Here is a 72089-nt window from a genome sequence, read left to right on the forward strand (position 1 = left end):
TTGATTGATGGAATAAGTTCTGTGTAATAAAAATAACGCTTAGAGAACGGTGATGGGTCCCTTTCACGAATAAATCACCAATTTGACCTTTACTCTCGCTCATCTGGTCGTCGATAACTATTAATATAGGATCTTTTCCGTCATAATCAGATAAAACAGGCAATCCTTCTTTAAAAACTACCCTGTGCTTCATTTTATCGTATAGAGCTTGCCATTCTCCGTAATACCAATGTATTTCTTTGAAACCCGGAACAAACATTTCCTCTTCGTGATTAATTATAGATTCAATTAAATAGCTTTTACCACTCTGACTCGGGCCTGCCGTTACGCAATTAAACGGATGAATAAATTGCATGGTTATCTCCCTTCGAGTACTAGCGTACAAATGAAAATGTAAATTAAAATTCGGTTAAATTTATGGGACTCTTCAGCGGAGGAAAAATATAATCGAATAACCTATTGTCTCCCTTACCCCCGTATAGGTTTGATATTCACATTAGAGTCGCAAGACTATATTTACTTTAGAGTCGTAAGACTGAAACCTATATTCACTTTAGAGTGGTGAGACTAATTTTAAACGAGAATTAGCGATTGGAGGGCTCTACGTCCCCGTCCTCAGGAGCAATTAGATTCGCTTTATAGCCGTAGGGTACCGTAGTGAAGTCGTCCAGTAACCGTACCTTGTCTACGACGGGTCTATAGATTTTAGTACGATCGACGGAAACGACCGTATGATCGGGTAGACGCAAAATCTGCCTCGGCTGGGGTACGGTTACTGGCTCGTTCGTTTCTCCGTCGACACCTATAAATCTTTTAAGCGTGTCCATATTAACCAAATCTTTAATGCCTTGATTTATACGGAACCCTTTGACTTTCAGTTCGTAGGAGACTTTACCGGTCGTAGGGTTCAGTACTTTAAAGGCGTAATTTTTTGCGCCACCTGTTGCCAATTCTTGGATGTACGAGTCTTTTCCGTACTTTGCCAACTCATTGGTCATGTCTCCGAGATAGTTGCCCGTATCAATCTCTATTCCATCTCGTTCTTTTAGATAAATGCAACTATCCGTATCATAATAATACGTAAGCTGGCCTAATCTCCTTAAATAAGAGTATAACTTGATCCTAGCCATTGCGGTCGTATAGGCAGCAATTACTACGTTCGTGTTTGGGTAAACAAGATCAATATCTTTCAAAAACGCCCACTTGATCACGCAATGCGTTTGACTTAAGGGAATAACCGATTTAACTTCTATGTCTGGGTCTAAGAATAAATCGAAAAACTTTTTGGGTTCGCTAATAATAGCCGATTGGTCTTTGCGAGGGTTTAAACCAAAACGACCCCAAAAAGAGTTAAGACAAAGCTTCGCGATGGTACGAAGACCAGGGTTCTTTTTAATATTGGTAGGATCAAGTTTTACTCCTTCCTTTTCGTAATATTCGTCAACGTATTTCTTAATCTCTTCATCGGTCTCTATTCCCGCGGGTAAGCCGCTGGATTCCTGTTTGAGTTTAAGAAACGCGTTGACGTACTCGGAGAAAAGACCGCCCTCTTTCGATATCGGGTCGTATTTTACTACCTCGTATTCCCAAATTTCGTGAATAGAAATGACCTTGTAACCCATTTCGATTGCCAACTGTACCTCGTCTGCAACCCAAGTACCAGTTATTTGTCGCTCTGAGTCTTCGTGGGGACAATCCTGCTGGTTTCGAGACTCACTACATTTTTGGCAGTTGGCAAACACTAGTTTCGATCCTATTCTTTGGGGTAAAACGGGATGGTAGAGAGCTTGAGGCGGTAACATTGTGGCTTTTATTAATCCGTTTACGGTAGAAATGTCAGGGAAAGGAGCTTTTACATGTATTTTAGGGTGACCCACGGGTAACTTGCAATACTTGTTACACCACGGATAGAGTGAACAAATATCAATGTATTTAATTTCCTCCCCCTCTTTACACTTGTGATGTAATTTCAAGGCTGACGTACGTCCTCCGAAAAAGGCTTCGCGAGGTCGGATTGGCTCTTTAATTTTTAATTTTAAATTTTCGGTAGAAAGATATGCGTTGATGGCGGGGTTAGTACTCCGCTCAGCTTTGAAGGTACATCCCCATTTTTCATGGACAGTGTATCCCAATTGTTTCAAGCGGTTAGTGGTAGCAATGGTTGACGCGTATCGCGAATTATGGGTCTGAGTGTTGTCGCCGTATAACGCTAAGTTTCTATTGATAGGAAAACACTTTTTACACCCGTGAAAATAACATCCGTGATATTGAAACACTTCGTTATCGAGAAGTCCGTCCACGTTAATGTTAAGAATTCTAGGTTCAAATCCATTAAAAGCAGACTGAATTTCCTTCCCTCGTAAGTGAGACATCCATTCAAGCCATTCGATCGCTACAAAACTCTGGTTGCAGTTCATACGATAGCCGAAAGGGGGCACTATACCAATCGTATCGGACTGTAAAAAGTGTTTCCTAAAGATAAAACTGCATACTCCCGCAATCGTTATCGCAGTTAAGAACGGGTCTATTTCGAATTTATCCATGAAAATAGAACGATATGATAAACAGCCTTGCAAAAGAATGTTTACGTCCTGGCGACAGTACCGGATTAAATCTCTTTTATAATCAAAATAATTAAAGTTGGGGTCCGAATTTCTGCAAGCTTCGGACCGGGAATCGTTATACCACTGGATAAATTCATCGTAGGCCTTTCCGCTTAAACGATTAGGGTCGTACGCGTCCATTGGAGGCATGTCATTATGTAGTACGTAATTGGTTTCGTTCGAACGGGCTGGATCAAATTCATGGTCTACGGTATTAAACAGTAAATGCGGGAAATGTCCCTTATTTAAATTATTATCTAAACCAAATGTGGAAACGAATTGAGAAAGGGCAAAGGGCATAAAATTTAAGGAATCTAAGAATTTTAATTTTTTATACTGTACATTCATGAATTTGGTCCCGTCTGTCAAGACTTTAGGGGTCCACTTTAAATCGATCATTTTACGTACTATAAATTGCGCGTCGTAACCTTTAGCGTTATGGGCAATACATATTATCTTATCAGCCACTCTGTTAAGCGTACGAAGATACTCTAGAAAGTCGCCGACGGGGTCCTTTGAGAGAAATATTTTCTCCCGAGGACCACTACCGCATTTAGCGCATGCGTACTGACTATCTTTTTCTTCGAAACAGAATTTACACGCTTTTTGCGAAACGCATAAAATTGGTTCGTGAATCAAAGCATTGGCGTCAGTACGATTTGTTTGTTTACATTCCAAGTCATAAAAAACAAAGACTTCCGTTTTTTGAGTACTTCTCTTGGTCAGTGGTGATTGTTCATTGTCGGAGTCGTGGACCCGTTTATTATTGCTATTTATTCGAGAACGAGTAGTTTTATCGGCAGAATCTTTACGGACGGTCTTTAAAGGTTGCATGTAACATAGATGATCTGCGGGGTTAAACTCACTACACGAAAGACAATAGGTCTCTCCACAAACGTGTACTGCCTTACGCTTAAACATACTGATAAATTTTCCGCAAAGATTACAAACGTAAATTTTATTACATAAGGGCTCGGGTCCTGATAAATGGTAATCGTAACAATTTTGATTAGGGAAAACTCTTAAACATGTTTGGCAAGTTATTTTATCTACGTCCTTCCTGCAATCTTGTTTTCTACAACAAGCGTGACAGAAAAGAATGCATTTATGCTCACTGAGATTATTAAAACCTACTAAACATTTTTCGCAAAAGTAATTAAACGCGAAAAGGGGTTTGGGGTTAGTAATTACGTTGAAATGTGTGTCAATATTTAGAAGATAAAGACGTTTGCGGAGAGGCCCTTCTAGTTCCCTCTCTTCTTTGACGTCGCCGAAAATAACTAAGGGTACGGGATCGTGTAATCGAAAAACGATAATACTGTATTCGGGCAAGATTTCTTGGAAGCGAGTTAAAGCGTCCGGACCAGCGCATTCTTCGTCTGTTAATGCAGAATATGCCAAAAGGGTCCTAGCTTCGCGGGTCTGTAATAGCGTTTCAATATTTTTTCCTCTACACTGTCTTATAGTAGTATATTTTCTTTTAAGTTCTCCATCATTTTTATTATCCATGTATTCTCTATGAGCTATGGCTACTACAAGAGCTCGTGCTAAACAAATTTTATCAGGGTTATTTATCGTTATGGTGCATTTTTTATAAAAAGAAAACTCTTTTTCAAGGGAAATCCCTAACCCAACTGATCTAGTTCCTCCTTGCGGTAATCTGACTCGATTAAACGTAACCGTAACTATTCCTTCAAAAAAACTACCATCGTTCTCGGATCTATAGCTTTTTTCATCGATATACGTCATCAACCATTGCAAGTCTAATTGGTCCCGACGCCGGAAACTGACGTTAATTTGAAAACCGGGGTTAGTGACGTTCACGAATGAAACCGAAACCATATCTGAAGGCAAACAGTCCTCCAATAGGGTTTCCATCAATATATAAATACCGTTTTCTATATTATTTTCTAACCGGACATTTAAAGTCCGTCCCATTAGTCCAAAATTTGGGAAATTTTGGATATTATTATTCAATATTTTAACAGAACCTGGTAAATTAGGAAAGGACGGAGGCGTTATTGGAACGTCAACCAACCCACCTCCAACTTGAGGATGAGGAGACGAAGTGGGGGCAGCCAAATTTGCGTTCTCGGGGTTCGCGTTTTTCTCAGCAGTCTGAGACGATGGAGGTGAATACTGCGGAGCTCGTGAGGGGCCTGCGACCGCTATAGGGTCATTATTACGCTGAGGGGAAATATTATGAGGGGGCCTGCTACTACTAGCCGTACGAGCAGCTAACAACGCTTTAGCTTCCTCGAACATTTCGGCTGCCCTTGCGGCTGCGGCTGCAAGTTCCTCCGCGTCCCGTCGGGCAACTTGTACGTTCTCAGCTAAGCGCTGAATGCTGTCCGTACTGGGGGGCGACATGATAAAATTATCTTCCAAAGATAAAGAGTGGCATGTGTCATCTGATTCTAGAAAGGGTGAGGGTACATCCATAGGCGTATACGAGGGCGAATAACGTACTTCGTCAGGTGGAATAGAACTAGGTCTTAAAAGGGGTGAAGGTAAATTAACGATAGGGGGCGAACAGATTTGATGGGTTAGTTGATATTCTCTAAGATAATCTCGTACCATTGTCATTTCTTTTAAACGTTCCAATTGCGAATCAGTTACTGTAGTTAAGGAAAGGGTAGGGTCTTGGGTATCAGTTAAATCTATTATTTCCATTTCTGGAGAATCGGGTAAAGTTACTATGGGTACTTCCGGGAGCTCGTTATCAGTTATATCAATCAATTCAGGGGAGTCGATTATAATCATTTCAGGGGTATCAACTAAATTAATTTCTGGGTATTGTACACCTTTCATTTTAATACCAATTTACTTAAACCCTTTTCAAAAAATTACGATAAAAAAATTCAAAATAAACTTACGTAGAGAGAGAGCGCGCTTCAAAAATCCTGGTACTAGACGCACAAAGAACAACAATAGAGTGACGTTCCCCCGGTTCAGCCACCCCCCTTATATAGGGCCTAGGGGAAAAGATAGTAAGCTTATCTCTTATTCCCAAAGAACTTGTTCAGTTCTCGAGAATATATTAGGGTTATGCTAAAATTTATACTTATTTACGCAAAATATTCCATTTAACTTCATTTCCGATATGGACACTGAAGTACAAACATCTGCCATAATCACCGTCCTGAAACAACCTTCTAAAATTATAGCCGTAGTGATTATTTTAATTACAATTTTCTTATTTGAGTTCATTTTGTGGTATTTTGAAAACGTTTCTACCGTAAAATTGTAACTTTTTTCACTGTAGTTCACAAAATGGTATTAAAAGTATACTAATTTTATGTTAATTTCTATTAATTGTATTGTTTTCTAGGATATGATTGCATCACAAGCTCTCGAGAGGAAACTACAATGGGTTTTTTTCTTCTTCCAAGTGGATTAATATGTGACGTCAATGGGAATAATTAGAGGCAGTTTCGAGCACGGGACGGATTAATTTCGAGTGTCTAGAACTGTTATCTCAGAGAGAGAGACAGCCGATAGAATTTGAGGGTTATTTGAAGTTTAGATCACGTGATGAATTAATCTCAACAAGATAGGAACTGATTAATCTCCCACGCGTCATTTCTCTCTGAGACGCGGAACTGAAAAGAAGTGCATCCGCTTTGCTCTCGTCATCTACCGTAAACATGGAAAAACGATCTATTGGTAAGCATTATTTTATTAATACTATTACTATTTCAATAGACAAAGGCTTAACATTTTCATTTTCTATAGCCGAGACGCATACCGTATCCAAACGCAGGGGCCAAGAAAGACGTATCAACATAAAAATCACGTTAGGAGGATCAGTCTACATTTCTTTTGGTTTCGACGGATCAAAATTACAAGTTCTCTTCTTCAAAAAATCGAACGAAAATATTCTGTTCCTGACCTCCGAAGCTTTCACCAATCTACTCTCTCTTTGGGGAGAGCTTTTCGCCGCTACGCAAACCGGAGCATCGTCTCTAACCCACAACATCATCGACTATCACGACAACAACGTATCCGTCGTCGCCACAACCAACAACATCAAATTAAACTCTGCCTACGGTCATGTTCTGGATCTGGGAGCTCGCGAAATCGGTGAGTTCCAAAAAAAAATTGATTTTATTCGGTTTCAAATAAATCTTTTAAACGAACATAAAAATGTTATCGAATGCATGTACTTAGCTATTGTTAAAAACCTTAAAAAAATTCACGAATTATTATATGGAAAACCTTTCGAGGGTTTATTTTTGTACCCAGATCAATTTAATTCGTACCATCAAGTAAAATCTTATTTTGGCTGTTTTAAATCACCCTCGGAAGTACTACAAGATTTTACTAATTTACTCGTAGATAATCAATTAACCTGTAAACTTAGCTACTTTAATTTGTTTTCATTGTGTAATGCACAAGATAACCATCTAATGGAATATCTGATAGTACCTACTAACATGTAAACAAAGTTCTAAAATAAAAAAATTAAATGTAAATAACTTGTTTTTATTGCCTAGAGATTAGAAATTAAGGAGTTCTGAAGCGATAAGCAAACGGGTAAAAATCTAATCTCCAGATATCTGCGCGAGCAAAACTAATTTTGGAGAATGGGTATGGGGGAAAGCAACCCGTGAACGAGAATCTGGTGATTAGAAATTCTGGTGATTAAGGGAGGAACGGGAGAGCGGGTGAACGAGAATCTGGTGATTAGAAATTCTGGTGATCAAGGGAGGAGAGGCGCGGGTGAACGGCGGGAGCTACAGCTTTGTGTCCTTCTTGTGATTGATAATGAAATTCTCAATCACCAGAAGGTGATCCCCCACTCTCATTCATCTTCACGTTGAACTAGTGCTCGGCGAGTTGAATTATGAAATATTATCCGAAGTCTATCACCTCATTTGTTTCAGTTATTTTATTCGGATAAAAATTTAAGTACGGTTAACCGATAACTATTATTATCCGTAAAAATGAATCGGTCAAAGAATATTTTTTTATATACCACAAATGTTCTTTCGTAACAAAGATATTTGAATAATAAAAATCAGCGATTATTTCATTTAATGAATAAAAAACGTTCTTTGTACGTCTTATCAATTAACCACTTTCTCACAAAAAATATTTTTAAAGAATATATTTTATATTCTTTGGTACCATTAATTTAAAGAGCAGCTAACCGCTGAAGATTGTTATTTTTTTTTAAATATAATTTTTCCTGAAATATTTTTATTCGAAAAATAACATGATATAAAAATATTTGCCGTAAATCAATTACGAAAAATAATTAATTAACTAATCTAACAAAATTAGAACTTTTTAAAACAAAATAAAAAAATTATATTCGGTTAATTTTGTCTCTAAAATATATCATTAACCGACCGAAAATTTTCCTTTTAGGTATTACCTCGGAGTATAAATTTTCAAACTTATATAACATTTTTCTCGGATGATGGATAAAAAATGCCGACCACTAGCCACAATTAATATTGCATTGGAATATTGGAATTTTTCTTTTGTTACCTCGTAAAAATTATTAAAAATCTTTCCAAATATATAAATTTAGATTTAGATTCTATAAGGACAATATTCAGACCCCTTATATTTATGGAAAACCAAAAATTCATAAACCGAATAACCCACTACGAACTATAGTAGCTTCATATTAAAACCCAACGTACAACACGGGAAACATTTTATGTAACATAATTTCCCCTTTATTGGAAACAATATTTCTAGTTTAAAAAACTCTGAAGATTGTATCCAAAAACTAAAATCCCATAGCCCTGTCTTATCCCAGAATGGCGTCTTAGGGAGTTTTGATATGTATGGTAGTATCCCTATAACTGAGTTATTAAATTAAAAATAATTAAATTGATTATTTAATTTATTAAATTAAATAAATTATTGGAATCTAAACTGAGAAATGATCCCAATTTATCTCAGAAATCTCCCCTTAAAATTAATACAATTCTGAAGCTTTCGGAATTATGTTTAAATAGTACTTATTTTAACTTCAATTCCCATATTTATAAACAAAATGAAGGCCTAGAAATGGGGAATCCATTATCACCGGTTATAGCATATCTCTTAGTGGAAAATTTAGAGGATACCATTTTTGGGTTGGACATGGACGAAAATCATTTGGCTTGCTGGCTTCATTTTATGGAAGATATATTTTTTGTATGGAAGGGAGACTTGGATTCTTCAACGGCTTTTCACAATGATTTAAATAAATTGCATAACTCTATTCAATTCACTATTGAACTAGAAGTTAACCACGAACTTCATTTTTAGACCTATTTATTAAAAATGTTAATGGTAAACTAACCTTTTCATTATTCCAAAAGCCTAACCATTTAAAATTTAATTCGAACCACCCCAACCCAATTTCGGATAAACTAAAAATTAAAAATCAGTTAATTGAATCGGATTATCCAAAAAAACTTAAAGAAACCATATTTGACAGAAACGTAATCAGTATGCCTCTTGATATGAAAAGTAAACCAAAAGAGGAGGTTTTAGATTTACCCTATATACCTAAAACCACAGAGAAACTTAAACGAAATTTGAAAAATTATAAAATAAACTAATTATCAAAAACCATTAATATTCTAAAAAATCAAATTTCTTATTTAAAACCTAAAATAGAGGATTCCGGCATTCGAGGCGTTACTAATGAAATCCCTTGCTCATGTGGAAAAACGTATATTCGTGAAACAAAACGTTCCATTTTGGACCGGATTCGTGAACATAAAACCTGTGTGGCTAAGGGCGATATGAATAACGGAATTTAGATAGGACTGTTTAGAGTTTTATATTTACATTGTTCTTAACTGAGCGCTTTCGTTACTCTTTTCTCTATCCTACCTTCAACCGAATTATAAAATATCCAAGTTTATATTAAAAATAATTCGCTCATGTTTCTTTTGAATTGGAAAATGCCTTCTATTTCTACCGAATTCTGAATATTAAGTATAACAAGGCATGTTAATTACTGTGTCTTTAATGATTATTTTCATATTGAGACGTTAATACCAAAAATATTCAACAAAAACGATGAATTACATGAACAATTAGAGTGCATTCCTTCCCTTCATGGCGTCAAGTAGAGGTCGGCAACGGTTAATCATTATCCATGATTAAATTGATTTTTTTGCGATAAAAATGTAAACAAAGAAATTTTCCGGTTAATATTTCGGAAAATGATTAAAAATTATGTATTACTCGTAAAATTTGAGCTTTTTATCGAAAAAAAAGTCGTTTTCCGATTAATTTTACAATTTAAAAAAAAATTAATCGGATAATACAGAAATATAAATTACTTGATCAAAACGTTTTACGAATAATTTTGAGAGCTTTATCTATTGAATAAAAGTTAACCATCCCCGACCTCTAGCGTCAAGGAAGATCATAGAATCACCACCAGAATTCGTTAGTTGCGTAAATGAAAGTAATGTTATATTCTTAATGAAAATAATGCACGTTATAAATTTCAGGTATATGACAATCAAGTAGCGTTCAAAATAAGGGAACTAAAAATTGGATATTGGAAATTTTTACTATAATATTTTAAATTCGAATTATATTGAGAGATTCATTAATATTTTGTCTAGGTTAGTTGAGGTTAGGATGTAAAGTTTGGTTAGGAGAGGTATGCTGTGTTTGATAAGATTAAAGTGGTTAATGTGAGGTTAAAATGGTTTAACCGGTTTTCCTTTAACGGTAAGACAAATTATACTTTGACTAATGGATAATTTTTAAGGATTTTAATAATAGAACCGTGCATAGAGAACATTTTAGGCAGAAGTGTCGCCGCCTACTGGCTGAGTTTGAAAATTTCATTGTGAATGCAATACTACGATGTTATACGGAAAATTCAAAGGTTGTCTGCCAGATTAATAAGAATAGATAACACGACTGAATGTAGAGGGCGCTTTCTTTCCTAAGCTCGGGTCCTTTTCATTTTTAAAAAGTTGTAGAATTCTTCTTGTAAACCGTCTAATCTGTGGTTTTTGTTCTGTTATATGGGAATTTAGTAAAATGATAGGTAAGACTCGTTACTGTCGTAATTAATTAAATTATGAGAAAAAATATAAGTAATAATAATTTATCAGAACTAATTATTTTTGAAACTTGCTATTTAAAAGATTCTCTTTTCTTAGTGAAAGAATCTAATAAGATAAATTTATTTTGAAAAGTTTATCCCTCAAAAACTATCTTTCCATACTTCAAAATATGAATAAAACGAAAAGAATAATTGATGGCGTTGCGTAACTAAGTTTTTTTATTCAATGAGTTCTTAATTAAGGAATCTATAAAAATAAGTCTTAAAGTTTGTCCTTTTTTATTTATTTATTTGTATGTCATGTTCTTAAAAACTCGAGTACGGTTAGCTCTAGAGCTTTTAAATTTTAACTCAATGTTCAGGGCCCGATTTCCAACTAAACGCGCCTAATTCCAAATACCTGAAATGGTTATTAAAATAATTCAATTTTACTCATAACACAATTTTATTTTACTCGACTTTGGACTTTCACCTCTTTGCTTCCCTTACCTTTTTTTCTTGACTTCCACCCCTTTCCTTCCCTTATCTCCTCTCCCGACCTTTAAACCTTTTTACGGGTTAGTGTGAGATTCGTAGAAGGGGAGTTAATGTGAAAGAAAGGGTTTTCGTTGTAGGGGAGACTATTTAGTTGGGATTTTTAAGAAGTTCAGGAATTTTTGCTATACATGTTACCTGTGTTATGTTTGCTACGAGGACTTTTAGCTACGCGTGTTACGTCTTTGCTGCATCGTTTACCTTTCTTACGTACAAATCAGTTCAAATTAATTAAGAATAAGACCCAGGGCGATGTCGGGTATTAAATATAGATTTTCAATTGTAAAAAATAACAGATCAACATAACTTAAGGATAAACTTCTTTGAATCGTCGTTTTCTAATAATTTATCTGTACCACGGACCAATGCGACAATCATTTCTTCAAATGCGACATCAATAGTAATAGTTCTTCCTAACCAGATTTGAATGTGACCAATAATAGATAAAAAAGAGGGCTAATTTAATGGCAGCCCCCAAAATATAAAAAAATAAGTAAAAAAAATTACATTACGTCCTTAAAGGCCCAGTTTTTCTTCTGCCTGTCCGCCTTGAATTTTTCTTACCTGCAACACTCCCCTGGCATTTATATTTCCCGCAAAACTTGATTTTGGCGAAGATTAAGCGTCGTGCCTGCTTCTGCGATCGGGACATTTTCTGCACAGAAAAAACTACGTTTAGATTTTCAACATCAAAAAATAAATAAATATGTTTAAAACTTAAACACTTAAATTTTGAGTTTAAATTGTAAACGCCGAAGTGTTTAATTTCTAAACGGATGGATGCTAAACGTAGAATCGCTTGTCACAGTTGCTAATAACACGTGTAAAAACTACACACTACCTAAGATAAACGCCAGCTAAACGCCTCTTAAACATTAATAAAACCTACGTGTTTAGAAATGACAAAAAAGCAATAAAACTACCTCCAGGGGTTTAGATATTAAACGTGTTACACGAGTCACCAAAGCTGAAAGCAAGTTGTGGTCATTTTTCAACAATAGCCGACGCAGACAGAACAGCCGCGATTAATCGACGTGTTAACGTTGATAATTGAAATCTGGTAAGTTTACAGTTTTCTTATTATTTCATTATTGTACGTCGACTTATTCAAATCTTATTAACAAAAGCGATGAAACTTTAGTATAATAAAAATTCCAATCTCAAGTTCAGTGTTTAAGCCTTGATTCCCTTTAATTTTTCAGCTAATGCAACAATTATTCTTATTCATTATAGATTTATTTAATGACGTTTGAGTATTTTTTAAATCCTAAAGCGATTTTACAATTTAACTACTTTACATTGACCACGTATTGACATATGTTGAAACTAAAATTTCAGACTTAAATTTAAAAAAGTTAATGTAATGAAAAATTTAACTTGCTACCACACTCAGAGGGTGCACACAGACTAATGAAGATAATAGTTAGACCAGGTCGATAATGTTACTAACTATTGTTTTTTTCTTCTTGGTCACCAATTGTGAAATTTGTGAACGCGCCAGCTAGTCCAGTAAGAAGAGTGGTATGCTTTTTCACTTCGGAACCCAAGGACGAAGCAGTAACAAGGTGTAGAGCCCGTAGCCGTCGTCACCATTATCGAGATTTCCAAGGACGATGTTTCAAATGTGGACATGATAAGCTCAAACAGGGCTTAATTAAGTTAACGAAAAAATAAGTGTTTATTATTATAAAAAAATTATTCTTTTACTAGTTTCGAAAATAAAACGCCCCCAGCAAATAAACTTGTCTGGTTTGTCCACTGGCTTGTGTACAGTAGAAAGACAGATACACATGAAACTACACACGATATACAAGCGCGTAAATGCGTTTGACGCATTTATAACATACACGCATGGCGGCTAAACGCGTATGTCACATACACGCTTAGTGACTAAACGCGTTTACCTTATAAACACTTGATGTCAAAACGCGTTTAGGTTTAATACGTGCTTAAAAAAGCGTTACAAGATGGCGTTTAGGAAAATGTTTAGATTCTAAACGTCAGACTTGGAATTAGCGGGAGTCTTGGGGCCAATGGCTCTTAATAAAAATCAGTGGGCTCTTAAAATAAATCATTTGAACGGGGGTTGCGAGCCACCAGAGCTCTCAATTTAATTTAAAAATATTTATTAAACATTTTACGGAAATTTCTGGAACATGATTTGTACGCCGTTTTTGAAACCTACCCTATACGAGAGCGGGATCTAGCCTCGGATCTAGCGTTACAAATGATTATGTGTGATATTATGATATACTTGCTTGTTTTAAAGTTAATAAATGTTATGTAAGTAACGTAACCAATTTTTATTTTCCTATTTTCCCTACCTAATTTTAAATTTTTCCCCCAATCCCCCCCCCTCATGGGCCAGTGGCTCTCAATAAAAATAAACTTAAGGGGGGCAGGGCCCCCGTAAAAAATATCATTCTTTCCAAGTCTGCTAAACGTTGTTTTTTCTGTGTGCCTGCCTGTTGGCACCCCGCTGAGTTTGGGACGGGGCTGCTCGGGGATGCTCGCTCGTCTATTGTTTTCGACCTCCCCCTCTTCGCCGGACAGTGGTGATTATAATACTAGTACCTTCGCCTTACTGCCAAGTGTAAAACACCGAATTCGTAGAATTTTAGTTATTGAACTCGTACCTCCTGTCACAATGGGATAAAGCTTCACTACCCTCGCTTCGCTTCTAGGTAACATTCGCCCATATTTGGCTTATAACTCACCTACTATTTCGAAAGGAAAACCAAAGAATATTCTTCGGGGAAACCCTTCCAGGAAACAAATATGATAGAATTCAAAAGTCGGACGAAAAGTTAGGCGCGCTAATTAATACCTTTGGTTTTACACTATATTTTTAAGTATAGATGGTGATATCGTGGGTAATATTTTTAAAGTCCCATGTTTTATTCTGCCTGTACACCTGGAAATAAACTGGCGAAGGTTTCTTCGTTTGAAACGTGTTTTTTAATTATAAAACACTAGTAAGTACGGTTTTTGTTTTGAGGATACTACTTACAAAATAAATTTGTATGGTTTTGTTCTTATTAAATGACTTTCTGATATGCCTGATGAAAATGATTTACAATAATTTTCGTCTTTGAAATCCAGTTTATTAAAGGCCTAGTTTCACTTCGAATCCCGAAAAAAGGGTTCAGGCAGGTATGTGCCTACCCCTTTCCTACCCCTCTATTAATGTTGGGCTCGCGCTGACCGTCCCGCTATCGCCATTAATAGGATTATCTCTCCCGCTCTTCTCCGCGTCAATCACGTTACAGTTTTAAACTGTCGCAGAACATAAGAAAATGTGTAAAAAAAAACAAGACAACTTGGTAGCGCCGTCATCAACTGCCCGGGCAGGTATCGATTTTTTCTTCAGCCTGTCCCCCTTGAAATTACCTTACCCTCAACACTTTCCCTTGCTTTTACGCTTTCCTCAAAACAGTTTTTTTTTGGAGAGGGTTGACTGACGTCACTCGGACATTTTCTGCTGGACTGTTGACATCCCGCTGGCTTTCAAGGAGATCGCATGCTCACTCTCTTTTCCGAGGAATTGCGCTGGGCGCCACCGTTTTGGCTGAGCCTAGCGCCCCCGCCCCTCCAAGCAGGTAATGGCGGGGAGTAATAGAGTAGCATCAGTGCCACATCACGCAACGTCACCCATGCTTTTTCCTATCATGGTTTTAACTAAAATGTGTTTTAGCAACGATTTTGAAATTTTAGGTTGTTATGGAGCGCTCAGGGGGTCACCCAACTTTGAAAAATTCAATGACCTTGAACCATGTCTTCAAGGTCATTCGAAAATTAACGTGAGAACCGTAAGAGTTACGAAGTTGGTTCCAATTAGAAAGTTGTTCCCCGTCACATTTTATGGTTAACGATCTTTGACTCGATCTGATTTGCGAAATAGGAAGTCGATAAATGTTGGGCCAAAAACAAGACGGTCGTTAAGTTGATAACGTATAGAAGACGACTTTTGGGAGCTGAAATTTTCAAACTAAAGACCCTCAACCACGATGAGGTTGTCTAACAAATTTCAGTACTCTAAAAAGAGTACTTTTAAAGTTATCAGTTGAACATCGTCTTTAACACGTTATCAACTTAACGGCCTTCTGAAATTTGGCCTAACATTGCTCAACTTCCTTTTTCGCAAATCAGATCGAGTCTAAGATAGTTAACCATAAAATGTGACGGGGAACAACTTTCTAATTGGAACCAACTTCGTAGCTCTTACGGTTCTCAAGTTAATTTTCGAATGACCTTGAAGACATGGTTCAAGGTCATTGACATTTTCATAGTTGGTTGCCCCCTGAGCACTCTATAACAACCTAAAATTTCAAAATCGTAGCTAAAACACATTTTGAGATATTCGCCCTGGTCCATTTTTTAGTTAACACCCTGTAGAGTAATGGCAGTGCTACGTCACACGACGTTTCCCATGCTTTTTCCTATTGATAAAAAATTTGCGCCCACAATGGCTACCATGGCCAAAGCTACGGAGTGCTACTACTCTATAGAGAAAAAAACGCGCCTTAAATGGCGGCCATGGCCAAAGCTACGAGGTGATACTACTCTATACTACCTTTGCGTTATTGAAAAGTGCCATTGACTAATTTATAGATATTTCATTGCCTAACTCGCGTCAACAGTTGTTAAAACTTAATTTAGAACATTACTTGTATAAATATTCTTCATGTAAAGCCCCCTTTTTAAATTGCATTGTAACGTAATTTTATGTTTGACCCCTGCGAGCGACCTCTACTGGACAGTTGTTATGTATAATTTTCGCTCCTTATATGGTCATATTTTTGGAACCGTCGCTGACGTACGCATTCCTCTGGGGTCACGAGGGCTATGACTCTTTCGTTTTTCAAGTTGAAACAAAGGTTAGACGGCGAGAATCTGTTGACACGAAAGGGAATATGACCTGCGATGGTCTTTTAGTATAATTTTTGTAATATGTAACAGTATTAAATAATGTTCTTCGTCTTAAATTAATCGTCCTCATTTATTTCAAACTCACTACACGTACTGCCGCGATAAGTTCAGTATTTTTACGTTTATTTCAGTCGGCGTAGAATACATTGTGTTTAAAACTTCGCTCTCCCTTAACCCGTGATAAATATTAACATTTTTGGTGCCGTGAAAACCGGGATTCGTAGTGAGTTTTGGATTTATTCGGATTGCGGATTTGTGGAACATAATCGCGAAACCATGGCGGAAACGGAACTCAACAAATTATTAAAATTGCGAGAAATACTAAAGGTGTCAATTACGAACTCGGTAGATGCGATACAAAGTGAACTAAATTTGGCAAGTCCTAATGCGGAAAATTTGGAGGATCATGTGGGACTACTTAATAATCGAGAAAAGAAGCTTCTGAATTACGACGACAAAATTCAAGAGCTATTGTCATTGGACTCGATGACTAAAGATGCGAAATCGGCCATAATATTATCACGATGATCTATTGCTTCATAAGAACCGAGCCATCCGATGGACAACAAAACACCAAGGTCAACGACAGAATCAACAGCTTAACCAGAACGTACTTAATACCCTCAACCGGAGTCTTCAGCTACAATCCAGCGTGGCAAACCCTTCAGTGCGACTACCCAAAATGGAAATTCAAAAATATGATGGCAACTACACCAAATGGTAGAGCTTCTGGGGAATCTACGAGACATCGATTCATCTCAACGACGAACTAGCAGATAAGAATGATATTAAATTTGCGTATTTAAAAAGTTATTTAACTGGAGCGGCCGCGTTGTCAATTGAAGGTTTAGCTCAGTCAGAGGCGAATTATGATGTAGCCATAGATATTTTGAAAGAAAATTTTGGTAAAACTCAATTAATTATTGGAGCTCATAAAGAAAATTTACTTAAATAAGCAAAAGTGCATGACGCCAAAGATTTTAAAGCTTTGAAAAAATTGTATTATTCTATGGAGGTAGAAGTTAGAAGCCTAGAGGCGTTAGAGGTCACGAGAGATGTAACCCTTCAGCATCACTTTCCTCCCCGCATACTTACATTTTTTTATTTTTCTGTTTTATTTACTTTTGTCATTACATTTTTCCCCGCACTCTTGACCCTCTATATTGACATTTATCAAATTAGTATTCTTTAAGCCACCTATATCAAATATCTTAGAATTTTGAGCTCTATTTAATAAAACTAATGACAGTGTTAAATATAAATTAAAATTAATGATAAATTAAAAACTTAAATAACTTTTGAACCATACATACCATTCTACTACTAGAATAATTAGGCTTTGATCGTTGATAATCGCTTCTCCTACTATCGCTGTTTTTAACAACATTACGCACTCCTGTTTCTGGCCCTCTGAAAGAATAGGCACGTTCTAAACAGGCAATTTCTTTTTTACAAAATCTAATAACTCCTGTACTTTCCACTCTCTCCTGTGGTCTTCTCTACTACGCGTAAATTCTAGCACAAGCTCAGGCGGAAGCAAGCCGGAAACTATGTGTGTCAAAAAAACCCCATATTGGTCTGTGTAACGTTTTTAAGGAATTTTAAGGACTTTGTCATGTGACAGAAGTATTTCTAGCCCTTACTCAAAGATATTAATTCACCAGGGGGGGGGGGATGGCGACAAAATGCGAGTCGTGGCCTTTCGTGGCGTGAATTAAATCTGAGAGAGGGGGTTACATACGGGGAAAAGAAATAAAAGAAAATTGGGGGAGATTCGAATTCAGAATGGAAACCCTTTGTCATAAATCAATCACAAAATCTTTATTTGACACTGAATTTTATAAAAACACTAAAATACTCAAATGAACAAATTGTGGGGAGAACTGGCGGGGTAATTTTACTTTGCTTCTAGTGATGGTTAGGCCATGGCCGGCAAAAGTGAAGAACAACCCCCCCTAATTTTTTGTTTTTTTTCCCTAGATTAAAGCCCAGTGTGTAAGGAGTACGAAGGTATTTTTTTTAGTTACCGCAAATGATAATTAGTTAAGTTAACGCGTTTTGAAAACCGTCAATTTCAATGCATTTTCGTCAATAATTCAATGTGAGTTCTATACTTTACTCCCGAGATAGAGCAGGACACGTGAAATCCAAATTTATGTTTGGTGTGTACTAGGGAGTAATACTGAAAATGAAATTTGTAGTGGTCGTGTAGACTATACTTTACTCTTCCAAATAAGGGATTTGGGTGTGAACTGAATATGTTAATGATATGTACCTCAAAAAACGGGATTTTTTGAATTCATTATTTAAAAAGATATGATCAATATAAAATTGTTACTTGCCAGTAAAATACATATTTCGAGATTTGTGTACGTGTTAGATGAGATAGGACTGATGAGTATGACGATTCTTTAAATTCCTAGATTGTAAGACGTTTTGGAGAACGTAGGACTGATGACGAAAAAGGAAAAGGCGTAAATGCAGAACAGCACTAACTTTTAGGGGTTGGGAATTTCTATCGTATTAAAACGCATTTTACCCTTTTTTTTACTTATACAACGTTGAATGTATTCTAAGTATTGGCGCCTGACGGCGCCGCGCACTCACTTCGCTCGAGCGCTGGGGGCGCGCGGCGCCTCCCCAACCCCAAACTAAAAAAAGCTATGGGCCAACTATAACGCAACCTAGAGGACAGCACCAAGCCTGACGCATCAAGTATCGTAAACTCGAAAACAATAAACAAAACCCAAAAGTACCTATTGTTAAAAATAGCCCAAAGGACTTCGTTTTCGACATTTAGCTGGAATAGTGTGAAATATCTGCAAATGGTTATTAGTGAAGTTAACGCGTGTGAAAAATATACAATTTCAAAGCATCTGCGAGGGTAAGAAAAGTAATTTTTTATTGAAAGAACATTTTTGGCCAAAAAATTAATGCAGAACAGTGACAAAGTAAGAAACCGTTGACTACGCAGTACTTGGACCAGGTCGAGGCTCTTCTCCCTCATTTTCCGGAACGTCGTGTTGCACGGGGTCATACAACTCAGCGCATTCTTCCAAAAAAGCGAGAAATACGTTCTTGCCCTCCCTTTTCGACCAGACTCGGAACATATACATGGCCAAGTACCCTGAATACTAAGATTTTTTGCGGCCACTTCTTGGCTTTGCGGCTTTAGCGTGCGCCCATGCGCCTTCGACCTTATTGGTGTGGACGCCTGTGTCCGGATCCTTGAAATGCAAGCTATGGTTTACATTGAAATGAGTGAAACTGTCTGGGTTAAGCGCGTCGTATGCCTTCCAACAATCCGTGAGGATCGTCGTGCCAGGCAAAACCCAAGATTCTATTATCAGAAGCAACGTCGCCGAATCCCTTTTTGGAACCGGAACCATGAAAAATTTGCTGGACTCCCGCTCAATACCCCCCAAAACCCACTGTCCTTCCACTCTCTTTCCTCTGTGGAATTTGCGCTTCCCAAACTTCGACTCGTCAATTTCAACGGTTTTACCTGAACCACCGATCGCTTGACTTTTCGCGATAACAGCGTTATACGCTACTTCCCGGCAAAACATTCTCCAATCAACTAGGGTTTTTAGCGAGATATAAAGTTCCCGAGCAACAAACGATTGCGGTTGAATGTTATACACATAAAAGTAAACTATGAGTAATATTTCCCGAAAAGTCAGTTTAGAGCGCGAGAAAAAAGATTTGCGTCTTACAGCCACTTCGGTGTCACATTTCTTAATACCTATTTTAGGAATTTTCCTCTTTTTCCGACACCGCCAAAGAAAACCGTCCGTTGCGCTGCCTTTCTGCACTAGCATCATGTCTTCATCACATCTTGGACATTGCTGCGAATCCGCCAAAAGCTTCTTCTCCGTTAGCCAATCCAGAATTTTCCTATTATCCCGACACATATCGTGGATTTCAAAAGAATTAATGAAATCGTCCTCTTCAATATATTCCCTAAATTCGTCTTCCGACGAAGAATCACTGTCGTCTTCCGACATCGTTAGGAAAAAAGGAACTAACAGCTAGCAAAAACTCCGAAGTCGACTGAAACCTCAACTTGTGGAATCGAAAACATCTCAAGTGGTGCAATCGGAAACAGAATATTGGCGCCTCTTTCAGCTAGCAAAATCTCCGAAGTCTGGCATCTTATCGACTGAAGCACAACTTGTGCAATCGAAAAGAGAATAGTGGCGCTGGACGGCGCCACCCCAACCCCATTCTTACTATCACGATGGGCCGTCTATAACGTGGACAGTACCTAGCCATAACGCATCAAGTATTGTCCAAATACGCGGAAATCTCAAATAGTTAACTGATGTTAAATGCTTCACATTGGCCCAAATAATTAATTGATGTTCAACGCATCAAGTATTGTCCAAATACATGGGAAAGTAAAATGGTTAATTGATGTTCAATTCTTCACATTGAACATGTATTAATTATTTGGGATTATTAGTATAGCCCAAAATGAAAGTTTGTTTTCATGTGTCCTACTCTATCTCGGGGTAGAACAGCCAGTGAAATCTCCGGATAATAACAGTGGAAAACTGAAAACTCACATTCCAGATAACTTTTTATTTACATGTTTGCGGATAATAATTAATACACCATTAAACTCAGCGTAAAATATGCTACCAATAAATCAAAAAAACGAAAAATAATAGGGGGAGCTATTCTTCACATTGGCCATCTGGACTATGGTTCTTTTAGCTTTTTCCAATATACGAGGGGAATTTTAACACTACAAATATACACTCTTTGACCTTAAATTTGATAATTAAATTATCTCTTACTACTTTCTATGGGATCAGTTCCGGTATCCCTACTCTCAGGCATCTTGGTTTCAAAGGATGGAGGGGGCAGAAAGAAATATACACTTACACTAAATAATAATAAACACTACAATTAAATACTACTAAAATTAGAGATTCGACAATTAAACAATGGCAATATTAAGTCAAAATAAAACAAAACAAAAATGGCTACAACGAGGATACAATGCGAACGAAAAAAATATATAGTCCGAACTGTATAAATACACGAAGCGAAATGAACTCTCAACCTCGAGGGGGCTTGCTTTAAACCTTTTTCTCGAACAATAGCGTGGGGTTAAACTTTCTTTCTAAAACTTTTTCTCTACTTTCACTGGCTACTTCGTAATTCGACCCTGGGTACTCTACAATGGGGGGGGGGGGGGGGGTTATGATGGAAATCCTACTCATCATTTTATTTCGGTGTCCTCCGCTACGTTGTCGTCTCTTCGTTTACGGGTTTTCTCGTTCCTCGGTTTACGCAAGATGCCCAACACACGCACTTCACAGAACGGGACGTCTTTGGGGCTGCTTGTTTACACGTTATCTTTATTCACACTTTCTCTTTATTTACTCGTCATCGGTTTGGCGGCCGGATTGCGGGTTTCTTCCTATATTCTTTTACTTCACAAGCTGACGGGGGCGTAGGTACTTCGGGTTTCGGTCTGAAATGTCCGGCTAGGCTAGGGAATCGGTCTCGGTCATCTGGTTTTCTTCCCTCGGAACGTCTAGATTTTGGGTGATCAACAGGTGATTCGAGGGTGTTGAGGGCATTACGTTTCCCGGATTCATTACTGCTCGGCTTATACTCTTCCGGTCGGAATGTCCTGGATGTAGGTCATCTAGGCAGTTGGTGAGAGTTGTTTCGGTCATGAGGGCTGCATTGAGGGTTAATTAATATTAAAGCGCGACTTCATCGCGCATTATTTTATATTTATCTCGACATGGTCTTTCTCTCGAGCTCTGTCCATTTCTTCTCAGTTCTCTGCCGTTCTGTCCAGAATCAGAATTCTGTCGAGGTCTGCCAAAAGCAGTTCTCTCTCCTTTTGGGGCTCTGTCTCTTGGTTTTGTTTCAGGGATTCCAAGGCGGAGTTGAAAATAAAAAGCGATTGGTGACCTCCCATTTTATTTGGGTCATTGGTGCACCTAAGACTCGTGTCCTGTCATGGGATGTATGACGTGGTCCGACTAGCGAAAGGTCCCTTGGGGTTGGTTCTGCTTGATTGCGGGGGTCTCAGTGTTTGTGGGGGAAAAGTTGCCAGGAAATCACGAGGTTATATTTTTTTAGTTGCCAAGTGAAAATGTCCAGGCACGCTTTTGACCTATGACCTGGCCTTGGAAAATGTGCGCCTTTTGTTAGATCCGGGTTACCTGATAGTGGGCTAAAGGACCACTAACATGACAAGGTTCCATGGGAACGCTGCGAGTTGAGGGAATATTACTGGTTTGGTTCGGCACGCTTCTGAGAAAATTTGGGTTGGGTCGGGTCGGAGAGAGCTTGGGAATTTTTAAGAATAGCACCTTTTGTTTTTTTTTGGTTTTTGTTTATTGTTTTATGTGTATTATTTGTCAAGGATTACAGAAATGCCAAAAGTTTTAAGCGCAATTTATTATTAAGAAAGATATGATAAATATAAAATTGTTACTTACCGCCAATATTTATCTCGGAGAATACATAATATTTCGACATTTTTGTACTTATTGGGTGAGGTAGGACTGATGAAGAATTAGATTTAACGGCAAGATACTACTAAATTTAAAAAAAAAGTGCCAAGTGAAAGGTTTTTTTACGGCGAATTCATTTTTTTTTATTACATTTTTTTCTAATTGTTAATTAGTGGTCAAGGAATCTAAAAAAATAAAATTATTTTGCGGGAACATGTTTTTACAAGAAAAAAAAGAAGCAAAAAAAATTGGAATCTTGAAAAAATGGGCTTTTTGATGGTACTGCATTATACAAAGCTTTTGGGTAAAGTAGGACTGATGAAGGATAAAATGAGAAATTGTGAAAAATGGGAATTATTCTTTGGGCGCAGTTCCTAACTAAAAGTGAAACTGGACTCGTATTGGCGCCTTACGGCGCCGCGCACTCACTTCGCTCGAGCGCTGGGGGCGCGCGGCGCCACCCCAGCCCCATTCTTGCTAATCAAGCTGTGCCATCTATAACGCAACCTAGAGGACAGTACCTAGTATAGTCTGGCCCTAAATGGGTTAGAGTGTGCAATAACTGGTGGCTTTACCGGGGAGTCGGGGTCCGGCTCTTGTAACCCATAAGGGCGGTGGCGCACTGGGAGATGTTAGCTCTGATCAAATGGTCCTATCTCCACCTCCGACTTCGGTCAGGTTTGGGCTGGATACTGAACTTCGGTTCAGGCTAACGGAGAGGGTCCAGGCAAACTGGCTGCCTCGGCGGATTGGGTAGCCTGCTGTGAGGCGGCGAGCCTCCATATGCGGGCACGGCGGTCCTGTTTCCCGGCCTTTTGGGGCCCACCGGGATCTCCGGTGCCAGCTGTGCCGGGTTACTTGGGCGTGTGCTCGTCGTTCCCCTTTAGGAGCTCTTTCCAAAGGGTTTGGCTCCTTACCTTCATAGGTAGGGTGTCGGCTGGAGTTGCTATAGCATCCATTCTAAATCCCACTGCTGTGTGCGAAGTGGGGATTGGTCCACCCATTGCTGCTCCTTCTGCTGGGTTGAGTGGCTTGCGTCAAAGGTGCGACCATCAGTAGTGGGGTTCTGCTACCCATGCTGGATTTGTCACCTGTCCGGGCTTGGGGACGCTGGCGTAGGGCACTATGATGATAGGCCTCCGGTGGTATGGTCTTTGTTACTAGGTACACCGGGCTATAAATTCTGACACCCCTAGTATAGTCTCTTGTGGTGCGAATTAAACAAGGGATAGCGACTGAGAGATGAATAGATCCCACACGAAGGAGTTTTCCCTCCTTCTATTAACTCCACATACGAACATCATATCCAGTGAAAACGTACCTAGTATCTAGCGAATGGAATTCGCCGTAAAAAAACACATTTCACTTAGCAATTTTTTTTAAATTTAGTAGTTATCTTGCCGTTAAATCTAATTCTTCATCAGTCCTACCTTACCCAATACGTACAAAAATGTCGAAATATTATGTATTTTCCGAGATAAATATTGGCGGTAAGTAACAATTTTATATTTATCATATCTTTCTAAATAATTAATTGCGCTTAAAACTTTTGGCATTTCTGTAATCCTTGACAAATAATACACCTAAACAAATAAACAAAACCCAAAAAAAAACAAAAGGTGCTATTCTTAAAAATAGCCGAGAGGTTTTCACGGTCATAAAAATGAAGAAAAAGACACCAATTATCTCCATATGTCGAGGGCTCTTAATTTTAACATTGCTGAAGGCAGGGATTTAGTTTATAATTTATATTAAGTGCCCTGTTTAATTAATTCACTTAATTTTATAGTTTATAACGGGGGTTCATTGATTTCTATCAGATTTATTAACTATATTTAATTGGTATGTATGGTTTAAAAGTTATTTAAGTTTTTAATTTATCATTAATTTTAATTTATATTTAACACTGTCATTAGTTTTATTAAATAGAGCTCAAAATTCTAAGATATTTGATATAGGTGGCTTAAAGAATACTAATTTGATAAATGTCAATATAGAGGGTCAAGAGTGCGGGGAAAAATGTAATGACAAAAGTAAATAAAACAGAAAAATAAAAAAATGTAAGTATGCGGGGAGGAAAGTGATGCTGAAGGGTTACATCTCTCGTGACCTCTAACGCCTCTAGGCTTCTAACTTCTACCTCCATAGAATAATACAATTTTTTCAAAGCTTTAAAATCTTTGGCGTCATGCACTTTTGCTTATTTAAGTAAATTTTCTTTATGAGCTCCAATAATTAATTGAGTTTTACCAAAATTTTCTTTCAAAATATCTATGGCTACATCATAATTCGCCTCTGACTGAGCTAAACCTTCAATTGACAACGCGGCCGCTCCAGTTAAATAACTTTTTAAATACGCAAATTTAATATCATTCTTATCTGCTAGTTCGTCGTTGAGATGAATCGATGTCTCGTAGATTCCCCAGAAGCTCTACCATTTGGTGTAGTTGCCATCATATTTTTGAATTTCCATTTTGGGTAGTCGCACTGAAGGGTTTGTAGCTGAAGACTCCGGTTGAGGGTATTAAGTACGTTCTGGTTAAGCTGTTGATTCTGTCGTTGACCTTGGTGTTTTGTTGTCCATCGGATGGCTCGGTTCTTATGAAGCAATAGATCATCGTGATAATCTATGGCCGATTTCGCATCTTTAGTCATCGCGTCCAATGACAATAGCTCTTGAATTTTGTCGTCGTAATCCAGAAGCTTCTTTTCTCGATTATTAAGTAGTCCCACATGATCCTCCAAATTTTCCGCATTAGGACTTGCCAAATTTAGTTCACTTTGTATCGCATCTACCGAGTTCGTATATGACACCTTTAGTATTTCTCGCAATTTTAATAATTTGTTGAGTTCCGTTTCCGCCATGGTTTCGCGATTATGTTCCACAAATCCGCAATCCGAATAAATCCAAAACTCACTACGAATCCCGGTTTTCACGGCACCAAAAATGTTAATATTTATCACGGGTTAAGGGAGAGCGAAGTTTTAAACACAATGTATTCTACGCCGACTGAAATAAACGTAAAAATACTGAACTTATCGCGGCAGTACGTGTAGTGAGTTTGAACTAAATGAGGACGATTAATTTAAGACGAAGAACATTATTTAATACTGTTACATATTACAAAAATTATACTAAAAGACCATCGCAGGTCATATTCCCTTTCGTGTCAACAGATTCTCGCCGTCTAACCTTTGTTTCGACTTGAAAAACGAAAGAGTCATAGCCCTCGTGACCCCAGAGGAATGCGTACGTCAGCGACGGTTCCAAAAATATGACCATATAAGGAGCGAAAAATATACATAACAACTGTCCAGTAGAGGTCGCTCGCAGGGGTCAAACATAAAATTACGTTACAATGCAATTTAAAAAGGGGGCTTTACATAAAGAATATTTATACAAGTAATGTTCTAAATTAAGTTTTAACAACTGTTGACGCGAGTTAGGCAATGAAATATCTATAAATTAGTCAATGGCACTTTTCAATAACGCAAAGGTAGTATAGAGTAGTATCACCTCGTAGCTTTGGCCATGGCCGCCATTTAAGGCGCGTTTTTTTCTCTATAGAGTAGTAGCACTCCGTAGCTTTGGCCATGGTAGCCATTGTGGGCGCAAATTTTTTATCAATAGGAAAAAGCATGGGAAACGTCGTGTGACGTAGCACTGCCATTACTCTACAGGGTGTTAACTAAAAAATGGACCAGGGCGAATATCTCAAAATGTGTTTTAGCTACGATTTTGAAATTTTAGGTTGTTATAGAGTGCTCAGGGGGCAACCAACTATGAAAATGTCAATGACCTTGAACCATGTCTTCAAGGTCATTCGAAAATTAACTTAAGAACCGTTAGAGCTACGAAGTTGGTTCCAATTAGAAAGTTGTTCCCCGTCACATTTTATGGTTAACTATCTTAGACTCGATCTGATTTGCGAAAAAGGAAGTTGAGCAATGTTAGGCCAAATTTCAGAAGGCCGTTAAGTTGATAACGTGTTAAAGGCGATGTTCAACTGATAACTTTAAAAGTACTCTTTTTAGAGTACTGAAATTTGTTAGACAACCTCATCGTGGTTGAGGGTCTTTAGTTTGAAAATTTCAGCTCCCAAAACTCGTCTTCTATATTCTTATATTCACAATATTTAAAAAAACAACCAATTGCTAATGTTCGAAAAAAACGGACAAAAGATTATGCGAACAAATGAAATTCGCCAGTAAAGTTATTATAAATGGAACGACTAAATCACCAACAAAGGTTGTGATAAATTTTTCAGGCAAATCAAATACGTTTTCGAACATACGATCCTGTTTACCGGCATTCAGACAAATGATCATTGAATTGGACTGGGGGGGGGGGATGCTAACTAAAGACAATATGGTTTAAAATTAGACACCAATTCGCTAACTTTGGACACTATTAGGAAAACTATGGACAAAAAGGTATATTTTTTGACAATTTCGTCTATCATTGGACATTTTAAAAAAACATATAACTTACAAGGAGACGACCCGAGGTGTTACACACCGATTTTGTTCAAACTCGGGAGATTGCTAGACCTTAATGTAACTTGAAAAATCCTAAAGGGATTTTATTCAATTGGCAACGGGTTTGACATGGCAACGAAAAATGTTTTTAACAACATAATATGGAAATTTTCCCATTGAAAATAACATGGGATTTTGACATATTCCAAGGGTCCCCCCTAGGAAAGGTTTTGAAAAATCGAAAAAAATTTAAAATACCAAAATCATAAAAAATTGATAAAAATTGACGATATGGCAAAAATTTGAAAAAAGTGAGAGAAAAAATTACAAACATTGAAAAAAATATTTCAAAATTGATTGAAAGTTTTTTTTTCAAAATTGAAAAAACAAAATAAAATTGAAAAATATTGATCAAAAAGACAACAAGACGTACGACGGTCAGAATACACACAATCCTCCTAATGCGTTAAGTTTGTTTGAGCTATTCACAGCAACCTGCAGCGCCGTTATCACAACCAAAATATATCCACGGTCACACATATATACAAATTTACACTTATTTGTTACTTCTAGTCATACTTTGAAAGCATCGAAGATACCTTCGATCAGTGTAACTCTTATTTTTTACTTCTGATAACACTTATTTGTTACTACTAGTCAGCCGTTGAGTGTCACACTTATTTCTTCTGGTTATACGAAAAAGACTAGTTCGATTAGTTTCATACTTATTTGTTACTTCTTATCACACTTATTTGTAACTTCGGATCACACTTATTTTATACTGCTGATCACACTTATTTGTTACGTTGAGTGTCACACTTATTACTTCTGGTCATACGCCGAAGACTAGGTAGATCAGTGTCATACTTAATTGTTACTTCTGGTCATACGCCGAAGACTAGGTAGATCAGTGTCATACTTAATTTTTACTTCTGGTCATACGTTGAAAGCGCGGCCCACTCTGAACGGCCTTGAAAAACGCCAGAGGGAAACGGGCGCGTAGACCCCAATAAACACGGATTTACAACGTTTTTACAAAACTAGGTTATATGTAAACCACAGCTATTCAAAAATATAACTTTCATGAAAATCGGACTTAAATATGTAGATTTTTAGGCGGAAATATAAAACCACGAAAACTGGGGTCCCGTAAATTACCCTAAAAACTATACTTAAATTTAATATTTACTGATATGACCGAAGTTGTAGGTCCGCTGAATCCTAACCTATCCAATAATATTTTTTTTAACGTTATCGGACTTAATTTTAAACAAAATATCTACCACATAAAGGAAATCACCGAAAATAGTAAATTGGGCAAATTCCCAACTTCTTGGGCTCCGATTTGAAAACTTTATGAAAGGCTATCAATGGTAATATATGTACTTTTTAACGAGTTATCATTGACTCTTCTAGTTATAACCGTTGAAGAGGTATGCGTGACACGGTGGCATCGGCGGCAACGGCTACACTGTACGTGAGACTAATACACACAAATCCTTAGGATTGTGTGTAAAAACAGTAGTTTCGATCAAAATTCATAGGAATTGACGGAAAATTTATAAGTTGTTTAAAATTGGATTAATGTATAGATAAATTGCGATTTTTTGAAAAACAAAGTATTTATTTTGGTCAATTTGATCAAACTTGACCAAAATTGGAAAAAAATATATCTAAATTAGCCGAATTTTAAAATTTTGTAAAAAGGGTTGTCGGATTTCTTGATAATTAGAGATTGGAAATAAGCTCTTTTGGTGTGAGGAACCAAAGTAGCCAACGTTGGAGGAAGGTGCATACCATCCTTCCCTGATTTGGCAAACATACTCCAACGAAGTTCTTTCAACGAGCCAAAGGAATAATCTGCGTTCGTTTTGTAAAGAAGACAGACGTATCTTTCCATTTGCACCAAGATGTTATCACACATATGTATTGTGGTTCCAAAGAGGGTAAAAGCATCTAATATTTTTTCATCACATGCCATAAATGTTTTGAAATTGGATTTGAGGCCCTTGCTTACAAAGCATCCAGTGCTGTCAGAACCTTTAAAACAGTACCATCCTATTAATGAGGTTTAGTGCAGGGTAAGTAATTAATATTGATATGGTTTTGCATTGAAATTGAGCTTTCGAAAACATTTGAAAATTTGCACATTTTACCCAAAATTGGGGCTTCTCCGTTTCGTTTTTGTGCAATTAACAAGTCTGCACCATGAAAAGAGCCAGCGTCGCTGCCAAAGTCTATGTTATCTGTGGCAAAAATGGGTCTAACTCCTTCTTTAACGAAAGGTGGCAGTAGTTTCCTAATTCCGTTTTCAGTCAGTGTCTCCTTGATAAGATAATCGGCTACATTGTTTGTAATTCGTTCCACCTTCTTGTAGCTAACCGAAAGATTAAGGTCGTGAAACATTTCTAGATCTTGCTTTGATCGATTTCTTTGGTACAGCATTTAGTGACTAGTTCTACATTTTTAGTTTCACAGCGAAGGCAGTCTCTGTGATAGCGCATATTTTGGGCAAATGCGTCTTTATCCTCCATTAAGTAAGCTAATCTGGCTCGTACCACTTCTTTTTTTGGTGTGCATCTTAATTAATAATTTAAACGTTTCGGTGCTATCTTCTTTTTGACAAAAAACGCACAGCTTCTCGTTATATGAAATTCTGCATCTTTTCTTTTCTCTCGTTGTCTCTGAAAGATTGATTTCATCTCTGTATCTTGGTCTTCCTCTTTTCTTGGAACTTAAAGTATTCAACACATTTTCCTGTACAGTTTCGGAATTCACAATGTTTCTTTGGTTGCAAAACGATTTGTAGCATTTTCGATGATAAAAATTGGAGTTACTTTCCGAGAGTTCCTGAATTCGGTTGAATGAATCCAAACGTTTCCCAAGTCCATACCAGTGTGATGAAAAACTCTTAATGGAAGCCAGTGAGTTTGGTGTTGCCTTTGAAAATGTTTCTCGACGCTTCTCATTACAGATTATACATATTGTTATAAGATTACGCGTTTTTACTTTAGTTTCCCCCATTATTAAAATTAAATTAGCAATTTTAAAAATACACGTTTAAATCTTTAAAGTCCACGATAAACCTTTGAAATGACCAGCCCACAAGTATCTTTGCTTTAAGCACGCGATTGGGAAATCCAAATAATCGGTAGTCTGCGGCTCTGCGTGGACAGTATAAATAGAACGGGTTTAACCCCATATTTCGCAACAGTAAATTCCAGTAAATGCAGGTGATTTGTGACAAAAATGTGGGCCTCCGAAACCTATTTGGTCAATATTTTTATTGCCGTTGTAGAATATAAATATTAGCGTCATTTCTTCAAAATTATACTATTTTAATGAAATAGAATAATTAACTATTATTAAGGTAAAATATTAAATTAATTATATTTGTTTTATTACGTATGTAGACGCAATTAAAGCGATATTTAATTATTAGGTTAAAAAACCTGTTTTCATAAGCTTACTTGCAAAAATTTTGTTTAGTTATTACCTTTATTAACCAAAAATATTTCATGAAAATATTAAATTTACTTATTTGTATAAACATTTTGAAATGAAAAATATTTCAAATATTTTACAAGGTTGTTAAAACTGTGTGGAACGTAAGTTTCTTAGTGGTGTTATAAGAAACGTTTAGATTTCCTTAGGGAAGATAACCCAACTACTCTAATCTTTACGCGATTTCAGCCACAAAAACCAAAACTTTTCGCTTCATTTAATTAGCGAAAAATAATGGAATTACACGTAAGAAATTTTGAAGACAAGCCTAATTCGATAGTATAGTATGTTTTTAGGCTATTCCACAAAAAAATCAAACTTGGCTAATTTTTCCACTTAATGCAAGGAAGCTAACAACTATATGTCAAACGCGTGTTACAAATCGATTTGTAACACGCGTTTGACAACGGCGGCATAATCGCCACTGCCGAAACATGTAACGCAACCCTTTTTACCTCTCCGAGGGGACAAAGTCCCCTAGGAGGGGTTATACAACGACCGTGTCTGTCTGTGGGTGGGTCTGTCTGTCTGTCAGGACTGCGAACGCGTTCGCATTTTCGGTGCAAAGTGTAATCACTGCATACGCAGTTTCTCAAAGGGTTGGCAAAACCACCGTGTGACGGTGAGCGTTAACGGATGCATTTGCGGTTTGGTTTGGATGGTGTTTTTTCGCTCACCGTCGTGACGGTTTGGTGTATTACGTTTTTGTAATGTTTATGCGTAGGTTGTGAGTGTTGAATTTGTTGTGTTTGTGTTCTGATGGTTGTGCATGTTGAGTCTGTTGTGTTTATATGGGCGTTTTCTCTCCAACTTCTTCTTAATGACTTTGGGACGGACTGAGTGCTGAGTGTAATGCTACCTCTCAACGTCCAATGGCAGGGTTTCCACCAGTTGTACACGGTATTCGTCTTAGTATCAATTTGCGATCGCATCGGGCGGGATTTGAACCCGAGACCTCCTGATTGACAGGCGGACGTTCTACCACAGAACCACCGACACTTGTTACGCCTTATTGAAAATTAGACCTTCAGCTTTATCGGAAGCGTATTTAATAGAGTACGAAATTTTGGTTTAATTGAAATAGAATTGAAATTGAAATTATTGCATCGAAGAAATTCTAATTTAGCGTTTCTTTATTGATTAAAAACAAATGCGCCACCCAGGTTTCGAACCCAGACCATTCGGCTTGGCAGTCGAGCGCTCTACCACAGAACCACCGATAGCTGCTTAGATTCACTGAAATTAAGACAGGCATCGTAAGCATAATAGGTAATAAAGTCTTTTTTTATTAATGAATTTATCAAGGCCTAATCTGGTATTTTTTAAAGGTTAAATCTTGTTTTAGCGCAGTCAGCCGAGATTAGAGGGTTAAAGGGTAGACCCTGTGGGTGGTCCACTTTTTTAACGACCTATATATAGTTCTGTTAATTCAAAGGAGATAATTTAACGTTAATTGCTTTAAGAGCTGGCGGTTAGTCAAGTGGCTCTCTGTGCTTTGTTGATGGTAAGGTTTTTGCTTCTTGTAAATACATTTGGTGTGGATATTTGGATATCTACGATTTCTAACGCAGTCAATGATTTCTTGGGTGTGCGAGTCATTATATGATATTGGAAATTGGACGGCATTGGTCTTTTTCATGTGGTATGCGTCACAACGTCAACAGGAAGTGAACGAGTCGTCCACTACCAGATATCTACGGTATCTTCATCAAGGGCGAGTGTTGAAATAAAATGAGCGTTAAAGATGCGGCAAGTATTTCGTAAGCGATTAATTCCAAAAAGCCTCTGTAGATATTTCTTTCATTAAAATTTGCTTCGTATTATATTTAACTGATAAACTTGTTCTGTAAAAGGGTTTAATTCAATTGTGCATTGTTATAGTACGTCTAACTTACTGTTGTAACTACTTAACTTATGATATTCTGAATAAATTAAAATTGGTCGTTTCGTCTCAATTATTTTAATTATAATTAAAATTTTATACCGGGCGGGATAGAAATGGGTTAATATTTTTAACAAATAACTCTAAATTGCGGAGATATATCTTTAAGGGTTATCTCGAGAAATTAATACCACTAGGGACAATTCTTCCGAGGAGAGGTATATTTTGGCTTGCCAACTTGTTTCTTTTTAAATAAAAAGAGTTTTATAGTGTACGATAAACCGTTGTTTTTCTAAATAATTACTATAACTTCTACACTAGTCGTGGAGTAGCAAAGTCATATAAGCTAACAACTGTCTCCTGACTATATGGGGAAAATTTGAACTGGGGCTCTAGATAGTATTATTCCCAGTTCAATGGGACAAACACGGGCGACAGATTTTGAGAATTTTTAGAAACTGACGTTTGCGCACTTTTGAAAATTTGTAATAAAGAAACTAACAAGTTCACTAAAGCGATAATATAATTTCGTTTACCTCTTGGTCTATTTTTAATAACTGGCAGCATAAATCCCTTGCTTGAACGAAATTTTGGATCAAACTGTTCAATATTATATTTCCTTTATAAACTTTGCTGTTATGGGGGATATCACTAACCAGCAAGGCTAATACCCGAGCCCCAAGTCAGCTATCGACTTTTTATACCGTTTTATAGACAAAATGCTTCCAGGAAATGGGCTCACGAATCTGTAGGCATACCGTACCAACATTTTAAAATTTTAAAGTAATACGTTAGTATCAAAAGTGACTTAACGTAAGAACAAGGGTGAATTCACCCTTTCCGCGCCTCTAGGCACCAAAACAATTGCCGCATCTTGGCATTGTCAGCTAAGAAGGAGCCAGCCAAGTACAGGACCGTGGGGTTTATCAGAGACTAAGAAGTTTGCCCCCCCCCCTAGTAAATGTCGCCCTTGGCACGTGCCTACTCTGCCTAATGGTTAGATTTGGGTACATTTGTTCGAATTTCATTCGTCCGAACGGTGGTACAAATGTACGAATGATCATTTGTCCAAATGCCGGAAAACAGGATCGTATGTCCAAAAACGTATTTCATTTGCCCGAAAAATTTATCACAACTTTGGTCGGTGATTTAGTCGTTCAATTTTTGTTAACTTTACTGGCGAATTTCATTTGTTCGAATAATCGTTTGTCCGTTTTTCGAACATTAGGAATTGGTTGCTTTTTAAATATTGTTAATATAAGAAAATAGTAACATTAAAGTGAACCTAACCTAACCTAACCTAACCTAACCTAACTTAACCTAACCTAACCTAACCTAAAATATCCACAACATTGATCGATATTAATATGAATATGAAGGAAAATATACAATATATAGATAAAGCAGAAATTAAGAAAAAACAACTTGAACAAACAACGAAATTTACAATGTAGTTTTTTATTTTTAATTCTTGCGTTAAAAAAATCCGGACCAATAAAAACAGCAATAAGAAATACTAGGGATGCAGCGGTTCCACTTTTTTGAACTTTTTCGGTTCCGGATCCGGTTCCGGTTCCTAAATGTTTGCTTTATCAGTTCCGGTTCCGGTTCCGGTTCTTAAAATTTTAATTTAGCGGTTCCGGTTTTGGTTCCGGTTCTCAAAATTTAGAACCGATCGGTTCCGGTTTCTAAACGGTTCCTATACGGTTCCAGTTTGTTTAGTATTAATTAAAGTTAAATACACAAGCAATTAAAATGAAGTTAAAGATAAATAAAATCCAACAAATTTTATATTCTAAATAAATAAATGTGCTGGATTTTATTTATAATATAAAATTTGTTTTTGATAAATTATATTTTAAAAATAGCAGTTTTTCAGTGACGTAGCGATGGGTTCACGGTCCTCCCGCGAAACTGTTTTTGGGCTCCCTTATAATCATTAAGGCCGAGTCGTGATTATCGCCATCTAGAGTTAGGGCTAACATGTATCGCCTTCTACAATTAGATTAACACGTACTTGCATGTTAAATATATCAAACGCTTAAAAATGGCTTGAAGCCCTAAGTGAAACGATAAATCACGGCAATCAGCGTCTGGAGCATTAAAAACAAAGGTTCTCGTAGAATCACCATCTAGATGACTTAATGTAAAACAATTAAAAAACAATTATTGCTACTATTCTCTCGTAGGGAACTCATGTCAGCGCGTTATTTGTTTATTCAATAAAGTAATTTAAAAATGAATCTTCTATTTGAAAATTTCCCCGGTTTCATCGTTTCAAGATGGACGGGGGGGGGGGATATTGTACTTTCAAGTTTTGGGGAGACATTGCCTTCCCTTCCGCTCCTCATTTCAGGGGCGTAGGAACGTTTTAGAAGTTAGAGGGGGCAAAGAGAAACGAAACGGGGGTCTAGGAGCTTAGCCCCGATGAAGAGTGAGTAATGGGTCGTGAATGTCATTAAGGCATTAACAGTAACAACAGTTATCATACGAAGTGTATTTTAGTCTTTAGAGTCGTTTATGAATTTAAGATACACAAATCCACAATAATAAAATGAGAATGGTTTTGAATTTTTAAAGGAGTGAAGCTTCACCGAATGCATGTGTTACTGTTTGACTACGATGTAAATTGGCGGGAAAAGACACAGTTGAGCTTCTATAAGCTTTATATGCTTTTAAATTGAGAATGTGAGCTTTTGAAGATTTCAACTGACCAAAGAGTGGAAGGGGCAATAACATAAGTTGTCCCTACCAGAAAAATTCTAGGGAGGGGCATTGCCCCCCTGGTTCCTACGCCCCTGCCTCTTTTCATTGAAAAATATAAAGACGGGATTTCTATAACTCGTTTTTGAGTATATTGTTCTAAATGGAGTTCATAATATTTCGTTCAATAAGCATTGTCATTTGTGAAATGTAAGCAAATAAATAAGTTGAAATTTTAGATTTTCTAGAAAAAAACTACCCAGGCCAGCGATTAAATTATGTAAACGAATTTTCCTTACCTTAAAAACTTTAAATTCAGAAACAAATTTAGATATTTGTTACAAGGTTTAACGATCTACTATAAAACACGTGCCTCGATACTTTGCAAACTTCAGTATGTTACTTTCATTATGTACGTTTTTTGGATAATTATGCGACGGTTATTGTGGTTGTATTTATAAAGTTTTGGGCACGCCTGTTGAAACATAAAGAAATATTTGAAGCAAGTACAGAGGTGGGCAAAAATTGTGAGCGCTCATTTTTGAATATGCCTTGCAAGGCCTTTTCAAAAATGAGCGCTTACAATATTTGCCCATCTCTGAGCAAGTAAAACATTAACTTGAGTTGACAAGAGAAAAAACTAGACGAGGCCTCGCGCGGTTGGACTGTAAACAGTCCCATAGGCAATTTGGGGGCCCCTCGATAGAATAATTATTGATATAAATAAGCCTGGCAGCTCTGTTATGTTAACCACACTAAGAAAATCGATATAAATTTTGAATTAATTCTTAAGAATGAAGAATATTTCCAGTTCCAAAATCCATTTATCTCGCAGATTGCCGTGTTGAAATGCCGAATTTTGATAAATTGCTTTAGTCAAACAGGGTTTTGAGGGTAAAATTGAAATGCCAATTAAACTGGAACAATTAAACTGGAAATAAATAAACTTGAATAAATATCTATATGAATAAGCCTGGCAGCTCTGTTATGTTAACCACACTAAGAAAATCGATATAAATTTGCAATTAATTCTTAAGAATGAAGAATATTTCCAGTTCCATAATTCATTTAACTGGCAGATTGCCGTGTTGAAATGCCAAATTTTTATAAATTGCTTCAGTCAAACAGGGTTTTGAAGAAAAATCGACACTAGCAATTGATTAACAAAACAATTAACTTGAATAATTATTGATATAAATAAGCCTGGCAGCTCTGTTATATTAGTCACACTCCATAATTATCTTAACCTTTTCAGTTTTTTAACCAATTGATCTGCCTAAGAAGGAAGATTTTGGCGGATTTCCAACAGCAAAAAAAAAACTTACGGAATTCATAGAGGAAATAAACATTTTTAGTTAGTCGCCTCGGACAATTACGGCTTAAAAGTAAGAACGACACTAATATTTTGATAACGAAAAAAATTAACCTAAGTGATTAAAGATTTAATTAAACTAGCAACACTTTTGTGTTAACCCCACTAAGAAAATCTAGATAAATTTTGAATTAATTCTTAAGAATAAAGAATATTTCCAGTCCAATATCCATTTATCTGGCAGATTGCCGTGTTGAAATGCAAAATTTTGGTAAATTGCTTTAGTCAAACAGGGTTTTGAAGAAACATTAATACTAGCAATTGATTATCAAACCAATAAACTTGAATAATTATTGATATAAATAAGCCTGGCAGCTCTCTTTTGTTAACTACACTAAGAAAATAAACATTAATTTTGAATTAATTCTTAAGAATAATGAATATTTCCAGTACCAAAATCCATTTATCTGGCAGATTGCCGCGTTGAAATGCCAAATTTTGGTAAATTTCTTCACTCAAACAGGGTTTTGAAGAAACATTGACACTTGCAATTAATTTTCAAATCAATAATAAACAAAATATTTCAAACAATTTTGAGATAGTTGGTCGAATTTAGCTTATTTTTATATAATTTTTACAAAACTTTAAAATTGGGCTAATTTAGATCTATTATTTTCCCATTTTGTTCAAGTTTGATCATATTGACCGAAATAAATACTTTGTTTTTCACAAAATCGCAATTTATCTATACATTAATCCAATTCTACACAACTTCTAAATTTCCGTCAATTCCTATGAATTTTGATTGAAACTACTGTTTGTTATCAATATTTTTTAAATTTTATATATTTTTTCTATTTAAAAAAAATTATTTCAATCAATTTTGAAATATTTTTCGATGTTTGTATTTTTTTATTTTTTTCTCACATTTTTTTAAAATTTTAGCCATATCGATTCATTTTCACCCATTTGGTTCAAATTGATCAAAATCGGATTTTTTTCGTAAATTTTTATACTTTTTTTTATAATTTTGGTATTTTAATTTTTTTTTAAATTTTTTCACAGAAGGACCCTTGGAATCGGTCAAAATCCCATGTTATTTTCGAATTTCAATCGTCCGAAGGGTGGAAAAAATGTTTGAATTTCACTCGTCCGAACCGCCGAAATAACAAATGTTTCAATTGTTCGAATTGCACAACTTGTTTGTTTCATTCGTCCGAATCGGTGGCATCACTTATCCGAATAGGCCGATAAAAATATTATCCTACGAGGAGACTTCCCATCAGTACTTCCCCGCGTAAACCTTCGAAAAAGAGGATTTCTCTGATTGGTCGGAATTTACGGACAACTTCGACGATTTTTTTGGCAATCTAACGAATTCGCAATTCGCGAATCGGCAAGTTTGAAATGATGGATTCTCCAAAGAAAAGATTTGTTAATGTTTTTGATAAATGTAAATTAAATAGCATTTAAATAAAACAGCAAACAGATCCTCCAATTCCAATTAGACGATTCATTTTATATTTTTAACTTATAATTTACGTGTTAATCATAAGAAACGATGTGGAAAACCATTTGAACTAATTTCGCATACGCCATTTTCGATTGATTGCCTCGGCCGCTATGTGCGCGAGAGCTGATCTCGAGAGGGCCGTGCACCAATAGAGCGATCAAGGAAAAAACCAACAACGAACACTAAACACCAAATATAAAAGTTACGATCCAAATTTAAATACATGAAGTACGAAAACTTACCTATCGAACCAATTAAACGTTAGCGATATTAAGACGAAGACTTTTTATTTTAAAGGAGTTAATCGTATTTGACAGAGGTTTTATGATTTCTCTAAGAGGTACAATTTTTGTATTATAATTTCTGGGTTAAATGTTTGCCGTTAAACGAAGTGAGCTCTTTATATTTAAATCCAAAAATCTTTTTTTTTTACTTTATATAAGTAAAGTTTCCTAATTGTTGTACAATGCATCTTTCGAAAAATGATGCAATATTATTATGGGAAACGAATTGTAAGGCATTTTCAAAGAAAAATGTTTTTGACTTCTGAAATCTTAAATTAAGTTTAGCTATTTCCTCGCTGCTTTTAAACACCTCGTAAAAATTATATGTTATAACCCCATATCGAAAAATAGTCCGTTTATTTTGTCTTTGAATTTGTTAAAAGAGATAAACTTAGTTTAAAGTGTACCTACTGTAAGTTACTTTATTATTTTGTAGAAACAGCTTGGGTTCATTTATTAAAAATACATATTTAGAGTTGATGTATTAAGAATAGGAGTTGGAATTTCAAATGGCAATAAAAACATCGAAAATGCCATTGACACTTTCATTGACCAAGTCGATCATTATGATTGTGGATCATAGGTTTCTTCCAAAAGTTAATTTTAGCGTATTTTATAATGTCTCAGTCAAGAGATGAAATGATAATGTAAAATAAGAAACAATACTAATTTCAACTCCTTCACGTTTATTAGATTTTTGGTCAAAGAGACACAAGTTATTTCAACCTTTAATTTTCAAGATATTATTGAGTATAATTTAAAAAAAAACCGAATTTTTAACATTTCCAATAAAACGTTTTCTAAGTGTTTATTCCGTGACTTCTTAAAATAAGTGTCTACGAAAACCTAAAGCTGTTGTTTTATAGTTCTCAATAAATTACGTTATTTCACAGGCGTTTTTCATAGTACACTCAGCAACTTCCTTTGGTGATCCATTGTCGAGTGTACAAAACGTGATTTTATCTCTACAGTCATTGTATTTACATTTGGAATGCTCATATTGTAGGCAGCTGTATACATATTACTTCTGTCAAGCATACAAGGAAATTAAAAGTAAATATAATAATAATAAAATATATTCGCAAATTAAATAAACCTAAAATGATATACATAGTGTTTCAGAGAAGTCTGGAATAAATTTACAGGCGTGTTCTTTGGGTTAAAAGGTCTATAGAAACGTTTTCCTAAATTGAACCGTATCCGAGTAATTAGCCCTCAAAAATCGGCTTCCAAAACGTCGCATAACGTGCTAATGTGCTCTTTTTATTATTCCTTGGACCCCCATTATTTCCTTTCACAAAACACTGGTTTCTTATCTTTTTCTATAAAAAACAAAACTAGTATCCAAAGTGCGTTATTTAAATGAAAGAAGTAAGCTACGTGTAGAAATATTTTTTAACAATAACCAGGTGTTACTAACAAGTGACTACGCCTATTAAAAAAAAAGATAATTATTGAATTTAGTTTTTTCATTCCTCTAATGCCATAAGTAAGTATAAATAAATATGGGTCATTTTGGAACGTATCTAGATCATTTCCGTGTTTTTTCCCCGAATGCGAGTACACTGAATGTAGATGGTTTGTGTAATTAATGGTCTTATTAAAAAGTCATCCACTAAAATATGTTTTAGTCTACAGTGTTAGTCTACAACACATGTTCTAATAGTTTGCAATTAATTGAGGGGCCTAAATAATTAAATTAACATTTCGTATCTTAAACCTGCTATGATTTGGCGTACTTCGCGAATTTAAAGAAATGTTTAAACGGTAATTTTTGGAATTTCTTAAGGAATTCCCTTGGGAATTATGGCAAAAATTGGTCCTTTTTTCAAAGAACGTTCTTCAGAGTTGTTCCTTGAGAAATGTTTAAAATAAATTACCATGAAACACTAAATGATGTTTTTTTCTTAAAATATCAATTGTAAAGAATACCATAAAATTCCCTAAACCTTTCCCAAAGAATTCTCTAAACATTTCCCGAAGAATTCCCTAAACATTTCCCAAAGAATTCCCTAAACATTTCCCGAAGAATTCCATAAGCATTTCCCAAAGAATTCCCGAAACATTTCCCAAAGAATTCCCTAAACATTTCCCGAAGAATTCCCTAATATTTCCCGAAGAATTCCCTAAACATTTCCCAAAGAATTCCCTAAACATTTCCGTAAGAATTCCCTAAACATTTCCCGAAGAATTCCCTAAACATTTCCCGAAGAATTCCCTAAACATTTCCCAAAGAATTCCCTAAACATTTCCGTAAGAATTACCTAAACATTTCCCAAAGAATTCCCTAAACATTTCCCAAAGAATTCCCTAAACATTTCCCGAAGAATTCCCTAAACATTTCCCGAAGAATTCCCTAAACATTTCCCAAAGAATTCCCTAAACATTTCCCGAAGAATTCCCTAAACATTTCTCAAGAAATCCCTAAACATTTCCCAAAACACTTTACTAGATCTACTTGAAGACGTACCTCTACCAGTAGGACAACGAATGGGGTTTATGCATGACGGAGCACCCCCTCATTTTAGCATTTAGGTTAGAGCTCATGTTGATGCCGAGTTTCCTCAGAGCTGAATAGGTCGAGGCGGAACTGTTGCACGGCTAGCCAGATCTCGTGATTTGAAACCATGCGATTTCTATCTTTGGGGCCATATCAAGTACTTGTTATACAAGACTGAAGTTTGAGTAGTTGAAGACCTACGTCAATGCATATTTGACACCTGCGACACAATCTGAGAAACGCCAGAAATCTTTCGTCGTGTTCAAGAAGCTTGTCTACACGCCAATGGGGGCCATTTCAAACAACTTTTGTAAATACAATAATCAATGTAATGTTAATAGATAACAATTCATATAACCTCCGAGAAACCATAAAACAATAAATATTTTTTTTACTGTGTCTCTTGGTAATTTAAATCACCTTGTCATTATTTTAAATCGTGACGATATCAGTATTCTAGATGTGAACGCTTAATAAGCTTTTTCTAGAAGAAATTTTTGGTTCTGGGTAAATATTAAAAAATTGGAACACAGGACTGAAGTCCGCAACATTGACGACCTACGACAACGCATTATTGATTTAGGTGAAACTATTCGCGACCGAAACGGGTCTAGATGACGCAATGGTGCCGAACCATATAAGGGGTCTAAATAGGTCAAACGTTTTCTTAACTTACTTACTTGCTAGCTTCCACAGTGCATTTAATTTGACCTCCGACGAGTAGTTCCGCCCGCCGCCGTTAGAGAGCGCAACGATAGTTTTAGGTAGCGAATTCGTAACCCGCCTTAAGTCTTCGAACGGGTTCAAGAATGATTTGCATGTGTTACAGGTGATCATTTTGTACATTTTATGTAATTCAGTTAAATTTGTACTTATGGCATTTAAAAAAAAACAAATTAAAGGCCGATTTCTGACGGCCAATTACTCGGATACGGTTCAATTTCTGAAAACGTTTCTTAGGACCTATTTCACTTCCTGTTACCCAAAGAACACGCCTGTTAATTTGTAAACACGCCGATATATTATAACAATCTTTATCCCCTGACCGTTCTATTAGATCTGGGTACGCCTACCAGTTGCCAATTGTTACTATTATTTTACTACTACTGCGAATCTACTATAACCGACTACCCGGAGTACGCTACTATTTGGATTTGTGGGTAGAGATGAAATAAGGAAATATATTTTGCCATACCAAAAGACCAATTTTAATTATTACTAGACAAATAACTTTAAACACTTACGCGACCTAAAAATAGTTAAAACATGCAATCTCTTAAATGAAGGGAAACTAAAAACTACTAATAAACCTCCTAAGCCAAACCCTATTTAGATGCCATTTTCACCTAACCTAATTGTGTGCCATCTGCCATGATATTAAATCTTCGGTTTAAACTTATTACCTATCACAAGTCTTTTCACTATATGATACGAAGTCCATCGAAGGGGTGGCCAAACCCATTAAAAAAATTAAACAGACACGAAAGTCGGTTCTCAAACTGTGGTAAACCGTCAGATGAACCAGAACCCGAGGTTATGGCTTACTCCGAAATGCAAAGCGATTAAACCGTGAACCTACTCGCAAGTTTCAAATTACCTCGGCTTGTTGGGCGTCTTATACCTAAGGATGCCCGAAATTTAGGCAACTAGTGCGCTATAGTTGATTTTATAATGTCATCAGTACGATTATCCGCTAGAATTTGGTTTCCTCATTGGTAATTTTCTTTTTTAGTTTAATTCCGTCGCTTGCGTTTTAAAGAAAACATCAACCTCATTTAATTTCGAATATAATAAAAACTCGAGATAAGTTTGATTTTACAACCTGCATCCAAATTTGACTGTAAGGAAAAACATATACTGCCTGTTAAGAATTTGATTGAAATAAATTAAAATAAAATAAAATTAAACTTAAATTTAAATTAAATTAAACCTAAAATAAAATAAAATTAAACCTAAAATAAATATAAAATTGTACCTAAAATAAATATAAAATTGTGTAAAACTATTTGAATCTTAAAATTGTGTAAATTTAAATTTATATCTGTAAATTCCGAAAAACTTTTCCTGTATACTCCTTTGTAAAGAATTTCGTTCTCGATCTTTGTAAAAACCTCGATTGTAAAAGGAAAGACATAGTGATGAGTGGGGAAAACCCGCGCGTCACTGGAAAATTTCCTTTCCTTTCAATACTGCACCCGCATATTTCGAAACAATTTCACCCCCTTGTAACGAGAAACGTCGAAGATTCGTGGAGCGAAGCCATCTGTATGTTCATGACTATCTGACGGTTACTCTTGTCGACTAAAATGGATAAGTTAATACCCGAATAAAGATTTTCCGAGCGATGAAATGACTTAGAGAATATTCGAGCTCGGTGGTTCAGTAGACAACCGAAAGGTTGTTCTGAAAAAACCTCAGAGATGAAGTTTTTATATCTCTCTGGGCGCGCTCAATGGTTTTGTACCAATTGACAACGTAACCTACGGGTCACGTGAATTTAATTTTTGATTATTAGGTCCAATCATGGCTGAAGGTGGAGTTGTCCCGATCAATGGTCAAAAGGGGTAAGAAATTTAAAACCACCGATAAACGCGCACAACACAAAACTTTGCTATTGACAGATATCTACGATTCCCTGTGGCATCTTCTAAACTATCCTAACTAAGAATTTCCCCGTGCACACTAGAAAACCCCCTAAAATACAACCAACTATTTCAAATTACAATACAACACAAAATGTCGAAATGGCCGACTACTGGCACCAATGTCGGTTTCTCATCTACTAATACAAGAGTAACCGTAACTAGGCTGTCACTGGCGCCGGACTGACCCACTTAGAGATTACAGGTCTACGAGTTTTAGAATATAATGGCGTTCAATATATAGTATAGCCGCCGTGGTGGCCGTGCCGAATGAATGCAATGAAATAAAAGGGGGGGGTCATGACGACTTTAATTTGACCTTGGTCATTTGGTACCCTTGGTATGGCATTTAATTTTTATGCACCGGACCGCAACGGTCGGGCAATAAATAAGGTATTAAGCTTGAGGGGAATTCGGCGAACTGTTAATTAGAGTGACGAGCGTGAAGTAAAGGAGGGCGTGAGGTAAAAACTCCTTCTAGAAACGATTTCCAAATCTTGGTTAAAACTAGAATTTCCCAGTTAGGTGTTTAATCCTAATTTTACTTTATATACCCAATTTTACGTTATATTCCAATTTTTACGTTACAATATGTATATTTTCCATAATAGTTGTATCAAATTTAAAAACAGTTAATTTTAAAAGAAAGACAATGTTATATATTTATTATCATCATAAATTATATAATGTATAATTATTTAAATATTAGGTATATTATAAAAATAATATATATTTAAGTATATTATATAATTATACATAATAGTAATATTTTATTTTTATAATATTTAAATTTACTTGTTTCTTATTTAATACTAGCCGTGAAGCCCACCCCAGTAAGGCCTCCCTGCCCCTTTTCCCCATGCCAGAATTACCGGGGTACCCATTCCCCCCGCGAAAATAACATTAAAATTCGTCTTTCTCTCTCATCCCAAACCCCCCCAGTGAGGAATCCCTTCCCCCCTTTTTCCATGCCAGAATTTCCGTGGTACCCTTTTCCCCATAGTCGAACCACCTTAGTAAGGCGCTCCTCCCCCTTTTCTCCAAGCCAGAATTACCGGGGTACACTTAAAACTTGCCTTTCTCTCTCCTCCCGAAATTTAGGCAACTAGTGCGCTATAGTTGATTTTATAATGTCATCAGTACGATTATCCGCTAGAATTTGGTTTCCTCATTGGTAATTTTCTTTTTTAGTTTAAATCCGTCGCTTGCGTTTTAAAGAAAACATCAACCTCATTTAATTTCGAATATAATAAAAACTCGAGATAAGTTTGATTTTACAACCTGCATCCAAATTTGACTGTAAGGAAAAACATATACTGCCTGTTAAGAATTTGATTGAAATAAATTAAAATAAAATAAAATTAAACTTAAAATTAAATTAAATTAAACCTAAAATAAAATAAAATTAAACCTAAAATAAATATAAAATTGTACCTAAAATAAATATAAAATTGTGTAAAACTATTTGAATCTTAAAATTGTGTAAAACTATTTGAATCTTAAAATTGTGTAAAACTATTTGAATCTTAAAATTGCGTAAAACTATTTGAATCTTAAAATTGTGTAAAACTATTTGAATCTTAAAATTGTGTAAAACTATTTTAATCTTAAAATTGTGTAAATTTAAATTTATATCTGTAAATTCCGAAAAACTTTTCCTGTATACTCCTTTGTAAAGAATTTCGTTCTCGATCTTTGTAAAAACCTCGATTGTAAAAGGAAAGACATAGTGATGAGTGGGGAAAACCCGCGCGTCACTGGAAAATTTCCTTTCCTTTCAATACTGCACCCGCATATTTCGAAACAATTTCACCCCCTTGTAACGAGAAACGTCGAAGATTCGTGGAGCGAAGCCATCTGTATGTTCATGACTATCTGACGGTTACTCTTGTCGACTAAAATGGATAAGTTAATACCCGAATAAAGATTTTCCGACCGATGAAATGACAGAGAATATTCGAGCTCGGTGGTTCAGTAGACAACCGAAAGGTTGTTTTGTAATTGAGTTTTCCTTAAATATCTTTGGCACAATTTTGAGCTGTTTGGTCCAGCCTACAATAGGTAAAGCAAACTTGTTGTTGATTGCCTTGTCTTTAGATAACTTCTTCTTCGAACTAATTTTAACAATAGGTACAGAAATAAAAATTTATAGATAAGTTAATTAATATAATTAATAGCTTACTTTGAAGTTAATGAGTCCATTTCATCGGTAGCAGAACCCAGTACCGCAGCACGTGGCCGGCGATATCAAACTTATATGGCAGACCTGTACATTGCCAACTTGGGTAAAACGCGAGCGAAGTTGGCTGCGAAAAAGAAACATCGTAGACAAGTTGGGCAAGCATAAAAACTTTATAGAAAGAACTACTAGCCAGACGAATTTACAAAAAGGGCCAATTTTGATACTTTCAACTTGGTAGTACTTAACCAAATCACGTGACCACCGATATTTTTCATAATCACCTATTGTCTCCTGACTAATAGGCTTTAACACAGCATTAGTGAAGATAGGAACGAAAATCATGGGAGGGTTATCAAATACGACAAAAGCCACCTATGAGCGAAAAATGCAACTATTTAAATGAAAAAGTCTTCGATGGTCCCTGCCGCCACCTATTAGCGACTTTGTGAACTATTATAATTTAAAACTAAAAAACAAAACAACGAAGTTTCTTGGTAAATCATATTTCATTTTGAAATAATTTAGAATATTTTAAAAGATTAAATTGCACTAAAACAAAATTAAGTATGTAAAAAATGAATACAAATAAATAATAATGAATATAAATAAATAAATAATGATTATAAATAAATAAATAATGAATATAAATAGATAAATAATGAATATAAATAAATAATGAATACAAATAAATAATAATGAATATAAATAAATAAATAATGATTATAAATAAATAAATAATGATTATAAATAAATAAATAATGATTATAAATAAATAAATAAATAATGAATATAAATAGATAAATAATAAATATAAATAAATAAATAATGAATACAAATAAATAATAATGAATATAAATAAATAAATAAATAATGAATATAAATAAATAAATAATGAATATAAATAAATAAATAATGAATATAAATAAATAAATAATGAATATAAATAAATAAATAAATAATGAATATAAATAAATAAATAATGAATATAAATAAATAAATAATGAATATAAATAAATAAATAATGAATATAAATAAATAAATAATGAATACAAATAAATAATAATGAATATAAATAAATAAATAATGAATATAAATAAATAAATAATGAATATAAATAAATAAATAATGAATATAAATAAATAAATAATGAATATAAATAAATAAATAAATAATAAATATAAATAAATAAAGAATATACACTAACTATTACCGTTAACCTTAGCAAGTTTTAATGGGAAGGGGAAACCGAAGATCTCGAGGGAAAACCCCATTATCCAGTGGGGAGAGAACTTACAAACTTTACGCACAACGAGTAGTTCCGGATTTTCAACCAGTGCTACTAGCTGGGATCGAACCCGGCCCCTCTTGCTGCGAGGCGAAAGTGCTAACCACTCCGCCACCCCACTTTCGACTGTATGTTTTATGTAAAAAGTTATCTAAGTAATGGTCTAATAATTTGTTTTCTTCTTAAATAGTACCATGCCAGCTCTAAAATTTGTATTTAAGAAAAGTGAAGGTGTTGCGGTGTTTGTAAGCATTTTCAAAGTGGTGTTTTTCTTGAAGTGTTCCTCTGTAAAATGATCACCGCAAACTGCATCTGTTGCGTTTGGAACCCAGTCTGATCTTCCAATGGCTTTGAGCCATTTTTGCAACAAAGGATTCACTTTACCTTATTATAATTTTGAATAATTTAGAATAAAAATGTCGTCTATTTTTTGGAATCTTAGTGCTGCTCCTACTTATGCCAAGAAACTTTTTTGTTTCTTCCATTATTTTCGCAACACGAGACTGCGCATTTCCTACTCAAACTCTATGAAAAAATAGTAAAGAACTCACAAAAGAAACCTTTATTGTGTAAATAAAGAGTTTTCAGATATACATGACTTTAATTTAAAAAAACGCGTTTTCAAAATTTTTCTTAAAAACGCGTCGCTTTCCCTCTTCAATTCAAAAGTAAAAATTATTATAGTTCACAAAGTCGCTAATAGGTGGCGGCAGAGGCCATCGAAGAATTTTTCATTTAAATAGTTAAATTTTTCGCTCATAGGTGGTTTTTGTCGTAGTTGATAACCCTCCCATGATTTTCGTTCCTATCTTCACTAATGCTGTGTTAAAGCCTATGGGGAAAATTTTAACTGGGGCTCTAGATAGTGTTATTCCCAACTCAATGGTTTGTCCCAACCCGCAATACACCCGAAATAATATTTTCTCTCTTTCAAGGGGGGGGGGGGGTCGTATGGGGTAGTTTTAGAAGGCCTGTGAGTTTCGGAAACGGGGAGGGGGGCTTAGATGTCGTTCCGATTTGAGGGTCCAGTGGCTCTCTAGGCGTATGTGGCCTTAATGCCTAGGTTCGTTAGCGCGCTCTCAGCTGCTGCTATGCCTCGATCAAGTGGTTTGGGACGAGACAGAAAGACGAATTTTTGAGTAATTTTGGTGAAGAAAAGGGTACCACGGGAATTCTCGCATGGGGAAAAGTTGAAGGGGTGCCTTACCGGGGGGTTGGGCTGGGAGGAGAGAGAAAGGCAAGTTTTAAGTGTACCCCGGTAATTCTGGCTTGGAGAAAAGGGGGAGGAGCGCCTTACTAAGGTGGTTCGACTATGGGGAAAAGGGTACCACGGAAATTCTGGCATGGAAAAGGGGGGGAAGGGATTCCTCACTGGGGGGGTTTGGGATGAGAGAGAAAGACGAATTTTAATGTTATTTTCGCGGGGGGAATGGGTACCCCGGTAATTCTGGTATGGGGAAAAGGGGCAGGGAGGCCTTACTGGGGTGGGCTTCACGGCTAGTATTAAATAAGAAACAAGTAAATTTAAATATTATAAAAATAAAATATTACTATTATGTATAATTATATAATATACTTAAATATATATTATTTTTATAATATACCTAATATTTAAATAATTATACATTATATAATTTATGATGATAATAAATATATAACATTGTCTTTCTTTTAAAATTAACTGTTTTTAAATTTGATACAACTATTATTGAAAATATACATATTGTAACGTAAAAATTGGAATATAACGTAAAATTGGGTATATAAAGTAAAATTAGGATTAAACACCTAACTGGGAAATTCTAGTTTTAACGAAGATTTGGAAATCGTTTCTAGAAGGAGTTTTTACCTCACGCCCTCCTTTACTTCACGCTCGTCACTCTAATTAACAGTTCGCCGAATTCCCCTCAAGCTTAATACCTTCTTTATTGCCCGACCGTTGCGGTCCGGTGCATAAAAATTAAATGCCATACCAAGGGTACCAAATGACCAAGGTCAAATTAAAGTCGTCATGACCCCCCCTTTTATTTCATTGCATTCATTCGGCACGGCCACCACGGCGGCTATACTATATATTGAACGCCATTATATTCTAAAACTCGTAGACCTGTAATCTCTAAGTGGGTCAGTCCGGCGCCAGTGACAGCCTAGTTACGGTTACTCTTGTATTAGTAGATGAGAAACCGACATTGGTGCCAGTAGTCGGCCATTTCGACATTTTGTGTTGTATTGTAATTTGAAATAGTTGGTTGTATTTTAGGGGGTTTTCTAGTGTGCACGGGGAAATTCTTAGTTAGGATAGTTTAGAAGATGCCACAGGGAATCGTAGATATCTGTCAATAGCAAAGTTTTGTGTTGTGCGCGTTTATCGGTGGTTTTAAATTTCTTACCCCTTTTGACCATTGATCGGGGACAACTCCACCTTCAGCCATGATTGGACCTAATAATCAAAAATTAAATTCACGTGACCCGTAGGTTACGTGGTCAATTGGTACAAAACCATTGAGCGCGCCCAGAGAGATATAAAAACTTCATCTCTGAGGTTTTTTCAGAACAACCTTTCGGTTGTCTACTGCAGGATCGTATGTCCGAAAACGTATTTGATTTGCCTGAAAAATTTATCACAACCTTTGTTGGTGATTTAGTCGTTCCATTTATAATAACTTTACTGGCGAATTTCATTTGTTCGAATAATCTTTTGTCCGTTTTTTTCGAACATTAGCAATTGGTTGTTTTTTTAAATATTGTGAATATAAGAAAATAATAACAGTAACGTGAACCTAACCTAACCTAACCTAAAATATCCACAACATTGATCGATATTAATACGAATATGAAGTAAAATATACAACATATAGATAAAGCAGCAATTAAGAAAAAAAACTTGAACAAACAACGATATTTACAATGTAGTTTTTATTTTTAATTCTTGCACTAAAAAAAAAATCCGGACCAAAAAAACAGCAATAAGAAATACTAATTTAGCGACAGAATTGGCCGATAAAAATATTTCGCCTAAGTTGTTCTCTTTCCCTCACTACTAGAGGATTTCGGAAAGGGGGTAGGAAGGAAAAGTTAGTCTGTGACGTATGTTCAACTGGAGCGCCATCTATGTACCGATATCAAAACTATAAAAAACGTTAAAAACAAATTTCGTCTGCTGCAGTGTTTTTGTGGAAAACATAAGCCTTAGCAAGAATCGTGGCCTTACGCGAACGTTTCTTATGATTAACACGTAAATTATAAGTTAAAAATATAAAATGAATCGTCTAATTGGAATTGGAGGATCTGTTTGCTGTTTTATTAAAATGCTATTTAATTTACATTTATCAAAAACATTAACAAATCTTTTCTTTGGAGAATCCATCATTTCAAACTTGCCGATTCGCGAATTGCGAATTCGTTAGATTGCCAAAAAAATCGTCGAAGTTGGCCGTAAATTCAGACCAATCAAAGAAATCCTCTTTTTCGAAGGTTTACGCGGGGAAGTACTGATGGGAAGTCTCCTCGTAGGATAATATTTTTATCGGCCTATTCGGATAAGTGATGCCACCGATTCGGACGAATGAAACAAACAAGTTGTCCAATTCGAACAATTGAAACATTTGTTATTTCGGCGGTTCGGACGAGTTAAATTCAAACATTTTTTCCACCCTTCGGACGATTGAAATTCGAAAAAATGTACCTGCCCCAATGGTTGTTTCGCCCCTGCGTAAGAATCATAAGTTAAATAATTAATAGATGGTTTAGTACGCTAAACCAACCGTTGCCTAAAGTTTTCACGTTCGCCGAATGCGGGATCTCGTATTTTGGCGGCATACCTTTCACAAGCTAAAGGCCTAGTATTTCTTCTGCCTGTCCGCCTTGAAATTTTCTTACCCTCGATGCTTCGCCTTGCATTTACGCTTCCCGCAAAGCAGGTTATTGGAGAAGGTTGAGCGTTTTGCCTGCTTTGTGAACGGTAAACTTTCTGCCTGTCCGTGGACACCCCGCTGCTTTAAGACGAGCTCTGCTCGCTCGCCTATTCTTTAGTCCTTTACCTCTTCGCTGAGCTGTCGACCTCGCGTTACTGTCAGGTGTTAATGACTAACACTAGGTGTGACGTTTACAAATTCGCCTCATTAGTCATAGCGGACAAATCGTTTTTTACCTTCGCCTACACTACAAGGTAACACTCTTCAGTATCAATACAAACATTTCGACCATACGACATACGGGAAACGTTCAGTTGTCCAGAAGACGACAAAAATATCAGAAAATATTCGGGATATAAACCGAGGAGTGATTCAATAGTTTTGAGATTTTAGAATACGATGTTCATTTTGATTTCTTGTTTTACGTAATTGATTCACGCTACAATTTCGGGATATTAGACTTGATTTTAATTTCCACTATTTTCTTCTGCCTGTCAGCCAGAGGGCCAAGTCATCAGGCGACTTATAGCCCTCTGTGATACATCATATAGTTTAAAATATTTAATTGATTATATATTTAAAAAAAAGTAAACAAGAACAGGTAACGCGCTAACAAAAAAAATGTAAGATATAAATATAGAACAAAATAACTTTACACAAATCATAACAGAGCTGCCAGGCTTATTCAGATAGATATTTATTCAAGTTTATTTATTTGTTAATCAATTGCTTGTGTCGTTTTTACTTCAAAACCCTGTTTGACTAAAGTAATTTATCAAAATTTGGCATTTCAACACGGCAATCTGCCAGATACATGGATTTTGAAATATTGTTTAATTTTGGTCAAATTTATGTTGATCTATTTCTTTTATAATTACACCAAATGAAAATTAATTAATATTTATGATGTTTGTCAAATTTGGTCAAATTTAGCTTGTTTGATCAGACATTGTTAAAATATCTATTTCATTAAATTTATAAATTATTTTGATAAATATTTCATATTTTATTAATTTTTATTAAATTTGATCAAAATTTAGCAATATTTCACATTAGAATCAAATTTGGTCAAATTTATCTTGTTCTAGTAATTTGATAAATAAACCAATTGATTTGCCTTCAAATTTGAGTTTTTTTATCCATACAAGTGATTTCCATTAGTTTTACATGACATCTTTCCACTTTTACTCATTTTGATCAAAATTGATCAAAACTTGACCAATTTTAATTTTTTCAAGATTTTTTACAATTTTTCAAAATCCCATGTTATTTTCGGTAAGGAATTTTCGAAATTGTGTTGTCAAAAACATTTTTGGTTTAATTTAATTGAATTTGATCAAAATTAAGCAATATTTCAAATGTTGATCAAATTTGGTCAAATTTATGTTGATCTATTACTTTTATAATTACACCAAATGATTGCTATAAAATTGGAGTTTTTATCCGTAAAAGCGGTTTTCATTAGATTTCCATGACATCTTTGTTTTTTTTACCAATGTTAAACAAATATTTCGATTTCATCAAACCTATACCTTAATTTTGTTAATTATTTCAAAAAAAAATAAATTTTTATTAAATTTTATGAAAATTAATTAATATTTATGATGTTGGTCAAAATTGATCAAAACTAGACCAATTTTAATTTTTTTCGTCAATTTTGATCAATATTTACTCTTTTTGGCATTTTCAAAAAATTTTACAATTTTTCAAAATCCCATGTTATTTTCGGTAAGGAATTTTCGAAATTGTGTTGTCAAAAACATTTTTTGTTTCCATGGCAAAACTAATGCCCGTCGAAACTTTTCCCTTTGGGAATTTTCATGATTCATTAAGGCCTACTTAACCCCCGAGTTTGAACAAAATCGGTGAGTTGCACCTCGGGTAGTCTCCTTGTTATATTATCATCGAGGCTTCAACCGGTTCGTGTGAGGTAGTGTTCTTTGAAACCTGAGTATAAATGGTGAGTGAGGGTAAGAAAATACCCTAAAACATGCAATTTATTACTAAATATTTACACCGCGACAATTTATACAGCAAGTCTTGAAATAAAACAACTAAAATTATCGAAAAAAATGTCTTGAAATTTCATTGGAAATTTCGTTTTGTGGCTTAGGAAATAAGATATAGCATGCAAACATGAAATGGTGAGATAAAAATAAATTGTTTAAGTATTATTTTAAGCAATTTCGCGTTTTTCTAGTACCCGAAATTTATAATTTAATGAAGGTTTTGCCTTTTTTATAAGCATTTAAATTAACTAGTGCAAAGTTTAAGATTGAACAGCCTACCTTGTGATCAATCACACGTCGATTGTATTCAATTTTAAACGAGGTAGGATTTAGTTTAAGGTCTTTGCTTGAAAGGAAACTTTAAAAACAAGTTTTCATATTCAAATTTCCCGGGAAAGCAGACGGCTGACTGCGTAGGGCTGTTAGTTTGGAGCTCAACGAAACACGTAGCTAGTTCCCTCTATGAGGCTGCCTCGCTTACATTGTTAGTGAAGGAGAGTCGAGGGGTCCGACACTCTTTCAAATTTCGTACACGCCAGTAATTTGAAATTTCCAAATTTAAAATTACTTATTAAATTTTAGAAAATCTTTTAAAATTTCTCAAATGTTTTGGCAAATTTTAAATTTTTTATCGATTCCGACAAATTTCTCAAATTTAATAAATCTTATGAAATTTGATGGTTTTCCGCAAATTTTTATTAAATCTTGCAAAAATTTGTAAATTTGAATTGAAATTTTAGCAAATCTTGAGAAAATTAATAAATTTCTACGGGAAATTTAAGAAATCTTAAAAATTTACAAATTTACAAAAAACCGCGAAGGAGAAATTTCCAAAGATACTGTGAACTAGATCTGTGATAACTGCACACCAGAAGTATAATATGTAATATATAAATATCTTTATATATTAATGTTGTAATATTACAATATCTACCCTATTAAAATATTTGTTTCCATATTATTTATTTGCCTTAAATTACTTTTTAAAACAAATTTACCGTATAATTAGGCTTCATCTTAAAAAAATCTTTTTTCAAAATTTTCCACTAACAACGAGACGACCCGAGGTGTAACACACCGATTTTGTTTAAACTCGGGGGATTGGTAGACCTTCATGTAACTTGAAAAATCCTAAAAGGTTTTTATTCAATGGGTAACGGTTTTGCCATGGCAACGAAAAATGTTTTTTGAAAACATGAAATGGAAATTTTCCCATTGAAAATAACATGGGATTTTGACCAATTCCAAGGGTCCTTCTGTGAAATAATTAAAAAAAAAAATTAAAATACCAAAATTATAAAAAAAATGATAAAAATTTACGAAAAAAATCCGATTTTGATCAATTTGAACCAAATGGGTGAAAATGAATCGATATGGCTAAAATTTTAAAGAAATGTGAGAAAAAAATAAAAAAATACAAACATCGAAAAATATTTAACAATTGATTGAAATATTTTTTTTTAAATAGAAAAAATATATAAAATTGAAAAAATATTGATCACAAACAGTAGTTTCAATCAAAATTCATAGGAATTGACGGAAATTTAGAAGTTGTGTAAAATTGGATTAATGTATAGATAAATTGCGATTTTGTGAAAAACAAAGTATTTATTTCGGTCAATATGATCAAACTTGAACAAAATGGGAAAATAATAGATCTAAATTAGCCCAATTTTAAAGTTTTGTAAAAATTATATAAAAATAAGCTAAATTCGACCAACTATCTCAAAATTGTTTGAAATATTTTGTTTTCAAAATTGAAAAATGTTAATAACACTAAAAAAACTTATCAAAATCAATAGTTACGATCCAAAACGATCAAAATTTATAGGAATTGATGGAAATTTATTTATATAGTTAAATTGCTTTTTTTCATAAATATTTTTTTCACTATTATAATAAAACCATTAAAAAATGCCGATAATGTTTAATTTTAACAATAATATAATCTATAATTTGAATTATTTCCCATTCACTCTTTTACGTGCTCTCCAAATAAGCCGTTATTGTCTTACAGACCCCCAAAACCGGTTTTAGGGAAAACAAACATTTTAACGGTGAAGCTAAAGTCCTGTATGAAAATGGCAGCGCCCAGTGATGACACGATCAAAGAGTGAATTAAATAATTTTAACTGTTTCCTTTTAATTAATTTTATTTTTTACTATTTTAGATTATACTATTTTTAATGAAAATATTTACTTTCGTTAAATTATTTATTAATTAAAATTAAATTAAATTTATTAATAATTTCAATTAATATAATTTTATTTTATTAATAATTATATTTCATGATTAATTTTAAATTATTAACTTAATTTATTTTATTGTTATATAAAATAACTATTTTACTAATAATTTTAATTTAAAATAAATTACTATTTTACTAATCATTTTAATTTATTTTAAAATAGATTACTATTTTACGAATCATTTTAATTTTAATTTAATTATTTATATATTTTCCATAATTTAAAATCAGTTTATCATAAAATTTCAAAATTAATAATTATTTTTAATGAAATAAATTATTATACTACGTAATTATTACACTAAAATTATTATACTACCTAATTTATTTAATATTACAAATCAATTAGTTTACTACGTAATTTACTAATTATTACATTAAAAAGATGTAAATCGAAATTACAAAGTAATTTCTACCAAAAACAATATTAAATATTTGAAGTATTGTCTATAGTTTTATTTTATTTTACGGGTTTCTACTACGGCTGTTAAATATTAAATCATACTAATTAATTAGTCCATGATCATACCAACTAGTTCTTCCTCTAGAAATGTGTATTCCTTTAAAATGTTACACAGGTTCTTGAATAACTCCTTCGCAAAACGTTTTTCACAATCATTAAAAGTTGCACTTTTACTGTATATTGGAAATTCTAATCCCACAAATGACAAATTGCTTTAAACATTGCACAACATGTAACGGATTAATATCCATCGTGGATTACCGGTAGCCAAGATTTTAGCATACGCGCCAATTTTCCTGCTGTTAGGTATTACCGTTTACATGAAGAAACCAATATTGACAACAAAATATACTAACTGAACAAAATTTATTTCGCTATAGTTAACATTTATTTTAAAAACCAAACATTATTATACCTTATGATTAAAAAAAATACCGTTTCGTTCAATAAATAATTTTTAATGGAATTCATTTATTTTTTATATATTATTTCAGTAAATAATATTTTAGATCTTTTAGAACCAAAACAACTACGGATATAGATTGGAATTAATGCGGTTTTTGATTGAAATTACAATTTTATTTTCCAAATTTGGATAATAATTTAAAAAAAAGCAATTCATCTTTATAAATAAATTTCATCAATTCCTATAAATTTTGATCGTTTTGGATTGAAACTATTAATTTTGATAATTTTTTTAGTGTTATTAACATTTTTCAATTTTGAAAAAAAATAATTCAAACAATAGTTGGTCGAATTTAGTTTATTTTTATATAATTTTTACAAAACTTTAAAATTCGGCTAATTTAGATATATTTTTTTCCAATTTTGGTCAAGTTTGATCAAATTGACCAAAATAAATACTTTGTTTTTCAAAAAATCGCAATTTATCTATACATTAATCCAATTTTAAACAACTTATAAATTTTCCGTCAATTCCTATGAATTTTGATCGAAACTACTGTTTTTACACTCAATCCTAAGGATTTGTGTGTATTAGTCTCACGTACAGTGTAGCCGTTGCCGCCGATGCCGCCGTGTCACGCATACCTCTTCAACGGTTATAACTAGAAGAGTCAATGATAACTCGTTCAAAAGTACATATATTACCATTGATAGCCTTTCATAAAGTTTTCAAATCGGAGCCCAAGAAGTTGGGAATTTGCCCAATTTACTATTTTCGGTGATTTCCTTTATGTGGTAGATATTTTGTTTAAAATTAAGTCCGATAACGTTAAAAAAATATTATTGGATAGGTTAGGATTCAGCGGACCTACAACTTCGGTCATATCAGTAAATATTAAATTTAAGTATAGTTTTTAGGGTAATTTACGGGACCCCAGTTTTCGTGGTTTTATATTTCCGCCTAAAAATCTACATATTTAAGTCCGATTTTCATGAAAGTTATATTTTTGAATATCTGTGGTTTACATATAACCTAGTTTTGTAAAAACGTTCCTTAAATTTAATTCTAAGTAAGGTTTTTTGGGCAGCGTATACGGACCCCGCAATTTCCAACATTGGAAATCCGTGTTTATAGAGGTCTACGCGCCCGTTTCCCTCTGGCGTTTTTCAAGGCCGTTCAGAGTGGGCCGAGCTTTCAACGTATGACCAGAAGTAACAATTAAGTATGACACTGATCTACCTAGTCTTCGGCGTATGACCAGAAGTAATAAGTGTGACACTCAACGTAACAAATAAGTGTGATCAGAAGTATAAAATAAGTGTGATCCGAAGTAACAAATAAGTGTGATAAGAAGTAACAAATAAGTATGAAACTAATCGAACTAGTCTTTGTCGTATAACCAGAAGAAATAAGTGTGACACTCAACGGCTGACTAGTAGTAACAAATAAGTGTTATCAGAAGTAAAAAATAAGAGTTACACTGATCGAAGGTATCTTCGATGCTTTCAAAGTATGACTAGAAGTAACAAATAAATGTAAATTTGTATATATGTGTGACCGTGGATATATTTTGGTTGTGATAACGGCGCTGCAGGTTGCTGTGAATAGCTCAAACAAACTTAACACATTAGGAGGATTGTGTGTATTCTGACCGTCGTACGTCTTGTTGTCTTTTTGATCAATATTTTTCAATTTTATTTTGTTTTTTCAATTTTGAAAAAAAAACTTTCAATCAATTTTGAAATATTTTTTTCAATGTTTGTAATTTTTTCTCTCACTTTTTTCAAATTTTAGCCATATCGTCAATTTTTATCAATTTTTTATGATTTTGGTATTTTAAATTTTTTTCAATTTTTCAAAACCTTTCCTAGGGGGGACCCTTGGAATAGGTCAAAATCCTATGTTATTTTCAATGTGAAAATTTACATATTATGTTGTCAAAAACATTTTTCGTTGCCATGTCAAACCCGTTGCCCATTGAATAAAATCCCTTTAGGATTTTTCAAGTTACATGAAGGTCTAGCAATCTCCCGAGTTGGAACAAAATCGGTGTGTAACACCTCGGGTCGTCTCCTTGTAAGTTATATGTTTTTTTAAAATGTCCAATGATAGACGAAATTGTCAAAAAATATACCTTCTTGTCCATAGTTTTCCTAATAGTGTCCAAAGTTAGCGAATTGGTGTCTAATTTTAAACCTTATTGTCTTTAGTTAGCACCCCTACTTTACATTACCTATTAAAGATGTTAAAACATATTAATTTTAATTAAATTGATATTTTGAAAAACGGCGTATTTCTCTCAAAAGAAATAGGACTAATTTACTCGATTAGAAATAGAAAATTTCAGAATAGTTGACGAATAATTACGGAACTTCTCAGACATGCGCCATTTTGCAAAATGGCTTCGGAATTCTTTCAAAATAGAAAGGACTTATTTATTCGATCATTTAATGTCGAAAATAATATATAAAATCGGAAGTCATTCTTTATCAAAAATAGTTTTTTCTTTAATTGTTTATCACTCCATCGTTTGTTTTATATTTTTTACTTAACTAGATATGTATATATAGTCGGAGTTGTAACTTTTAATCTATCAGTTCAGTTGTTCGTTCTTGCTCCAGTATGGTCTGAATAAAACTATTATTATACTTTTAAACCTCGAGTCGTTCTTATCTTCTAGTTACAACAGGTTATGGGCCCAGCACGCTCCCACTGCGCTATCTAGGATAGAAGTCGTGTTCCTTCTCATCAATATCAAGAAGTCTGTCTAAGAAGGTGGTCGAGTAAACCGGAAAGAAGAATGGCAGGAAGTCACCATGTACGGATAGAGACATTGACTAAAGAGAACTATGACACCTGGAAAATGCAAGTGGAAGCATTGCTACATAAGAACGATGCATGGGGCTACGTTGATGGCACACTGGTCAAACCCGTTCTGGTCCTGGGGGCTAGCGGCAACGCGCAAGTAGTCGCTGACTGGGAAAAGAACGATAGAAAGGCGAAATCTGATCTAATCCTGGCAATCAGTCCTTCTGAATTGAAGCAAGTGAAGAATTGCGTTACCTCCCGTGAAGTTTGGCTAAAACTCGAATCCATCTATCAATCCAGAGGTCCAGCACGAAAGGCGACACTTTTGAAGAAGCTCACCTTGGGGAAGATGAGAGACGGAGAGGATGTACGGGACCATGTCAAAAACTTCTTCGATGCGGTGGACAAGCTAGCTGACATGAACCTGGTTATTAACGATGACCTGTTAGCTATAATGCTCCTGTACAGTCTACCAGAAGTTTTCGAAAATTTTCGATGTGCCATCGAGTCAAGAAACGCCTTACCTGATCCAGAATCCCTCAAGGTTAAGATTCTGGAAGAATGGGACGCACGAGAATCGAAGCAAGATGAACCCATTCAGAATGCCATGGTGTGTCAAAATAAATCTTCAAGAAAACCTACCGGGAGGGGTAAAGGAGGACGCGCACGAGGAAATGAGAATCCTGGTTTTCGATTCAGATGTCATAGATGTAAAAAGATTGGCCATAAGATAGCAGAATGCCCAGAGAAATTTAAGGGGTCTACAAGCAGATCAGCACATCGCGCTGAAGAGGACACCGTAGAAGAAGCTCTTGTACTGAAGGAAGATAACGAAGAATTCGCTTTCCATTCTCTATGTGTCGACGGTTCCTGGTGTCTAGATAGCGGGGCTACCTCTCACATGTCTTCAAAGAAAGAAAACTTTACGGGCTATGAAGGTGTAAATAGGTCCCTGATCTTGGCAAACTCGAATTCCACGGTGATAGAAGGTGTCGGAGAAGTGAAGATTGCAGCAACAGACGGAGTCACGGACCGAGTCATACGCCTGGACAAAACTCTTCACGTACCGGATTTACGTAGCGATCTAATATCAATCTCTAAGATAACCGACAGAGGTCACAGCGTAATATTCAGCAAATCCTCGGCCACCATTTGCAAAGACAACGGAGAAGTCATTGCACTCGCGGACCGCGTTGGGGATCTCTACTTTCTGAGGAAGTCCGAAAAGAGGTCCGATGACATCGTTCAATCAGTCCAGACGGAAATCACTCCGAAAAGCAATCTAGAAAATTGGCATTTTAGACTGGGCCATTTGAACGAACGAAGCTTGAAAGATATGGCTCGAAAAAACTTGGTTCATGATCTCAACATTGAAAAAAATGGCAACCTGGGTACATGCAAAATCTGCGTGAAGGGAAAGCAGACGAAGATACCATTTCCGATGTCCAAAGCGGGCCGTAGCTCAAGTGCTCTGGAGATCATTCACTCCGATCTATGCGGACCGATGCGAGTTCAGTCACAGGGAGGAGCCAAATACGTCATGGTTTTTACCGACGATTTCACAAGATGGAGTGAAGTCAAATTCCTGAATCGAAAGAGTGATGCTTTGGGAGTATTCAAAGAATTTAAAGTCCGAGTTGAACTACAGACTGACACAAAGATCAAGGTGTTACAGTCGGATAATGGAACCGAATATTGCAACGCCGATTTTGATGTCTTCTTGAAGCAAAACGGCATCAGGAGACGTCTTACGATCCCTCAAACCCCTGAACAGAACGGTGTCGCCGAGCGGAAAAATCGAACGTTACTCGACATGGCCAGATGTATGATGATTCACTCAAACCTACCACCATCGTTTTGGGCAGAGGCAATGTCGACAGCAAATTACGTACGTAACCGATGCCCATCACGAGGTATCAATGGCGAAATTCCGTATACCAAGTGGACCGGAAAGAAACCTTCGCTGAAACACCTGAAAATATTTGGAATAAAAGCTCTCGTATTGGATGAAAATTCTAAGAGAGGAAAATTTGAAGCCAAAAGCAAGGAAGCTCTTTTCGTTGGGTATTCTGAGGAGTCAAAGGCGTACAGACTATGGATTCCGGCTGATAAGAAGATCGTCCGAAGTCGGAATGTCAAGTTCCTGTCAGAGTTCGAGAACCATGGAATGTTCGAAGACTTCATCAGCCCTGAGATTTACGAAAAGTACGGTCAAGCCGAGCCGCAGAGCGAAATTGAGTTCCCTCTCACTTTAAGTCAAGCGGAGACTTCCGCTGAAAATGAGCAAGAATCAAATGACGTCGACACACCAGAACCCACTTTATTGAAGAGGGGCCCAGGAAGGCCGAAGCTAATCAAAACCGGTTTCCCTGGAAGACCAAAAAAGGCATTTAAGATGGTTTCAGACGTCTCCGAAGAGTTACCGATACAAGAGATGACCCAAGAAGCGGATGCCATCACTCCGTATGAATCGGCTTGTCTGATCACTTTGTCCGAACCTACGTCGGTACAAGAAGCGATGGCAACCCCATATGCCGAAGAGTGGAAAAATGCAATTACGAAAGAGTTCATTTCCCTAATCAAGAATGAAACCTGGGACATTGTTGAACGTCCGGAGCATCAAAAGGTCCTTGGGAATCGACTGATATTTCGAACGAAATACTTACCAAGCGGAGATGTGGAGCGCAGAAAAGTCCGTCTGGTTGCCAAAGGATTTGCCCAAAGACCAGGGGTCGACTATCACGAGACATTTTCACCTGTCGTGAGATCAAGTTCCATACGGATCGTCATGGCCTTGGCAGTCGAGCTCGGCCTAGAGGTTCACCAGATGGATGTTGTAACGGCATATCTCCATCGCGAAGTCGACGAAGAGATCTACATGACTATTCCTGAAGGATTGGAAGATTCCCTCGAAGAAATAATTCATTCTCGTAAAGCTGATGATTCTATCGTCATTACGTCCAAGAAATGGATTCATCAGTTGAGGGGCGAAGGAGGTCAGAAAATTTGTCGAGTCAAGAAATCCCTCTATGGACTCAAACAGTCGGGACGGCAATGGTACAAAAAACTACACCAAAGACTCTTAGAAATCGGAATGGTACCATTGGTAAGCGACCCATGTGTATATATAACACGAAAAGGCGATGACGTCTTGATCATTGCTGTCTACGTTGACGACCTCATTTTGGCTTGCAACAAATCTGAGTGGATGAAGTCTACCAAAAGAGAACTGGGAAGACTTTTCGAGATGAAAGATCTGGGACCTATCCATTATTGTCTGGGTATGAAGTTTCATCAGGACCTACGGAAGAACACTATTAAAATCTCTCAGAAGTACACAGAAACGGTCCTGCGACGTTTTGGTATGTTGGATTCCAAACCATCACTTACGCCATTCGACACTAACAGCAAGTTGCAGGTTCCCGAAAACAGCTCTCTAGAAATCATGAGTCATTTCCCGTATCAATCTCTGGTTGGATCTCTCATGTATTTGGCGACATCAACACGTCCGGACATCGCCTATGCCGTTAGCGCTCTGAGTCAATTCAACACTACTTATGACGAAAAACACTGGGTAGCTGGGAAACGAGTTCTACGCTATTTAAAGGGTACACCGAACTATGGACTACTATTCAACCTAACTGGAAAGGACATTGAAGGGTTTGCTGATGCTGACTACGGCGGTTGTGTCAAGGACCGGAAATCATACACAGGATATATCTTCAAACTCGCTGGAGCGGCCGTATCTTGGGAAGCACGCAAACAACGTACGGTAGCGTTGTCCAGTACAGAGGCCGAGTATATGGCGATGTCTGATGCCACGAAGGAAGCCCTTTACCTTCAGAGTTTCCTCGGCGAACTTGGTATTTCAATAACTACAATGATGCTGAACAACGACAACCAAGGAGCGCTGAAATTGGTTCGCAACCCTGTTTTTCACTCCAGAACAAAACATATTGACATACGGCACCACTTCATAAGAGACTGTTACGAAAGAGGACAGATACAGCTACAATACATGCCGACGGAAGATATGCCTGCCGACATCCTCACCAAAGCACTGCATGCACCGAAACATCGGAAATGTACCCAGGATATCGGTGTAATATAAAATTTAAACAACTTAATTTTTTGATTATTACTTCTGATCTTAAGAGGGACTGTCGAAAATAATATATAAAATCGGAAGTCATTCTTTATCAAAAATAGTTTTTTCTTTAATTGTTTATCACTCCATCGTTTGTTTTATATTTTTTACTTAACTAGATATGTATATATAGTCGGAGTTGTAACTTTTAATCTATCAGTTCAGTTGTTCGTTCTTGCTCCAGTATGGTCTGAATAAAACTATTATTATACTTTTAAACCTCGAGTCGTTCTTATCTTCTAGTTACAACATTTAATGAAACAGAAAAATTCAGATTTATCGCCGAATAATTACGGAACTTATATGACATCCGCCATTTTCCAAAATGGCCTCGAATGTAATTAAAATTAATAGGATTTAATATCTTTAATAGGTAATGTAAAGTAGAAATTTCAAGTAACTGGACAAATAATTTCGGCAGTTATCGCATTATGAGATATTGATATCTGCCATTTTGTAAAATGGCGTCATATTTCTATCACAGTGTAAGGGGCTTATTTATTCGATCAGATAATGTAATCAGGGCCGTGCAGAGGTATCCTGGGGCCCGTGGGGCAAACTTACTCGCGGGCCTCTTCGATTTGCACCCCCCTTTGAGCCCTGAAATCTTCAGCCAAGTTATGTTGATTTGCACCCCCCTCGAGCTTCTTCGATGGGCCCTACAGCTACGGTCGCTTTTCACCCTGGCCACGGGGATTTTGCCCCCCCTGCCCCCCCTCTGCATGGCCCTGAATGTAATGTAGAAAATTTCACGTAAATCGACAAATAATTTCGGCAGTTATCGCATCATAAGTTATATTTATATCCACCATTTTTCAACATGGCGTCGGATTATTATTGGAAAACCCATAGGTCTAATTAACTTGGGCCGATAATGAAACGTAGAAAATTTCTGATTAATCGACGAATATTTACGGAACTTATCGCACGATGAGTTTTATTGATATCCGCCATTTTCCAAAATGGTGTCGGATTTCTATAAAAATCTTTAGTACGAATTCATTGGGGCAGATAATGCAACGTAGAAAATATCTTATAAGTTAATCGGATACAAATTACCTAACTTATTGCACCATGATTTATATTTGTATCCGCCATTTTATAAAATGGCGTGGTTTTTCTATCGAAATCTAAAAATCTGTTTACGTCGTATAGATAATGTTATTAATTATCGACGAAAATAAATGGCAGTTATCACGGCATAAAATTTACCAATATTTTGTATTATACCTAAAATTTCGACAGGCTTATTTATATCAATAATTATTCAAGTTTATTGTTTTGTTAATCAATTGCTAGTGTCGATTTTTCTTCAAAACCCTGTTTGACTGAAGCAATTTATAAAAATTTGGTTTGAACACGGCAATCTGCCAGATAAATGGATTTTGGAACTGGAAATATTCTTCATTCTTAAGAATTAATTCAAAATTTATATCGATTTTCTTAGTGTTGTTAACATAACAGAGCTGCCAGGCTTATTCATATAGATATTTATTCAAGTTTATTTATTTCCAGTTTAATTGTTCCAGTTTAATTGGCATTTCAATTTTACCCTCAAAACCCTGTTTGACTAAAGCAATTTATCAAAATTCGCCATTTCAACACGGCAATCTGCGAGATAAATGGATTTTGGAACTGAAAATTTTCTTCATTCTTAAGAATTAATTCAAAATTTATCTAGATTTTCTTAGTGGGGTTAACATAAAAGTGTTGCCAGTTTAATTAAATCTTTAATCACGTAGGATAATTTTTTTCGTTATCAAAATATTAGTGTCGTTCTTACTTTTAAGCCGTAATTGTACGAGGCGACTTACTAAAAATGTTAATTTCCTCTATGAATTCCGTAAGTTTTTTTTGCTGTTGGAAATCCGCCAAAATCTTCCTTCTTAGGCAGATCAACTGGTTATAAAACTTAAAAAGGTAAGATTATTATAAAGTGTGACTAATAAAACAGAGATGCCAGGCATATTTATATCAATAATTATTCACGTTAATTGTTTTGTTAATCAATTGCTAGTGTCGATTTTTCTTCAAAACCCTGTTTGACTGAAGCAATTTACCAAAATTTGGCATTTAAACGCGGCAATAAATCCAGATAAATGGATTTTGGTACTGGAAATATTCATCATTCTTAAGAATTAATTCAAAATTTATGTTTATTTTCTTAGTGTAGTTAACAAAATAGAGCTGCCAGGCTTATTTAAATCAACAATTATTCAAATTTATTGTTTTAATAATCAATTGCTAGTGTCGACTTTTCTTCAAAACCCTGTTTGACTGAAGCAATTTATCAAAATTTGGCATTTCAACACGGCAATCTGCCAGATAAATGTATATTTGAACTGGAAATATTCTTCATTCTTAAGAATTAATTCAAAATTTTTCTAGATTTTCTTATTGGGGTTAATACAAAAGTGTTGCCAGTTTAATTAAATCTTTAATCACTTAGGTTAATTTTTTCGTTATCAAAATATTAGTGTCGTTCTTACTTTTAAGCCGTAATTGTCCGAGGCGACTAACTAAAAATGTTTATTTCCTCTATGAATTCCGTAAGTTTTTTTTGCTGTTGGAAATCCGCCAAAATCTTCCTTCTTAGGCAGATCAACTGGTTATAAAACTGAAAAGGTTAAGATAATTATGGAGTGTGACTAATATAACAGAGCTGCCAGGCTTATTAATATCAATAATTATTCAAGTTAATTGTTTTGTTAATCAATTGCTAGTGTCGATTTTTCTTCAAAACCCTGTTTGACTGAAGCAGTTTATCAAAATTTGGTTTCAACACGGCAATCTACCAGATAAATGGATTTTGGAACTGGAAATATTCTTCATTCTTAAGAATTAATTCAAAATTTATATCGATTTTCTTAGTGTAGTTAACAAAAAAGAGCCGCCAGGCTTATTTATATCAATAATTATTCAAGTTTTATTGTTTTGTTAATCAATTGCTAGTGTCGAATTTTCTTCAAAACCCTGTTTGACTGAAGCAATTTATCAAAATTTGGCATTTCAACACGGCAATCTGCCAGATAAATGAATTTTGGAACTGGAAATATTCTTCATTCTTAAGAATTAATTCAAAATGTATCTCGATTTTCTTAGTGTTGTTAACATAACAGAGCTGCCAGGCTTATTCATATAGATATTTATTCAAGTTTATTTATTTCCAGTTTAATTGTTCCAGTTTAATTGGCATTTCAATTTTACCCTCAAAACCCTGTTTGACTAAAGCAATTTATCAAAATTCGCCATTTCAACACGGCAATCTGCGAGATAAATGGATTTTGGAACTGAAAATTTTCTTCATTCTTAAGAATTAATTCAAAATTTATCTAGATTTTCTTAGTGGGGTTAACATAAAAGTGTTGCCAGTTTAATTAAATCTTTAATCACGTAGGATAATTTTTTTCGTTATCAAAATATTAGTGTCGTTCTTACTTTTAAGCCGTAATTGTACGAGGCGACTTACTAAAAATGTTAATTTCCTCTATGAATTCCGTAAGTTTTTTTGCTGTTGGAAATCCGCCAAAATCTTCCTTCTTAGGCAGATCAACTGGTTATAAAACTTAAAAAGGTATGATCATTATAATGTATGACTAATAAAACAGAGTTGCCAGGCATATTTATATCAATAATTATTCACGTTAATTGTTTTGTTAATCAATTGCTAGTGTCGATTTTTTTTCAAAACCCTGTTTGACTGAAGCAATTTACCAAAATTTGGCATTTAAACGCGGCAATAAATCCAGATAAATGGATTTTGGTACTGGAAATATTCATCATTCTTAAGAATTAATTCAAAATTTATGTTTATTTTCTTAGTGTAGTTAACAAAAGAGAGCTGCCAGGCTTATTTAAATCAATAATTATTCAAGTTTATTGGTTTGATAATCAATTGCTAGTGTCAATGTTTCTTCAAAACCCTGTTTGACTAAAGCAATTTACCAAAATTTTGCATTCCAACACGGCAATCTGCCAGATAAATGGATATTGGACTGGAAATATTCTTTATTCTTAAGAATTAATTCAAAATTTATCTAGATTTTCTTAGTGGGGTTAACACAAAAGTGTTGCTAGTTTAATTAAATCTTTAATCACTTAGGTTAATTTTTTCGTTATCAAAATATTAGTGTCGTTCTTACTTTTAAGCCGTAATTGTCCGAGGTGACTAACTAAAAATGTTTATTTCCTCTATGAATTCCGTAAGTTTTTTTTGCTGTTGGAAATCCGCCAAAATCTTCCTTCTTAGGCAGATCAACTGGTTAAAAAACTGAAAAGGTTAAGATAATTATGGAGTGTGACTAATATAACAGAGCTGCCAGGCTTATTTATATCAATAATTATTCAAGTTTATTGATTTGAAAATCTATTGCAAGTGGCAATGTTTCTTCAAAACCCTGTTTGAGTGAAGAAATTTACCAAAATTTGGCATTTCAACGCGGCAATCTGCCAGATAAATGGATTTTGGTACTGGAAATATTCATTATTCTTAAGAATTAATTCAAAATTAATGTTTATTTTCTTAGTGTAGTTAACAAAAGAGAGCTGCCAGGCTTATTTATATCAATAATTATTCAAGTTTATTGGTTTGATAATCAATTGCTAGTGTCAATGTTTCTTCAAAACCCTGTTTGACTAAAGCAATTTACCAAAATTTTGCATTCCATCACGGCAATCTGCCAGATAAATGGATATTGGACTGGAAATATTCTTTATTCTTAAGAATTAATTCAAAATTTATCTAGATTTTCTTAGTGGGGTTAACACAAAAGTGTTGCTAGTTTAATTAAATCTTTAATCACTTAGGTTAATTTTTTCGTTATCAAAATATTAGTGTCGTTCTTACTTTTAAGCCGTAATTGTCCGAGGCGACTAACTAAAAATTTTTATTTCCTCTTTGAATTCCGTAAGTTTTTTTTGCTGTTGGAAATCCGCCAAAATCTTCCTTCTTAGGCAGATCAACTGGTTAAAAAACTGAAAAGGTTAAGATAATTATGGAGTGTGACTAATATAACAGAGCTGCCAGGCTTATTTATATCAATAATTATTCAAGTTAATGGTTTTGTTAATCAATTGCTAGTGTCGATTTTTCTTCAAAACCCTGTTTGACTGAAGCAATTTATCAAAATTTGGCATTTCAACACGGCCATCTGCCAGATAAATGAATTTTGGAACTGGAAATATTCTTCATTCTTAAGAATTAATTCAAAATTTATCTCGATTTTCTTAGTGTGGTTAACATAAAAGTGTTGCCAGTTTAATTAAATCTTTAATCTCTTAGGTTGATTTTTTTCGTTATCAAAATATTAGTGTCGTTCTTACTTTTAAGCCGTAATTGTCCGAGGCGACTAACTAAAAATGTTTATTTCCTCTTTGAATTCCGTAAGTTTTTTTGCTGTTGGAAATCCGCCAAAATCTTCCTTCTTAGGCAGATCAACTGGTTAAAAAACTGAAAAGGTTAAGATAATTATGGAGTGTGACTAATATAACAGAGCTGCCAGGCTTATTTATATCAATAATTATTCAAGTTAATGGTTTTGTTAATCAATTGCTAGTGTCGATTTTTCTTCAAAACCCTGTTTGACTGAAGCAATTTATCAAAATTTGGCATTTCAACACGGCAATCTGCCAGATAAATGAATTTTGGAACTGGAAATATTCTTCATTCTTAAGAATTAATTCAAAATTTATCTCGATTTTCTTAGTGTGGTTAACATAAAAGTGTTGCCAGTTTAATTAAATCTTTAATCTCTTAGGTTGATTTTTTTCGTTATCAAAATATTAGTGTCGTTCTTACTTTTAAGCCGTAATTGTCCGAGGCGACTTACTAAAAATGTTTATTTCCTCTATGAATTCCGTAAGTTTTTTTTGCTGTTGGAAATCCGCCAAAATCTTCCTTCTTAGGCAGATCAACTGGTTAAAAAACTGAAAAGGTTAAGATAATTATGGAGTGTGACTAATATAACAGAGCTGCCAGGCTTATTTATATCAATAATTATTCAAGTTAATGGTTTTGTTAATCAATTGCTAGTGTCGATTTTTCTTCAAAACCCTGTTTGACTGAAGCAATTTATCAAAATTTGGCATTTCAACACGGCAATCTGCCAGATAAATGAATTTTGGAACTGGAAATATTCTTCATTCTTAAGAATTAATTCAAAATTTATCTCGATTTTCTTAGTGTGGTTAACAGAAAAGTGTTGCCAGTTTAATTAAATCTTTAATCTCTTAGGTTGATTTTTTTCGTTATCAAAATATTAGTGTCGTTCTTACTTTTAAGCCGTAATTGTCCGAGGCGACTAACTAAAAATGTTTATTTCCTCTATGAATTCCATAAGTTTTTTTGCTGTTGGAAATCCGCCAAAATCTTCCTTCTTAGGCAGATCAACTGGTTAAAAAACTGAAAAGGTTAAGATAATTATGGAGTGTGACTAATATAACAGAGCTGCCAGGCTTATTTATATCAATAATTATTCAAGTTTATTGATTTGAAAATCTATTGCAAGTGGCAAGGTTTCTTCAAAACCCTGTTTGAGTGAAGAAATTTATAAAAATTTGGTTTCAACACGGCAATCTGCCGGATAAATGGATTTTGGAACTGGAAATATTCTTCATTCTTAAGAATTAATTCAAAATTTATATCGATTTTCTTAGTGTTGTTAACATAACAGAGCTGCCAGGCTTATTCATATAGATATTTATTCGGGTTTATTTATTTCCAGTTTAATTGTTCCAGTTTAATTGGCATTTCAATTTTTCCCTCAAAAACCTGTTTAACTGAAGCAATTTATCAAAATTTGGCATTTCAACACGGCAATCTGCCAGAAAAATGGATTTTTGAACTGGAAATATTCTTCATTCTTAAGAATTAATTCAAAATTTATCTAGATTTTCTTATTGGGGTTAACACAAAAGTGTTGCCAGTTTAATTAAATCTTTAATCACTTAGGTTAATTCTTTTCGTTATCAAAATATTAGTGTCGTTCTTACTTTTAAGCCGTAATTGTACGAGGCGACTAACTAAAAATGTTTATTTCCTCTATGAATTCCGTAAGTTTTTTTTGCTGTTGGAAATCCGCCAAAATCTTCCTTCTTAGGCAGATCAACTGGTTAAAAAACTGAAAAGGTTAAGATAATTATGGAGTGTGACTAATATAACAGAGCTGCCAGGCTTATTTATATCAATAATTATTCAAGTTAATTGTTTTGTTAATCAATTGCTAGTGTAGATTTTTCTTCAAAACCCTGTTTGACTGAAGCAGTTTATCAAAATTTGGTTTCAACACGGCAATCTGCCAGATAAATGGATTTTGGAACTGGAAATATTCTTCATTCTTAAGAATTAATTCAAAATTTATATCGATTTTCTTAGTGTAGTTAACAAAAGAGAGCTGCCAGGCTTATTTATATCAATAGATATTCAAGTTTTATTGTTTTGTTAATCAATTGCTAGTGTCGAATTTTCTTCAAAACCCTGTTTGACTGAAGCAATTTATCAAAATTTGGCATTTCAACACGGCAATCTGCCAGATAAATGAATTTTGGAACTGGAAATATTCTTCATTCTTAAGAATTAATTCAAAATGTATCTCGATTTTCTTAGTGTGGTTAACATAAAAGTGTTGCCAGTTTAATTAAATCTTTAATCTCTTGGGTTGATTTTTTCGTTATCAAAATATTAGTGTCGTTCTTACTTTTAAGCCGTAATTGTCCGAGGCGACTAACTAAAAATGTTAATTTCCTCTATGAATTCCGTGAAATTTTTGCTGTTGGAAATCCGCCAAAATCTTCCTTCTTAGGCAGATCAACTGGTTATAAATCTGAAAAAGTTAAGATAATTATGGAGTGTGACTAATATAACAGAGCTGCCAGGCTTATTTATATCAATAATTATTCAAGTTTATTGTTTTGTTAATCAATTGCTAGTGTCGATTTTTCTTCAAAACCCTGTTTGACTGAAGCAATTTATAAAAATTTGGTTTCAACACGGCAATCTGCAAGATAAATGGATTTTGGAACTGGAAATATTCTTCATTCTTAAGAATTAATTCAAAATTTATATCGATTTTCTTAGTGTTGTTAACATAACAGAGCTGCCAGGCTTATTCATATAGATATTTATTCAAGTTTATTTATTTCCAGTTTAATTGTTCCAGTTTAATTGGCATTTCAATTTTACCCTCAAAACCCTGTTTGACTAAAGCAATTTATCAAAATTCGGCATTTCAACACGGCAATCTGCGAGATAAATGGATTTTGGAACTGGAAATTTTCTTCATTCTTAAGAATTAATTCAAAATTTATATCGATTTTCTTAGTGGGGTTAACATAAAAGTGTTGCCAGTTTAATTAAATCTTTAATCACGTAGGATAATTTTTTTCGTTATCAAAATATTAGTGTCGTTCTTACTTCTAAGCCGTAATTGTCCGAGGCGACTTACTAAAAATGTTAATTTCCTCTATGAATTCCGTAAGTTTTTTTTGCTGTTGGAAATCCGCCAAAATCTTCCTTCTTAGGCAGATCAACTGGTTATAAAACTTAAAAAGGTAAGATCATTATAATGTATGACTAATAAAACAGAGCTGCCAGGCATATTTATATCAATAATTATTCACGTTAATTGTTTTGTTAATCAATTGCTAGTGTCGATTTATTTTTCAAAACCCTGTTTGACTGAAGCAATTTACCAAAATTTGGCATTTAAACGCGGCAATAAATCCAGATAAATGGATTTTGGTACTGGAAATATTCATCATTCTTAAGAATTAATTCAAAATTTATGTTTATTTTCTTATAGTAGTTAACAAAAGAGAGCTGCCAGGCTTATTTAAATCAATAATTATTCAAGTTTTTTGGTTTGATAATCAATTGCTAGTGTCAATGTTTCTTCAAAACCCTGTTTGACTAAAGCAATTTACCAAAATTTTGCATTCCAACACGGCAATCTGCCAGATAAATGGATAATGGACTGGAAATATTCTTTATTCTTAAGAATTAATTCAAAATTTATCTAGATTTTCTTAGTGGGGTTAACACAAAAGTGTTGCTAGTTTAATTAAATCTTTAATCGCTTAGGTTAATTTTTTCGTTATCAAAATATTAGTGTCGTTTTTACTTTTAAGCCGTAGTTGTCCGAGGCGACTAACTAAAAATGTTTATTTCCTCTATGAATTCCGTAATTTTTTTTTGCTGTTGGAAATCCGCCAAAATCTTC

The 72089-nt window shown here is 34.9% G+C and overlaps 2 protein-coding genes across 2 annotated transcripts; one reads left to right on the forward strand and one right to left on the reverse strand.

Annotated features, from left to right (window-relative positions):
- Window positions 1-6169: 6169 nt before the first annotated feature.
- LOC149945158 (uncharacterized) lies at window positions 6170-16635 on the forward strand. Its single transcript, XM_090176397.1, has 3 exons — window positions 6170-6269; window positions 6339-6871; window positions 16435-16635. Exons 1-3 carry the CDS (start codon window positions 6251-6253, stop codon window positions 16633-16635), a joined length of 753 nt encoding a protein of 250 aa, XP_090032523.1. The 5' UTR covers window positions 6170-6250.
- A 2606-nt stretch (window positions 16636-19241) lies between these two features.
- On the reverse strand, window positions 19242-20114 carry LOC149945159 (uncharacterized). The gene has a single exon (XM_090176398.1). The coding sequence runs from the start codon at window positions 20112-20114 to the stop codon at window positions 19242-19244; it is 873 nt and encodes a 290-aa protein (XP_090032524.1).
- Between the last annotated feature and the right edge of the window lie 51975 nt (window positions 20115-72089).

This window comes from Leiobunum rupestre, chromosome 5 (assembly GCF_980474605.1).
Source record: "Leiobunum rupestre chromosome 5, qqLeiRupe1.1.hap1, whole genome shotgun sequence".
In the NCBI taxonomy this organism is placed as follows: domain Eukaryota; kingdom Metazoa; phylum Arthropoda; class Arachnida; order Opiliones; family Sclerosomatidae; genus Leiobunum; species Leiobunum rupestre.

What these genes read in the sequence shown, in the direction of transcription:
- LOC149945159 (XM_090176398.1), bottom strand. Translation starts at nt 20,114, where the DNA reads ATGTCGGAAGACGACAGTGATTCTTCGTCGGAAGACGAATTTAGGGAA.
- LOC149945158 (XM_090176397.1), top strand. An exon ending in AATTTAATTCGTACCATCAA is followed by an intron (nt 6,872 to 16,434) that starts GTAAAATCTTAT and finishes GAAATACTAAAG; the next exon opens with GTGTCAATTACGAACTCGGT.